Here is a 72,089-nt window from a genome sequence, read left to right as displayed (position 1 = left end):
TTGCCAGCATGTACAATTTTTGCTGTCCTATTCATTAAAAAAGTTAAAATGTAGCTTATCTGAAAAGTTGTCTTGTGATTTTAAAAGAAACCAATAGGTTAAGCCAGGTTTTAATATCTGCATTAGAATTTAATATTTTCCCAAAATTGCTGAAAATGTTATTTAAGAGATTTAAATGTGTAGGTGCTGTTACATTATACTGAATGCTATTTTAAAGAAAATACAAACATGTATTAGAAAGATTACTGAAGAAAACTTTGATGTTAATGGAATTTCTTTTAGCATTCTAGCAAAATATAGGGATTTCCAGTTAGAACTATAGTTTGGATCAATCCAATTTAAGTCATTCTTAAGTAACGATGATTTGCTGTAGGTGTCAATATCAGGACATTTTATGCCACCACAATCCCATGACCTAATAATATATATATATATATATATATATATATATATATATATATATATATATATATATATATGTTCATAGGTTGGTACTAGGCTATCGGCCCTAGGGCCTATGCAAGCCTAGCTATAACAATTCCCTGGCTATTTCTTCCCACAGTATTTACTTCCCTGGACCCCTGTCTAGCAAGGTGACTGATGTGATCCCCGGGGTGAATTTCCTATCTCTCATTCAACAGTCAAGGTTCCTTTTGAAGAGGGCCAAAGAGGTGCTCTGCTTGACATGTATGGGCAGTCTGTTCCAGAGTCTGGGGAGTCTCTAGGTCAGGAACCTATCCCTCCAGCATGTTTTGCTCATTGTGATGACAAGGTTTAGATCTCTGGAGCGTGTGGCTCTGAGGGATTGGGATTTCATTAAGTGTAGCATGTCCAACAGCTCTGGGTTTGACATGGCCTTGTATGTTAAGCAGACATCACCTCTGAGTAGACGATATGCGACAGAGTATAGCTGGATTTTTTTTTAGATGATCAGCATAGGGCATCTGCTTTAGGCCTGTGATTCTTTTAGTGAGGTATTTCTGCAGCCTTTCCAGTTGCTACAGATGTTTTTTCTGAGAGGTACATACCAAATGGGGTGTTGTATTCTATAATAGGTCTAATGAGGGATGAGTACAGTGGGAGAATGACCTCCTTTTTTCAGATGAAAAGCCCTCAGTGATGAGGTGTGCCACATAGAAGGATTTCCTGACTGTTGTAGCAATGTGTTTATCGAAGGTGAGACCACTGCCCACCTGTGTCCCTAAGTCTCTTATCACACTTTCAATGTTTAGTGTACTGCCCCCTATGTGATAATTCATGGGTACATGTTTTTTCTCAAAGGGGGTAACTATACATTTCTTGGCATTGAGCTTGAGACCATGACTCTGGCACCAAGCATCTGTTTCTGTAAGGCCTTTTTGTAGAATATCCATATAATTTGGGGATTCAATAATGGCTCCCAGTTTGCAGTCATCTGCAAGCTTTGTTAGCCAGAGTCCCTTAGTGTTGGCCTGTACTTCAGAGAAGTAGATGCCAAACAAAAGCAGTCCCAGGACTGAACCCTGAGGTACTCCACTTGTCACTTGTCTGGAGCTGGATTTGGAGTCAGCTACTTTTACAGTGTGGGTTGTGTCAGCAAGCCAGTTGGCAACTCATCGAGTGACATAGGGATTAATGCCCAGCTTAGTAAGTTTATCTACGATTCCAGAGTGGGGGATGGTGTCAAAAGCCTTGGTGAGGTCCAGATAGGCTGTGTGGACCACCTTACCCTCATCCACAGCTCTGGAGACTGATTTGAAGAAGTCAATCAGGTTCAAGGGACAAGATCGGCCCTTCACGAACCCAAACTGGGTGGGGTCCAGTGTTTGAAGGTTGCCAATGTCTTTATTTATAATTTCCATAATAATACATTCCATGGCCTTGCAGATCAGGCTCATCAGACTGATGGGGCGGTAGTTCCCAGGATCCAAGGTGGATCCCCCCTTGTGGAGTGGGATAACTGTAGCTGTACACCACTCAGTGGGCACGAAGCCTGAGGTGAGGCTATGATTAAACATGACACTTAGGTAAGGTGCCACTTCATTTTGTAGTTCATGTAGTACACAGCCCTGGATGTCGACTGGTCCAATGGATGCTGTATACTTAGCTTTGTAGAGTGCGTTTTTGCCTGTGTGGCCATTATTACTTGAATTTGACAATCTTTCGGTATTGAGATGGGCCCTTTAGGGAATGAAAGGGGGGTGAAGTTGGCACTGAATCGATCTGTCAAGATATTGGCAATATCCTTGGGATCAGTATATTTAATTCCATTCTGTTGTAGCTCAGGGCAAATCTGAGCATTGCCATTTAGATTCTTGACATAGCTATAGAATGCCTTGTGGCTGTCTTTGGAATCTTTGGCAATTTTATTTTTGTAACTAGCTTTGGAGGATTTTATGAGGGGTCTCAGCTTCTTACTGAGGCTGGTAAGGGAGTTTTTTGCATCCTGGAATTTTCCTCTTTTCTGCAACAGTTTCTTCCTTTTGTTGTAACGTTTGTTTGTGGCAGGGTATCACCTGATTGGCTTTCCTTTTTTTGGAGGAGAGCGTCTTGGTTCTATTTGGGATGGCATGATTCATGCACAAGTGGATGTGCTCCTACAGTGCCTTAGTGTAGGATTTAGCAGTCAAAGTCATGAAGTTTGTCTGTATATGTATATATATATATATATATATATATATATATATATATATAAGTAACCCTGTTTTTATTAGGATGCCATAAAAGTTTATTAAAATTTTATTTATGAGTCTAATAAAATTGTTTCCAGCATATGTGTCAAGCACCAAAACGATGTACAGAATCTTAGGTAGAAGGGTCATTTGTAACAATTGTAACCTGTCTACAAAGGAAAATAACATATTATTCCATTTGTTTATAAGAGTGTTTACTAAAGATATTATATTTTTGTAGTTTATTTCTTTCATCTTTTCCATAGTATTACTCAAGACTATTCCTAAATAATTAAAACAGCTGACATGTTCCCTAATAATGCTTTAATTAACCTATTGAGTTCTTCCTTTATTAATGAGGATGATATGTTTAGATTTTTCTTTATTAAAATGAAGACCTGATTTTTTTTAATTATTTATCATTGCATCTAATTCAAGTAACTTTGTGTCTGACCTAGATAAAGTTAGGAAAATGTCATTGGCAAATATGGCTATTTTAGTGTTATAAAATAAGCAGGTAGCAATGGGTAGAGCCAGGCATATTCGAGGTCCAAAAATCCACACAGGAAACGTCACTGGTAAAACAATTCAAGGTGCAGACATCAAGAAATAACAATGAAGCAAAAAATATGTATAAAATCCTTTATTGTAGTCGACAAGAGGTAAGCACTTTCACTGTTTCAGCTTCATCAGACCAAGTAACAACTAACATGCAACCCATTTTAAATCAATCATATCTAGAAAAGAACCAATGAATAAAGAGCATGGAGCTAACAATTAAATTAAATGAAATTATATGCTGAGAGGCACTGTTCTGACTGATGCTGATTCCCTTAACGTTTTAAGAAATGGTAATGTGGATGACCTCCCTTTTCCTCTACCTGTTCGGTCAGAAAGAGGAGGGGGGAGCACAAGATCAGCAAGCAGAGGACGCCAAAAACGCAAGCTTTCTGGCGAGCAGGTTCAGTATCAAACCCTGAAGAAGATGTGGGGGAGAACCCCACTTCATTGATATTGAATATTTCTACATATGAGCTTTCTCTTTATGAGCAATGTGTCTTATGTAAAGACTTAAGTTTTATCCCTACTTGCAGGAGTAAACTCTCAGATACTATATTAGATTTGAGGGCGTTCTGTAGAAATGTGATGTTACGCCTGTTTTATGGGGATATGAATCAACGTTCACCTTCAAGTACAGAAGTTAATAGTCCATCTGGCCTGAGGAAATTGAGTAGTTTTGTTCCCGTTAATCATCTCTTGGTTGAGGCATATTTGAAATTAATTGAAGATGAGATGTTTAGTTTCTATGTTACATTATGCACAATGTAAGAATAATTTAACTTATCTTGAAAAGGGAGCACTGAGAGATCTACAGTGCAATGAACAAATTGTTATTCATCCGGCTGACAAAGGCGGCCTTATAGTGGTCATGGATAGGGCACATTATGAGTATTCCATGATCTCAATGTTGAGTGATAGTAGTTTCTTTAAGAAAATTACTGTTGATAATGTCCATAAAGTGGTGAGCATGGTGAGTCATAGTATATCGGATGTTTTCCTTACTCATCTTGTCACTGAGAGTGTGTTTTCATTCTTGGAGGTGACCAATCCATTAATTCCTCTTATACAAGGTCTTCACAAAATACATAAACACCCCACCGATCCACCAATGAGACCTATAGTGGCCGGTGGTGGTTGGGTGACAGAACCCCTTTCTTTGTATGTTGAGAAGTTTTTAAGACCTATTATTAATTTGAATCCAGTAGTTGTTAGGGATTACAAACAATTCCTTTTAGATCTTTATCAGTGCATTTCTTCCCTTAGTGACATTGAGAGTGTTATATTGGTCACTTTTGATGTGCAATCTTTGTTTACTATGATTCCCAATGGGTTGGGTATTCAGTTTGTACATGAGTACCTCTCGTTGCATAGTGAGTATACCTTAGCACAGGTAGATCTTATCTGCTATTTTTTAGAGATGGCGCTCAAGAACAATGTTTTTACCTTTAATGGTGAAATGTACCTACAGAAACACGGCGTAGCTATGGGCACCTCGTGTGCAAACAGCTGCGCCAATATGTTCCTAGCACATTGGGAAAATAATAGTTTGTTTCCTACCCCTGGTTTTAGGGAGCATGTTTTGTTTTATCGACGTATCGTCAATGACTTGTTTTTGCTATGGAGTGGCCCTGTGGATGGGTTACTTGTTTTTCATGATATGATGAATAATTTGACTGATTGTTTAAAGTTTACTTTTACTTGGTCGACTACACGTATTGAGTTTTTGGATTTGTACATTGGGAAGTTGCCTGGCAACATTATTAACAGTGGTGTCTATCGCAAGACCTGTCATAGGAATGCTTTTCTATTTAGATCTAGTGTGCATCCTGGCTACATTTTTAGGAATCTAATTAGAGGTCAAGGGATAAGGTCCTCAAGATTGAATTCCACTACTTCTGTTTTTTTACAGGAGATTGATGGTTTGAAATGTAAATTGTTGGAATGTGGATATAGTCTCTCAGAACTAGATAGGCAATGGTCAGATTTAGATCAGCTGAGAATGACAATGGCAGGTCCATATTTTGGACCTACCGTAGATACCTGTGTTACTAGGGAGAAAGACTCTGATATTTCTGGAGTTAAGGTTCCCTTGTTTTATACCAGTGACCATAGTGATATCACCAGATTGTTTGGTCAGCATTGGGCTATCCTGCAAGTGGACAATGATATATGTAAAATTGTAGGTGAAAAACCCATCTTTAGGTTTAGGAATTGCAAGAATTTGAAGAGATTGTTGTGCTATGACAAGAATCATAGCAATATGTCCTCAACCCCTGGTTCTACTCTACCTTGTGGTAACTGTAGCTTCTGTACTTTCATTAATACCTCTGAAACTTTTTTTCATCCTGATTTATCTAGAGAGTTTACATTCTATGCATTTGCGGATTGTATGACCCCCCCCATGTGATATACCTGGCAGAGTGCACCATCTGCCGTTCCTTTTATGTCAGTAAAACTAATAGGGTCCTTCGTGACAGAATGAGGGAGCATTTGTACCATATCAGGAAGAGGTCTCTACATAATGCACTTTCCAAGCACGTTTTGGAATTTGGCACATCCCATACTTTTAGTTTCAGAGTTATTGAGACTATTAGTCCGAGTCTTAGTGGAGGCGATGTTTGTACACACACTGAGCACAGAGAGGCTTGTTGGATTATTATGTTCCGTGCTGATCGGGGCAAGGGGTTGAATGAAAGGGCCTCCATTAAGCCTGTTCTGAAGAAAAGAAGACTCTATAAATAAACAGGCCATGATCTGTACTGCATGTGTTTTGAATTTGCTATATGGATTTTTGTAGTTGTAGCCATCATATATAATTTAGTTTGTACATGTCTATATCTATATATTTTTTATGTATTATGCAGTTTTATTTATATATATATATATATATATATATATATATATATATATATATATATATATATGTATGTATATTTTTATATATATATATACACACACACATTATTTTTCATTTATATATATATATATATATATATATATATATATATATATATATATATATATAGTATAGAGGTGAGTTTGTATGTATGTTTATGGTTTTGTTGCTATATGTTTTATATATACATTTTTTCTTTATGGGGCGTCAACATTTAATTTCATTTAATTTAATTGTTAGCTCCATGCTCTTTATTCATTGGTTGTTTTCTAGATATGATTGATTTAAAATGGGTTGAGTGTTAATAGTTGTTACTTGGTCTGATGAAGCTGAAACAGTGAAAGCGTTTACCTCTTGTCGACTACAATAAAGGATTTTATACATATTTTTTACATCATTGATATATCTTGATGTCTGCACCTTGAATTGTTTTACCAGTGAAGTTTCCTGTGTGGATTTTTGGACCTCGTATATGCCTGGCTCTACCCGTTGCTACCTGCTTATTTTATTGCCTTGGTTTATCTTTACTTAGCAACGGAGGACTTACCACTTGGGTTCCACCTTTTTGTTTTTATTTTAATTGTTGTATTTTTGTGTTATATTGATTATAAATATTGATACCTTTAATTTTTGGATTATTTCTTATTAATGATGCTAAAACTTCTATGGCAAGAGCAAATAATATAGCGGATAGAGGACATCCTTGTTTAGTGCCTTAGATACGGGTATATATTTTGACATGAAAGGATCCAGTTTCACCCAGGCTAAATTATTTTTGTAAATGTCTCTTATCATAGAGATGAAAGACAATGGGAATGATAATACTTTTAGTACTTCAAAAAGATAATCCCAGTTGTTGGAATCAAAGGCCTTTTCTAAATCTAAACTGACCAGCAGGGCTTCTTCATTTTCTCGGTTTAGAAATTCAGAGTTAGAATTCTTTTAATATTATCATGAGTATGTCTTTTGTACATGAAACCAGTTTGAACATTACATATCATTTCTGAAAGTGGGGCCTTCATTCTGTCAACAAATACGGACATAAACATTTTGATGTCATTATTTAAATAAGAAATTGGTCTGTATGATTTGTATAGTTGTGAATCTTTCTCAGTTTTCAGAATGGGAGTTATCAAAGAGTATTTCCAGGAAGGCGGAATCATATTTTTTAGACTGTACTTAATCAAAGTTTTATGAAGTAAAGGTATAGTAGAATCAGGAAATAGTTTATAGATCTCTATGATAATGCCATCCGAAACCAGGGGCTTTGTTAGGTTTAAAATTTTTAATTTTATCTTTAATTTCATTTAGAGATACTTTTTTTTCAAGGCTTATTCTAAGATCCTCTGGAATAACCTTTAAATTAAGACAAGCTAATTCTTCATCAAGAATATGTCTGCTTAAGTTGCTAGAATTACAATGTTTAGTATAATGATACCTAAAAGCATACAGAATATCCCCTATGTTAGATATTGGCTTATTAATGCATTCATGAGATAGTTTTAAATATTGCTTGATTTGTAATATAGTTTGGCTCTTACAGATAAATTATTCATATGTTTGGGAGTGACAGCAGAAGAGTTTAATTTCATCCTTTCTAATGATAAATTTGTTTTATTTGTTAATATATCTAAGTATTTTTTATTTAGTTTGTCTATTTTTTTGTCATTTAATATTAAATGCATAGATTTGGGTCTAAAAGTATATAGCTATGATTGTATGTTTTGCAGTTCTGATTCCCACTCTTTTAGTTTATTTTCATACCAAACTACAGTTCTGCCATAAATATAAGCCTTTAAAGCATCCCAGGCCATTATTATGTTAGTTTTAGAATTATTATGTACTTCTAGAAAAAAAAAACAACTTTGATAATAGCCAAGATTTAAAGTTTTGAGCCTAGTAATGTAAGCAGGTATTCTAGTTATAGAATTTAATTTGGTAAATTCCATTTGTATATCTAACATAAGACAATCATGATCAGATAAAGGGCAAGGAATAATAGAAAAAGATGAGAGTTTTAGTTTCAAGTCATTGGAGACAAGTATTTTGTCTATTCTAGTTTGAGTTTTGAACCTGTGAGCAATATATGAAAAAGAAAGTGATTTATTATGCTTAGAGTTAAATGCATCATATAGATTAAGGCAGCCTATCCATTTCTTGAAGTGTTTTGCAGTAGATGTAAGTCTGAGTGGATGACTATTCGTGGTATCAAGGCTGTCTAGTATGCAGATGAAATCATCTACTAAAATGATATTTCCCTTCAAGACATTAGTAATAAGATCAAAATGAGGTTTTGCAGTTGACACCCCAGTCCTGGAAACCAATAAAGGTTAGATAGTGTCCAAACTCTGTTATTAAATTTTAGGAGGATAATGGCTAATAATCCCTCAGGGTCTTCATACTGGCATAAAATTTGTGGATGCATAGTATTATTTTTCTATATAAATCATGATACTCTTCCTTTTAGATTTATATAAAGCATGACCTAATATTATATAATTGTTAGGAGTCCAAACATTTTTTTTCTCTGTGGATTTAAAGTGAGTTTCTTGTAAGAATAATACTTGTGATTTGTTTACATTTAAATATCTTAACAGGTTTGAAGCTGATGATAATGACACAGGGAATTATAAGAACAATTTAGATAATAATTAGTGGTAACTATTTTTTTTTAATCACAAAAATTCTTCCTACTAACTTGAATTCTCCTTACTTTTACAAGTGGGAACAAAATATTCACAACAACGTTGACTGTAGCTGTAATATAAGACATTCTATAATCAAGCCTGAATGTAAAAAAAAAAAAAAAAACAGAATAAAAACATAAAGTATAGTTTAACCAAATTTGCTATTTTCCAGAACAAACATGGACTTAATAAAATTTCCACTCTGAAACATAAGCTAAAATCGACCAGTCTGCTTTCCCTAACTATTATAACTGTATCTATTAACTCTGGTAGGTTCTAAAGATGAGACTTATACTAAAAAGGTATAATTAATCCAAATAGTATTTACTAGAGTAGATGATGTTTAATAAGAATAAAGAGTAAAATCTCAAACTGATTAAAAGAAATTAGACAATGAAATCATTCATTTGACACCTCAATGTTTTTTTTTTACTTTATAATAATTAAATAGCATTTATAAGGCTATGAAGGAATATAAACATATATTAATTCAGGTGAGCTCTATTAAATATAATAGATAAATAAGCTTAGGAGGTATACACAAAGAATACATGCATTACTAGAGCTAGAATCATAAGAAACAAAAACATATCACTAAACAGAGGCAACCTTTGTGAGGCAAGCTTATTCTAATAAGGAACAGACACAAAGCCTTACAAGCAACTTATTTATTTAATCTAGTGTTTTCAAAGTAGCCACATATGTTCGCTATTAATTATCTTAAACTGAATGAAGATTTATATTTTAAAGGACAAGACTAAATGATATAAAGCACACAAAGGAAGGGACTATGTGCTTTTTTTTTGAAAAGTCATTCTTAATGATGTCATATAAACATACAAGCATCTATATACATAGATACTGTAGCTACCAATATGCATCTGCACACTGACAAAAGCATCTTTGCATAAGCAACATGCATACCAATATATATAATCATATTTACATTCCATATGTGAATACAGATAGCAGGAACTGATACATATAGATATACAAGCATATGAATACAAAACCATATATAAGCATGCACATAGATAACTGTGAAAACATATCTATATCAGTTAATTTGCTTTTCTATTTACCTATCTACAAACAAGTGAAAATGTTATATTACCAGGAGTAATTACATGTATGTCTCTCTTTCTGTGTAAAAAACATTTGTGACATGTTCAAAATGAGAGTTTAGCATTACTATGAAATGTGAAAAGCATTTCAAAGTGATAGCTAAGTCCCTTATTTAATCTACATTAATTAAAAGAATAAGACATCATAAGCATTTATAAAATTAATATTTAAACTATTAAAGTACTTGTAAAACCATTTTAAACAGAAAGAGAAACCACCCTTATTAAACAACACAATTCCAGACATTTCAGCTATAAACAGGATGTTTAGAGCAGGGGACATCTCTCATACAGTTCCCTTCATTTCCTGTGATTTACAACAAAAAGGAATGGCCTGGAAGCTTCCCAGGATACTGAAAAGAATCTGAGCAGTTTAAAACGGCTTGAGACATCTTGAGGTAAGAAAAGCTTCACCTTGAACTAAAAAAGCATTTTTATAACAGAAACTACTATTTAATGAAGTGACATGAAAAAATAATGTTATAAATTGTGCAGTGAATATTCTTGACTGTTTTCTGAATATTTTCAGTTAAACTTTCAATTCTATCATTGATTTAACATCAACCAGGCCATTTTGATTTAAAATTAGTTAAAAATTTTGTTGTTTAAGTACTTTAAGCATTTATGTTGTGCTTTGCATATGAATTAATGAAGAAACATAAAAAATGACAGTTTTAAATAAAGTAGTTTGTCATGCAGACAGAGATAACCGCCCCCCATCATTCTTTTAAGACTTTTAAGTATATTAGGTTAATTTATTAAGAAATAAAAGCAAATTGTTTACCTGAAGTAAGCAAAAAAATTGTAATGATATTGATTCATATGTTCTTGATAAAGTATCATAAGTTAGCATCCTGTGGTTTGTATCGGTTAATGCTTCAGAATTATATTCAAGTGCAAATGTAAATAACAGTGTATCCAGACTGAGAGTCCATTTACTGCTGGAAAGAAAAAGGAAATGTTAAAGGAATTAGTTATTTGCCAGTAGATGCTTTGATAGATTTGCTTTCTGTAGCAGTTGAAGTATCAATCTTTTGTTTTTCCTTTTTAGCATCTGTCCACATGTTTTTCTCTGAGGTTCTCTTTAAGGAAGATAAAGAGGAGTCCATGTCTCTAGGAATAGTGATTAAATTGTTGTGTGTTATGAAGGTGGATGCTTCATCTAAATTGTTAAAGTTTCTAATTCCACTAGAGCGATGCGTTTTGAGTTTTGCAGGATACATTATTTATGCTTTGATGTTGTTTTGTTTTAAAAGTTTAACCAGTGCCCATCTTTCTCCCTCATATCTAAAACTTTAGCTAAATAGTCATTATCAAACCTGTTATAACTTTGGTTGAATTTTACAGGGGCTTTCCTTTAAAAAGTTTTTAACACCAATTCCTTGTCTAAGTAAGAAAGGAATTTTATAACTATAGATATTGGTGCAGCTGAAGAGGAAATAGGTGCTGGCAAACCAATTGCTCTAAGAGCTTATGCTATATCATAGGACAGTCCATTATTTTGTTCTGATGCTGCTGGGAAAGTTCCTTGAAGGCTTCAGTTTGTTTTGTACTGTTCTCCTTTAAAGTTCTCCAATTTTTGTTGGAAATCATCTATTTTTAAGGATAGTGTCTGTAAAGTGGAGGACACCAGTTGTAGTTCTTTCCTCAATGCTGAATCATTTTGAGAACGCTTGGAGCTCTTCATATTTCTTCAGAGCAAGTCTCAAATAATTTGACAGGAAATTTTTAAAATAAGTTCACCAAAATTGTGTAGTGTTAGTATAAACTATTATTAATAAGATTTTATCAAAAAAATATCAAACATTTGTAGACTAATTTCTGTCTAAATAGTTAGCTTTACAGAGCTTAAAATAAGTGCTGCAGTCAGATGACCATCTTGGACCCCCCCCCCCAAAGGATTGGATTCTGAAAGCATTCTGGAAGCAGCAACTTGGTCCTCTGAACATCCTTTTACAACGCACTATAAGCTTGATTCCTTCTCTAGGTCTAGATTAGGCTTTGCTAGGAATATTCTCCAGATGTGAGCTAGGATAATCTACCCACGTATATATTGCTACTGCAGCTGCTACAGCAGTATTTAATATGATGAGCGTACTACAGTTGTGTAAGTAAAATTACTATAACAATTGCTGTTGGACTAATCACTGCTGCAGTAGCTGCTCACTCCCTCCATCCCTTAGATTTTTTTGTGTGTGGTTTATGCCAGGGTATAGACATTTTATTTTTGTTGATCCTGGCATTGTTCTTTCAGGGCTCAGCCTCCCTCTCTCTGTTGACATGAAAGTTCTGAAGGGCTTGGCTCCCAAACCTGTTGCACGTACAAGGTGCCCTGAAGCTTTAAAAGCTGGTTGGTTGTTATATCCTATACAAAATATAACTCAGGTGACTGCAACAGTGAACGCTGCGTTTACTAGCTGTATAAAAGAGACTGCATGTCAGTTCCAAGAATACAGCTCACAATTAAAAATTCCGGGACTTCTAATAAAATGCTTGCGTACAAAATGTGCACATATTGATCACTGGAATGTGCCCCTTCTGTGAGGGTACACTATCATATCTGGTCATGTCACTGTATAACAGATGCTGCTCTCCCCAACATACCATATCAATAATCATTCAAAAGTGATCTTGTAACTGCAATTTGTTTTCATATGTTACTGCTCTCAGCAAAAAAATACACAAATTCTGTATCTTTCTAATGTATCAGGGAAAAGAAAGACAAACAAATGATTACAAGCTCATCTTGCTGCTGTTACCAAATCACTCTGACCTTTAACAAGTCTTACAATTTTTATTCAGCAATGATCATATAATGACATACCTCTCAACTGCCCAGATTTTTGCAGAATGTCAAAATTTATGCCTCATACTTTTTGGTCTGTTCCTCAAAATTTGCGGTTTTCTGGCAAATCATTAAGGGTTGAAGTCACTAAATAATAACAGAGCTTTGAGTTGAAGATTTCATATCCTTCAGAAAATACATATAAATGCAACACTAGTTTTTCTAGTAACCTTCAAATTTTATAAGAGCAGTACTAAAAACCTGTTCCTATTTTTGGTCCTTTGTTCCCCCATTACTTTAGGCTTTCTCCAGATTTCTTGCACTGAGGTCAAGAAGTCTGTTAATGGCCATTTATATTTCTGTGCAGCACACCCTCTCACTTCTACCCTGAAAAGATAGCCACCTGCTATGTAAACCTCTGATATTTGCTTGTGAGGAAAGTATAATTTATTTCAACCTCTTGCTCCTGGATATATATACATTCCCACTCCCCCAAAACTAGCCACATTAATACTGTTGTTCATAAATCATGTACTTGCCCTTTGCTTTCATACATATCCTCTGCTGGTGCATATACACAAAAGGCAGTCACTTCTTGCAATCACCTGTTGTGTATGTGTCAAAATTGGTGAAATAATGACACTTGTGCATTTCAGTTGTTGCTATAAGGCACCTCATGTTGACTGCTATAAATATTAAATAAAAACACATAAAGAAATGCAAGCGTATCATGCTTTGGGTAATGTGTACATTCTACACTGTCACCACCGCCAATAGATCTATATTGGCATCTTATCAGAAAAAGATCACACAAAATTTGTTTCAACATGGAATTTTCATATATTCCCTCTCCCCCAACCAAGGCACAAATAATGATCACTTTATTATAATCATCCTGTCATTTCCTGTTTTTTGGTTCCCTCTCCTACCTTGCTTCATACCTTCTGATTTTCTACCCCAATGGCCCCCATCCATCTTCAGGTCTACCAGCCCCTCCTTTTTTATTCCTGGACTGATACTGATTTTCATGTCGGGGACAGCATGGAACATAATGGTGTCTGGAGTGCAGTCTCAACAGCAACTATTTCCATAAGGAGGAGAGATTTTTGCATGATGATCTGCTCTCTTGTCCGTCCTGTTTTCCCTACACTCTTCCCAGAATTGTCCAATGACTTCTCCACTTGTAATGGACCATACCATGCATCGAGGACCACTGAGATACATGTTCCTACCCCCTGGGATAGGAATGCCCATCCCTCCCCAATAGCGTCTGAAATACCGGAGCTTCTAATAGAACCTGGATCAGCTGGGTCGTAGGGCTTTATCCCTCTTTCTGTGGCTCTGGCTAACTGTCATTTCATTTGCTACATCAGCTCCCTTTCTTGAAGAGTCAGGGCTGAAATGGGCTGTTTAGGCAATCCCTCCCAGTTAACAAACGTTAAATAAAATAGAATAAAACAGCTGGGGTGACAAACATCTTATGTTGTGGCAAAGGGTAAAAAATGAAGTGCCCTGCATTTCAATTATACACGTGAGGCTTTGCCCTGACATACAACATGACAGTAGTCTGAAGCTGATTTGTGTGCTGTTGGTATAGCTGCTCTTTGTCATTTCTTCTTTTTTAAACAACTTTTTATTAATTCTAAAACAAAGATTGTACAAAATTATTTAAAAATAAATATACAAAAATAACTATTTATAGATGTCCACAACAAAATCAAACATAGAAAACTAAATCATTAAAATTTATCTAGTAATTCATTTAATTTTGACCAAAATCTAAACTGGTGAGTAATATTAGAAGTTCTCATTTTGGCAGTTGACAATTCTTTTTTACTAACTTTTTTTGCTAAATTAATGAATTCAGTGAAAGAAAGAGTAGTTTTACATTTCCAATTCTTTGTGACTATTTCTCTTGCTATAGCTAAAATGGACCAAAGGAGAGGCAGTTGCACCCTAGGAACAGAATCCGGAACTGGAACATTAAATAAAATCAAGGAGTTAGAAATAATACAATTATCTGTCCACAAAGCTTTGTCATTTCTTATTTGTAATCCTGGGTCCTAGAATTCCATAAGAGATTCATATGGAACTTGCCAACTGACAAAACTGTATAATATCCATCAAAAGAATGATCGCCTGTCATTACTGAATGTATGTCAAATATAAATGCACAATGCCTGCATAGATAAAACAGAAATCTGAAGAATGCCTCTAGTTCTTTACCTGGATCTCGTACCTGCAAGTACATTTCCAACACAACTAAATCTAAGACAAAGAAAGGAACAGGACAGGACATTGCTGTCAGCAGTGTTTCTAAGGCCTTCACCACAAAGTGTGACTTTGTGCTTTCAGAGGAATAGAAATGACAGTAAAGATAAAAACAGACAGTCCTGGACTTATAGTGCCGACTGAGGGGAAACTCCACAAAGCAGATCAAGGCCATCACTCACCTGGCTGGTTGAGTCAGATATTATCTGCAGCAATGTTCATTTCATTGAAAGATGTTAATGGCTTATGTGCCTGATCCTGTCTGGTACGTGTACCTCATTATGAGGACCTCTCCTCCTTTTAAAAATGGTACTAAGAGGAGGTTGCATCACAGAGTAATCTCTACAAACCTATACTGTTTCCTATCATCAAACCTATAGTGTTTCCTAACAACGCAGAAGACGGTTCAGTTTATTTGATTACACAACCTGCAGTGCTTCCACACTTGTAGTACCTCTAGAACGTTTCAGTGCATTGAAATGGAATTTCAATATGATGGTTTATTTAATCGTGCATTTAAAATATCTCACTAAATTTGTTAATAAAACAGTGACGATGTTTTTGTACCTACATCTTTAATAAGGATATTATTTATATTTTTAAAGAAAGTAAACACAGTTGTTGAAATTCTGCAGTAGAGAGTGTTTCTTACAAAGTGCGAATATAGAAATTGTTGTTCTCTTGTTATCTTTGTAATGCAGCTGCTCAGATGACTTGGTTTTGTGTTTTGCTTGTTGAGTTGTCATTTTTATTAAAACTTTGTTAGAGCTACAAAATCTCTACCATGGCATCAAGAAAGATTCAGCACTTAAATGCCTATCTAGGTTAATGCATATGATATTTTATTTGTATAATAAATGCATCAAGCATGAGTTTCATATTTCTAGAATGAAAAATTCTCAACTAAATCAAACAAATGAAATACAGTAGTGAAGCCATTATGTAAGCTAGACTCTCCTCTTCTAAAAAAGTAAATGCTTTATGTTTTCATATAAATCATCAATTGCCGGTACCCACCAAGTAGGTTACCACCTGCCTCTTTTTACAAAGAACTGTACCTATTTAGAGACTTGTGCCCTCAAAAAAAAAATGACAAAGGTCCCGAGAGTTTAAGGGAAACTATTTTCCAAGTTTCTTGTAAGAGTTACATAAAAGACAAATTTTGTATTCAAATACCTTAGTACTTGTATTATATGAAATAACAAAACAGTCCAGTTTTACAAAAGTGAGCTTTCATTTTGGCAAGTAAAGGGCAATGTAGTCCTTTGCTCTGGAGGTGAACATGGTTTGTCTTGAAAATTGTGTTTGTTTAAATATATCCCTCTTTAGGCATTTGAAAATGTGTGAGATCCACCAAGACATCATTTATGAATGTTATTGCAAAGAAAAAGTGATTAAACAGTGAAACTAACAAATCAAGCAAACGTCTCAACAAACAGAGCAAGAAGTTGGACAAAGCTATAAATAATGAGTGTGTGGGGGGGGGGCAAAGCCTGAAAATAGGGACACATTTTAAAAACTGCTCTTACAAACTTAAAAAGAATATAGAATAACAGATTTTGTATTAACATGAATCTTCTGAAGGGTATAAAATCTGAATCTCAAATGTTTGTCATTATTTTCTGAACTCAATCCTCAGTGATTTGCCAGTGACTTGCCAAAAAAAAAAAACTCACAACTTTATGAGAAACAGGCCAAAAATATGAGGTAAAAATCTGGACATTCTGCGAAAATCTATACAGTTTTGAGGTATGAAATCAAGTAACATAAAATAATGTTCACATTTTTTGAAAACACTTTAACATGGCAAATTTAACAGGAAATGCTATAACAATAACCGATGACATGTGTATGGTATATAGAAGATTAACTCAAGGTTGGTGTAGTATAATCACAAGGTGAAGCCCAAGTGATTAAACAAAGCCAACCGTGGGTAAATCTTTATTATACAATTCTTCCTCTAAAACGTGCACGCTGATTGGTCAGCCCAACCAGCGTGCCCATTGTAAATCCCTCAATATACTAACGGAAAAAGGTCCGGTCGCCCAGACTTTTTCCATTAGTATAAAACACTGTCTCGCTATGTTAAAAGAGTTTAACATAGCGATACAGGTTTACTCAAATCTCCGTTGCTTTTTTAAAGCTGTCTCGCTATGTTAAACTCCTTTAACATAGCGACACAGTGTGTAAAAAGCAACGGAGATCTTGCGATCTCCGTTGCTTTCTTTTTTAAACCTTTCTCGCTTAAATGGGTTTAACATAGCGAGACAGCTTTAAAATAAGTAACAGAGATCTCCGTTGCTTATTTTAAAGCTGTCTCGCTATGTTAAACCCATTTAACATAGCGAAACAGTAAAAAGCAACGGAGATCTTGCGTTCTCCGTTGCTTTTGCCCACAGCTCTGATGTACTGCGTAGGCATGCGCAGTACATCAGAACTGCCGCGGAATACCAGACAGCTGCGGAAGGACAGCAAAGAGGCATTATACAATGCCATTATTTAAGAAAAGTAATTATTTCTTTTCTTAAATAATGTCATTGTATAATAGCAATAACCCACTTCTGGGTGTGGGTAATGCGGGATTTAACCACGGTTGTCTTTGTTTGGTCCCTCGGGCTTCGCATTACCCACACCCAGGCGTGGGTTATTGCTATAGTATACCACATCCAGGAGTTAGTTATTGCTATTACACAATGACATTATTTAGGGAAAAAAATTGCTTACTTTTTGTAAATAATGTCTTTGCATAACGGCGCCGTTGTGTTCTTCCACTTTCTTTAGATATCTTGCTGCTTTTTTTGATGTACTGGGTTTGCATATGGGACTTACATTCCCACACCTGCACAGCGCATCAATGCTTTGGAAAAGAAGCAACAGAGAAAGGAAGGTCTCCACTGACCTTTTTTTTTTTTTTTTTTTTTTTTTTTTTTTTTTTTTTTTTAAAGGTGAAAATTTAGATACTTTAGACTTTAGTGATGCAAGAGAGACAGGACAAAGAAAATACAAGGAAAATTAAGCAGGTTTCCTTAGTTTTGAATGACATACCTGCTTTTCCCAGTATTTTCTCTGTCCTGTCTCTCTCGTACCTCCGGACTGTCCAGATTTCTAATTCTATTATATATATATATATATATATATATATATATATATATATATATATTTTTTTTTTTTTTTATGGTGAAGAAAACTTAAAACATTATAGCCTATAGTAATGGAAGAAAGTCTGGGTGACCAGACCTTTTTCAATTGGTATATGCTCGATTTACAACAGACATGCTGGTTGGACTGACTACTCAGTATGCTTGTTTTTGAATTTTAATGAACGATCATTGTATAATATTAATTATAAAATAAATATGCTTTAGAAACCAACCAGTCTGGGGGGAAGAAGGGTTTTGTAAATGTAGTATCATGTTGCAGTCCCATCTGATTTTCACAAAAAGCATTGCTTAGAGATTTAACCACTTCCAGGAGTATAACAATTCTGAAAAGAAAACTGATGAGTGTATACATGGTTCAGTGGACAGTCAGATGTCTACATCCATTTCCAAACTACAAGGAGAAATGGATCCCATCTCTACAGATCTCATTAAACAGAATATGGCTAAAGCAAAGTTAGAGATGCTGAAACTAGTGAACTGTTTTAAGTCATGTGTTGCTTTTGCATGAACTGTTTCATAAGCCCTCCCAGTGCTGAAAAGAATTGTCTTATAAAAGCAGAGATTATTCACACTGCTTAATGTTTTTTTCTTATTTGTGTTTGGCTATTTTTCTTGACAAGTTCAGGGTTCAAGCCTGCCTACATCATTTATGCAGTAGCCTGTTGACATACCACTTTGAATCATGAACAAAACCAAACAATAATGGGGGACAAAAGCCCAAAATCAGCAATACTGTTTAATATTGCTCTTATATACTTAGAAAGGTACTAGAATAACTGATTTTGTAATAGCATACAACATTTTTCTGAAGGTTATTAAACCTGAAACACAAATACTTAGTGGCAGAAGTCCACAATTATTTGTCATAAAACCACAAGCAATATGAAGAACAGACAATAAAAATAAGGAAAGATCAGAGAGGGCTGAGAGATATGCCTGTCAAATGTGTTTGCTGTTTGCTGGTTAGTCCAGTACAACATTCATTATAGTACCACCAGTCCACAACTGCCATTATGTTCTCCATTCCATATCAGTAGCATCCATATGTAGACTACTTCCATCCTGTGGTCTACTGCTACACATTTCTCTCAAACAAAATGTGTTTATATTCACTCTGTTTCTCTTATCAGCTTTCTGTGAGCACACTTGAACCCTTCTTGCTGCCCCCCCCCCCCATGCACACCACCTGGGTTCCCATGGCCATCCCCACACCACCAGATTACTTTTTTTTTTCCATCACATTTTAGCTTATCCTTTCAGTTCTTAATAGATTCATTCATTTATCCATTCATTCATTCATTCATTCATTCATTCATTCAACATATCCTAACTAGACAAGACTGCGCTCTGATAACTGTGGAGGAAATAAATGCATTAACATGGAGGTCTGTAAGCTGCTAAGCCCCCTGAAGCCATGGGGTACCAGATGCTCTGAGATGCATTTCAGGGTTTTTTAAATAACCTGTTTGATCTTATGATGGCTAGAAATATCCCAATCCAGGAAGGAAATTCACTATTACTCTTCAACTTTCCTTTTTCCAGCATCATTTCAACACATCCTAATTGATCAAGACTGTATTGTAACAAATGTGGATGTCATAAATGAATTAAGCCAGGGATGTGGGCCAGGGATTTAGATGCTCTGAGATGTAACTCAAAGTATTTTTTAAACAGTCTTTTCATCCAGTGATGACCTGAGTGATAATAATGATTAAGGAGAGAAATTCACTATTAACTCTTCAACGTTCCTTTTGCCACCATCATTTCAACACATCCTAATTGATCAGGAATGTAGAATAACAAATGCAGATAAAAATAAGTGAATTAAACCATGGATCTGGGGCCAGGGTTCTAAATGTTCTTAGATGCATTTCAAAGTTTTTTTAACAACATTTTCATTCAGTTATGTCCTGAACAATAATACTGATTAAGGAAAGACATTCAGTGTTACTCTTCAGCTTTTCTTGCATTTTCAACATACCTTAATTGATCAAGACTACATTTGGAGGAAAGAAGTGCATCAAGTTAGGGGCCTGGGGGCCACTAGGCCACCAGAACCCATGAGGATTCTAGATGCTCCGAGGTGCATTTTGGACCCCCCCCCCCACACACACAAGACGATTGATCCAGTGATGGCCTAAAAATGATTCATGATTAAAGAAACAACTTTAGTGTTATTCTTCAATTGTACTTTGCCTTGCATTTCTTTCAAAAGACTGAACTACGACTACATTTGAAGTATGTAAGTATTCCATTGAGGGTCTGGAACCACTAGGCTTCCAAAAGTCACAAGGGTTCTAGAGTTGCATTTTACATCTTTTTTTTATAACCTTTCAATCCAGTAATGGTCCGAACAAAAATTGTAAGGAAAGAAATTCAGTCTTTTTTTCCACAGAAGAAATAAATTGTATTCAGGGTTTAAAGCTCAAAACGTGACAAAATATCAATTCACAATAAACTGCAAAGACACATATTTTTGAAGATACATAAATCATGCTTGGGAAAACTACCTACCTCTCTTTCCCCAAATAAATAAATAGTCACTTTCTGTGTGTACCCCCTCTAGTGTTAGACTGCTTCTGTGTACAGTTCATACATTCAATTGTGACAGAAGAAGATGGCCAGGTAATGTAGTTCACCTTTGTTTCACACAGACATTTACTTCACATTATAGTATTCCAAGTTGTTTCACACATTTCACAATAGTCCTACAAAGCCAGAATAACAATGAAACAACTGCAGACAGTTTTTATTCTTCTGCAGACAACTCCAATAATTATAGCTACTTTGTTTGTGCATATCAGATGTTCAGTTAAGTAGCCCATCTTATTTCACATAAATGCACACTAGTTCCAAAACAAAGATAGAGACTGTTTAAAAAGAGCAAAGAATAAGAGGCCACTTACTTTCAACAGACACCTCCAACCCCTACTTGGCAGTTGTGCCCTTCAGATGAATGTGATAAAAATGGCAGCCATGAATTATAGTTCAGCTCTGTGAACTTCCACACAAAGTAGCTACAGAATAAGGTATTCCAAATTAATTCACACAAATCATATTCATCTTGCAAATGCACATTAGCCCTGCAAAGCTAGTTAATGACTTTTTAAACTGAGAAAAATAACAAAAGGGTCAGTTACTTTCTATATACAGTTCCTTTCCCCACCCCAGCAGTTATAAGTAAAATGATATCTATGCATTGTACTTTAGTATCATTCTGTGTAAACAGAAGCCACATGTTAAAGTATTCCAAGTTGCTTCACACAAATCACAGTAATCCTGAAAAAGCAAAATCGTCCTAAAAAGGCAAATAATGACTATTTAAATTGAGAAATGAAGAGGGTCATTTACTTTCTACTGGTAGCCTTCCCAGCTGACATAGCTAAAAATGACTGCCAGGTATTCTGTTTGGCACAGGGTGAGCAGTAGCATTCATAGGTTCATAGGTTCATAGGTTCATAGGTTCATACTAGGCTATCTGCCCGAGGGCATTTACAAGCCTAGCCCATAGTTTTGTGGCTTACGCCACCCCTTTAGTATGGGGAACTATACCCATTATTTTGCTGTGCCTCTGTCGAGCAGTGACACTGAGGTAATCCCTGGGGTATATCTGCGATCTCCCATCCATTGGTCAAGATTTCTCTTGAACAAGGCCAGCGAGGTGCTCTGCCTCACATATACCGGGATTTTGTTCCACAGCATAGGGAGTCTTTGGGTGATGAATCTATCCCTCCAGCACGTCCTATTAATAGCCGTGTCAAGGTTTAAGTCTCCCGCCCTTGTGGCTCTGACGGATCTAGATTTTTTGAGGTGAAGCATATTCATCAAATCTGGGTTTGACATGGCCTTGTATGTCCGGCAAAGGTCACCTCTGAGCAGGTGGTAAGCGACTGAATAGATCTGGAGTTCTTTCAGTCAGGCAGCATAGGACAGATGTTTGAGACCCTTTATCCTTTTGGTGAGGAACTTTTGTGGCCTCTCAAGCTGCTGCAAGTGTCTGGTCAGATACATTCCGAATGGGGCATTGTACTCAATCATTGGTCTGATGAGTGATGAGTATAGGGAGACTATGACCTCTTTTGATTGAGATGAGAATCCCTTCATGATAAGGTGGGCAATGTAGAAGGTTTTCCTAACTACTTTGGCTACATGGGTGTCGAATGATAGACTACTATCAACTTGGGTCCCCAGGTCCCTGATAACTTCTTCTGTGCTCAGTGGATTGCCACCTATTTGGTAGCTAGGGGTAACCTTGTTTTTCCCGAAGGGTATGACTATGCATTTTTTGGCATTTAACTTTAGGCCATGGCTCTGGCACCAGTTATCCGTTTCTGTGAGACCCTTCTGAAGGATATCTGTGTCAGATGTGTTTTCTACTATGGCGCCCAGTTTGCAGTCATCTGCGAACTTTGTCAGCCATAACCCTCCTGTGTTTGCTTGTACTTCAGAAAAGTAGATGCCAAACAAGAGTGGGCCCAGGACTGAGCCCTGTGGTACACCACTTGTGACAGGCTTTGAGTCTGACATGGCGCCAGCAACTCTGACCCTGTGTGTTCTGTCACTCAGCCAGTTTGCAACCCATCTTGTAATGTATGGGTTAACATTTAAGCTGATGAGTTTTTCAATGATACCCGAGTGGGGTATTGTATCGAAAGCCTTCGCCAGATCGAGGTAGGCTGTATGGACTGCCTTTCCCTCATCAATGGCTTTGGTGACTGTTTCGAAAAAGTCAACCAAGTTTAGAAGGCATGATCTGCCTTTGACAAAGCCAAACTGGGATGGATCCAAAGTCTGCAAATTCCCTATGTCTTTATTTATGAGGTCCATTATGATCCTCTCCATGGCTTTGCAGATAAGGCTTGTCAAGCTAATGGGCCGGTAATTTCCAGGGTCGGTGGAGGCACCGCCTTTGTGAAGTGGGACCACAGTTGCAGTGCGCCACTCCTGGAGTGCGTATCCAGAGGTAAGACTATGATTAAACAGCTGTCCTAGCTTCGGGTTTAATTCCTCGTTGAGTTCGTGGAGCACACAGCCGGGGACACCATCAGGTCCCATGGATGCTGTGTTTTTTGCTTTGGAGAGAGCAGTTCTCACTTGGGCGTTGGAGATGTTTGGGGGGTGCAATCGCTTGGTATAGATATCTCTCCCTTTGGGGGGGGGGAGAAGTTTGCACTGAACCTGTCAGCCAGTATGTTGGCAATGTCTGTAGGATCAGTAATCTTCACATCATTTTGAACTAGTTCTGAACATATCTGGGAGTTTCCTCCCAGGTTTCTAACATAGCTAAAGAAGGCCTTATGATTGTCTTTTGAGTCTTTAGCAATTTTCTCTCAAAATTTGCTTTGGATGATTTTATGAGAGCTCTTAATTTTTACTTATAGTGATCAAGGGTGTCTTACCTTTTAAGGATTTTGCTCTATCTTGTAGTAGCTTCCTCCTTTTGTTGTAGAGTTTGTTTATGGCTGGGGTCCACCAGACTGGACGCTTGCCTTTGGTACAAAGAGTCTTTGTTTTGCTTGGGATTGCCTTATCCATGCAGTCCTGCAGGTGCTGGTAGAAGGCATTTGTAAGTGATTCAGCGGCTTGAGTACTGTTTTCCGCTCGGGGCCTTAAAGGCGACCACACTAGTCTTTAGAAGTGTGAAGTCGGCTTCGAGAAGTTCTTTACTGTGGTCTTTTTTATTTCAGGTGGGGGTCGGATGACGACCTCCAGCGAGATTAGTTTGTGATCTGATCTCACCAGTGAGGGGTATACTTCCGGTGTTGAACATTGTGCTCCCATGTTCGTGATGATGAGATCAAGTATATTTTCTCCTCTTGTGGGGATGGTGACTAGTTGTTCCATGGCATTTGCGTTTATGAATTCCAGGAACTTTTGGGCTAGGGTGTTTGGGCTTGAGTAGTGTACCCAGTCTATATTAGGGTAATTGAAGTCACCTAGTATGATGGTGTTTGGTGATACATTTATCCCCTCTAGTGTTTTCAGGAAGGCCATGTGAGGTTCCTGAGTTTGTGAGGGTGGCCTGTAACATGCTACAATTTGCAGAGCAGTCTTGCCTATGGTTAATTGCACCTGGATGGTTTCCGATGCATCGTGCGTTGCCACCAGTCTGGAGGTGTAGGTGTCCTTGATGAATATGGATACCCCCCCCTCCTTTCTTGGTATTTTCCGGATTTTGGGGCCGGAACGCATGATATGAGGTAAAACCTGATAGTGCTGGGGTGCTCTCAGGAGCCTTGAACCAGGTTTCTGTTACAGCACAGACATCGATGTTCTCCATACTGAGAAGGGCCTCGAGTGCGTGCATTTTGAGATTTAGACTTCTGGCATTGAGCAGCATTACCCTTAGTTTTTCCTTTTTGTGTTCTAGGGTGGTAGGTTTAGAATCTGAGCCTTGCCTAAAAAGGCACTATGGGGTGGCAAGAGCCTTTGCCAATATCCGGAATCCCAGGGGTGACAGGTGCAAGCCGTCCCTTCGAAGCAGCATGGCTTGTCCAGCATGTCATCCCAGGCAGACAGACATTGGATCCCCTTTGAATGACACCAGAGTTTAAGCCAATTGTTAAAGCTGATCATCTTATCTCTGTATTGTGGCATCATTCTTGGTGAAGGTAGGATACTGCTCAGGGTCAGGGTCATACCTGCCTGGGCTACATAATCAGAGAGCTCCTCAATGTCTCTTTTCATGTAGTCCAAGGAGGTACGTCTCAGGTCGTTTACACCAGCGTGGACAATGACTGAGTCGTATTTGTACCTGCTGTTGAGAGACCTGAGTGCATGCGTTATGTGGCGGATTCTAGCGCCCGACAGGCAGCTTACTGTGACCTTCTCCTTACTCAGTCTGGTGGCGGGGCGTCAGTGTGTCTGACTATGGAGTCACCAATGACTAGTGTGTCTGGCATTGTGTTTGGCCTTAAGGGCTGTGACTGTTTGACACTCTGACTGTGAGGTCTATGTGTTGCAGGTGTTGTGTTCTGAGGTGGTGGTTGTTTGGGTGTCTGCTTTGGTGGCCTCTGCTGTTTTGGTAGATTTTTGATCAGAGCCTCCGAGTATGTCTTTGTGTGTTTATGTGTATGATTAGAGGTTGAGATGGTACTATGTGAGACTGGGTCTATAGTGTGTATGGTAACCTTTTCCTCCTGACTGGTCTTGCCAGTCCTATGTTGAGAGAGCTCAGCCTCCAGTTTGGCCGTATAGTTGCATCTCTCGCATGTATTTGTGTTTTGTGGGAGGAGGAGAGGGTTGTCTGTGTACATGAGGCAATTGTAACATTGCCTCAATATTCCCAGGTTCACCAGCTGAGCAGGAGAGGACACTAGCAACTGATCCCTCGACATGCTAGAAGGACTAGACAAAAAACTTTAAAAGAGATTCCGGGGGACGTGGGTGACCGAGAAATGGGGGTTTGCCTTTTTGGGGTGCTATCTATAAGAGTGCCGTATCAAGGTAATAAGTACTGTAGGAGCAAGTGCTAGGTTTAACAGATAGAGAATAGTCTACTTGGAGTCAAGTAGAGATGATCTTTTTAATTATAAGATACGCTGATTAGATCAGTAGTATAGTTCGAGGAAGGTAGTTTTAAGGGAAAATTTGAAGAGTGGACTTTAGGTAGCCCGAATAGTTTAAACCTGCTTAACCCCTAGTCAATTATACCCTCTATTACTTTTGTGTAAAGACAGGAGGTATAACATCCATCAGGGCTCCCAACTATGACTAACAGTGGACCTTCTTTTTGCACTTTTAGTTATTGAAAACCAATCCTAAACCTGAGCAAACATGGTGTGTGTGTTTTAAATAAATTATGACTTGTATTTTAACTTTGTTCCATGGAAACAGTAGTCACACATTAAAGTATTTCAAGTTGCTTCACATAAATTGTAGTAATTCTGAAAATGCATAGTAATCCTACAAAGCCAGATAATGACTGTTTAAATTGAGAAAACAAAAAGATAGTAAGTTACTTTCTACAGACATCTCTGACCTCCACCCAGAAGTTATACCTAATAACAACCATGAATTGTATTTTAGCTTTGATCCATAGGAACAGAAGCCACATATTAAAATATTCCAAGTTCCTTCACACAAATCACAGTAGGCCTGCAAAGTAAAAAATGAGCAAAATGCAGCCATTAATTATACTCCAGCACACAACCAGCATTTTATCTTACTGAAATTCATTTAGATATTAAAACAACAGGTTCTGTATCAGCAGACAGCTTCTGAAAAAAAGTTAGCACTGAACTCCATATACAAAGAGCATACCTCTTAACCTCATGAAAAAAGAAATCTGAAGAAAGTCAAATATAATGGGGAGACATAGGCCCAAAATATGAAACAGATTTTAAACATTGAACTTATAAACTTAGTTGTTAAGATAACAGGTTCCTGCATTAGCAGGAATTTCTGAAGTATGTGAAGTATTAAACTCTAATGTCTGTCATTATTTATTGGCTTCAGTCTCAAACAATTTCCCAGAAAACCTACAAGATTTACATGAAACAGACCAAAAATATGAGGCAGAAATCTGGGCATTCTGCAGCCAATGAGGGTAGTCAAGAAGTATTCTAAGTTGCCTCACACAAATCCCAGCAATCTTGCAAAGTAAATCAGAATTGAGCAAAAAGCAGACTTAGTCATATTCAAGCATGTTAGACAAAATCAGGTATGTTTTGCAAAATTAGGAAAGGCTCATGACTAATGAGACCTCAGCCATCCAAAGAATCTGGTTATCTGCTAATGACAATACTAAAGAAAAAAAATTACCTCATGCCATTGCTAACCTTTCTCTTCATGCCGGACTCTAACAGTTTTGACCTTGTTAACTTCTTGTTTTGTCTCACCTACAATCTGCACAATTCATTGTCTAGCTAGAGAGAGGGTGAGATGAGCTGGAGGCCAACAAACTGAATAGCCAGATCTATAGGACTTCCTCCCTAGGGTACTGCATTCACTGGTCTGGAAAGGGCACTATTCCATCATGTATTTGTTTATATTTTATAGTAAAGAAATGTTATATGTTTTCACTATAAAAATAAATAAATAAATGTATACCTAAAAAGTGCCCCTAATGTAGAAGCAAGAGCAATGTCCTAGATGGCAGCCTGGTTGGCCTATGCCTAAGGCCAGCCATAGCAATAACACTGTAATAATTAGTTTTCTAGCATGGGATGATCTCTGTTAGGGATAAAAGACAGCTGTATGTCAATCACCACAATGACAGCCTGCATTAAAGAGTGTCTCTGTGTGTGTTATGCATCAACTGGATTAGTGCTTAAATGAAAATGTTTAGGTTCTACCTGTATTTGGAATAAAGTACTGCAGGAAGTTCCTGGTGTTAAGCCAGAATGCCTGTCCTGCACGTTTTTGCAGTTGGGGTGGGCTTTCAATCACACACATGTTTGGTTTGGTATAGTGTGAATTATTCCATGATAATTGATGATAATTGATGAATTTATGAAATGAAATTATGGGTCTCAGTCTTTTATTTTCAAAAATAAATTCAATTTCCTGGTGAACTAGTGGCCCTACAAGTTTATTCCTTGCCATAGACAAGGAGAATGTAATTATTCAGACATGTCACCCTACAGGTGGAACTTCTGCACTGGGCAGGCTTCATGGGTATGTAGCTTCACTTGTATGACAGACCTGGCTACCTACCTGCCAGCAGTATCAGGTCTGACATACAGGTGGAGCTGCTACACTGGGGACAATTGACTTGATTCAGGTGCCTTACTGAGTCCTTCGGTAAGTCTGGGTTCTGCTCAGACTAGCGAATGCAGTTCAGTGGCACGGGATGTTACAGAATTTTGCAACCTATTGTTGGCATAGAGAGAAATCAATACTGTGAGGTATTGAACTATGCACTGTTTGTCTCTCTTATGACATCATCAGAAAGTGCACAAGATAAAACAGAATCAGGAAGTAAGTGGACAGAAGTTCAGCAAAGAGTACATAAAAATATATTTACTCTTCATAAATATATGTCCACTGATGTAACTCAAATGAGAATTGCATATCTTGAAATCCCTTTATGTAATGAGATCTTAACTGCAACAAAACGAATTAGTAAGTACACTTTTGCATATGATCTTTCATCTGTGCCATATGTCCTACCCCTAATAGAAGAGTACAGATATTTACTGTGCCAGATACTTTATTGCCAAAGTTATTATGTGCAGTACCTATACCTCTCAAATGTCCCAGATTTTGCAGAATGTCCCTGGTTTTCCATGATATGTCTGTCCTGTCCCTTCTAAAATGTGTGGTTTTCTGACAAATTTGAGTTCCACAATCCATATCCTTCAGGAAAAGCATGTTATTCTGGCAACTTTCTAAGTATGTAAGAACAACATTTAAAAATATGTCCTGATCTTGGGCCTTTGTTCCCCAATTATACTTTGACTTTGTTCCTGAAAAAGAAATTGATAGAAAACAGTAGTCACTAACAACCAGCAACACACTATGACAGCATGACACCCATTCATTTCTGTCTCTACACTGATCACAAGGCACAGAACTGTGGCCAAACACCATGATGGCAGGACTTTGTTTCACACTTGTATCTCTTAAGTTCTCTTCCACATGTACATCTGCTGCTTTATTGCTTCATACTGAGGCAGGGATCTTCAAGTGCAGTCAGGATGTGCAATGAGTACACAATGTAGTTCATTTGCATAAAATGTTCTGGAACTACATTTCATTAGCATTAAATGTTGTGGTGCTGCATTCTGTTTTTGTGCAGGAAAGCAAGAGAGGGGGTAGGGAGGTATGCAACTTTTGTGATGGGCTGTCTCTATCCTCTTTTAATATAGGCACCCAGGAGGCAGGGTTAGCTGCATGGATCAGGACAGCACAGCACTTTATTGAAGGCATGCAGCTCAGAATAGCATGATATGTTGGTGGAAACCTTAAGAGTCATTGTTCCTAATCTTTTGGAATCTAGCTCTCTATGGTGGTTCCAGTAGTAGAACATTTTATATAGTCAGAATTAAATTTAAGGAGCCCTACTTGTGTTACTTGTTGTCAAAACATTTGGATTCATGTCATACACTAATATCCACACAGATAAAGAGAATCTAACAAATCTAACAAAGTTCGCAGATCACTGCAAACTGGGAGCCATTAATGAATCCCCAAATGATGTGGATATTCTACAAAAGGGCCTTACAGAAACAGATGCTTGGTGCTAGAGCCATGGGCTCAAGCTTAATGCCAAGAAATGTATAGCTATCCCCTTTGGAAAAAAAACATGTACCCATGAATTACCACATAGGTGGCAGTACACTAAACACCGAAAGCGTGATGAGAGACTTAGGGACACAAGTGGACAGTGGTCTCACCTTTGATAACCATATCACCACAACAGTCAGAAAATCCTTCCATGTGGCAGACCTCATCACTGAGGACTTTTCATCCAGAAAAAAGGAGGTCATTGTCCCACTGTACTCATCCCTCATTAGACCCATTATAGAGTACAATGCCCCGTTTGGTATGTACCTCACAAGACATCTGCAACAGCTGGAAAGGCCACAGAAATACCTCACTAAAAGAATCACAGTCTTAAAGCAGCTATACTGTGTGTCATATCGTCTACTCAGAGGCGATCTCTGCTTAACATACAAGGCCATGTCAAACCCTGAGCTGTTGGACATGCTCCACTTATCCCTCAGAGCTACATGCTCCAGGGATCTAAACCTTGTCATCACAATGAACAAAACATGCTGGAGGGATAGATTCCTGACCCAGAGACTCCCCAGACTCTGGAACAGACTGCCCATACATGTCAAGCAGAGTGCCTCCTTGGCCCTCTTCAAAAGGAACCTTGATGATTGGATGGGAGATAAGAAATACACCCCGAGGATCATTTCAGTTGCCCTACTAGACAGGGGTCCAGGGAAGTAAATATTGTGGGAAGAAATATCCAGGGAATTGTTATGGCTAGGCTTGTATAGACCGTAGGGTCGATAGCCTAGTACCAACCTTTGAACCTATGAACCTATGATGCACTAGAGCCATCCATTTTCAACATAAATGAAAAACATATTTCTATGGGGGAGCAAGTTCAACATTTCCTCCCCAACCTTTACTGAAATATACTAAATCCATGGTTCTAAAACAATTGCATGTGCACGCTGTTTAATGTGAAATATGTTTACAAACTAACTCTTCTGCAATTACCACAAAAGCACTTGCACTTTGAATAAAAATCTAAAGCATCCAACAATGAAGCAAAACACAAAACTCAAAATCACACACACAAATAACACAACTAATGCAAACACTCACTGCAGAGACAGAAAAAGCAAAGTTGCACTAGACTCAAACATACCAAAGCAAATTCATTTAATTATGTTTCCACCATGTAATGCCTGCAGCACCGGTAATATGATTACATAATGTCTGCAATACTGCATTTGACATAAATAAATGGCATCAAACAAGCTCCTATATTTTATAGAGAGTATAGGGATCTCCTATAACTGCAGTCATCACAGAAATATAGGAGGTTTGAATACTAATCTAGATGGATATGGAGGTGTCTGTCTTCACACATTGTGAAGTTGTATTAGTAGGTTGGAGATCTAAGAGGTGCTTTCCTTACTAGCAAAGTAAAACAGAGTCGGTGGTTTCTGCACAAAATCAGTATATGTAGCAATTAATTCTTAGATCTATGAAATGTCTATTTTGAGCTGCTGTGAACTGCAGTCATATACTTTTTTACTGAGGTATGTAGTAATAAATATGGGCTTCACAAATGTGAAGATTGTCATTATTTTTACACACTGCTTAAAGTGTAATTCCTGGAAAACTTTGTTATATTAACTGTTATAAAATAATTGAAGAAAACTGACCACTCATTATCGCCAAGTTGTGCATCATGTTTACTTTGGGTGGCATGCTACTTCAGGCAGTAATGCAGCAACCACTTCCAAAAATAGTCCTCAGGACTTCCTCTTGCTACATAGGCTAATGAGGAATTATGGAGTCGTCTTGTGTATTCTGACAAGATACTCAAGCTTGTTATACCACAACACTGAAAAAGTACATTGCTCATATTCTGTAGTATCTTTCTTTAACAGCTGATTTCATTTCCATTTGTACTCCAAGTATTAAAATATTAAGCGGGTTTCCAAAATACAGACAGATTTTATTATTAAGAGGAAAAAAAGTTTAGATGAATAGCTTCTAACTTACATTGTGGTTTCACTATTACATCAGCATATAACTGTCAATATAAGGTGTTCCACCTGCAAGACCTAGTTAGCAACTTATCTTTCTAGGAAGTAAAAAACTTCCATTTGTATATTTAACAAGGAAACACAGTAGCTTATTACTATAACTTAGAGAGTAAGGCATTGGGGTTACAATATTTCATAAGGTTGTGGCAGGAGTTTTCAGGTGCAAGAACATTTTCAGGGTCCATCCTTATTAACAAAAATAAAATACAAAAACAACAGACATTTGTACCAAAAACTGTATAATTTGCTATTGTATATGGAAAGGCAGTTATATACAACTCCAAAGGTTTGTTACTCATACACACCCCAGAACATGACAAATATTCTTTTAAGATTCCTAGTAAAATGTATGGTGCCTTCCATATAGTGCAACAATACAGATATAACACTGTAATAAATAGTTGTCCACCATGGAATGATCACTTTTAGGAAGAAAAAAAAGTGTGTCAATCATTGCAATTGCAGGCAAAAGTAAAGTTTATTTGTGTGTAGTAAACATTAACTGGATTAGTTCTCTTCATTGAACATAATATCGTCTCAGCAAGGTGGAAGCTTCTCCTGTATGTGGAACTAGGTACTGCAGACAGTAGCTGGTGAAAAGCCAAACTGCCTGCAGTACCAAGTTCCGCAGACAGGTGAAATTATACTGCAGGTTTTGGCAGTTGAAGGGTAAAGCCCTGGACCACAAAAATTCATAGCTTAGTACGAGCTGCTCTCCAAACTCATGTGGTAATGGTTTGCAGTGTCTCATTTTCAAAAACTAGACTCTTTTCCCAAGTGGGCTGGAGTCCCACAACCCTATTCCCTGCCATGAATAAGGAGAAGGCAAGTGTGACAGACAAATCACCCTACAGGTGGATCTCCTGTGTTGAACAGCCTTAAGGCTATCCAGCTCACCTGTTAGACCTGGCTTACTTCTGACAGTACTAGGTCTGTCTAATAGGTAGAACTACTGGTCTGCAAAAATCAATCAGTCTTAGTGGCCATGCCAAATTTTCTGGTAAGATTGTTATGCTCAGAATATGTAAGGAAATTCATTAACAGGAACATTTTGGAATATCACTGCCTGATCCTATCAGAGTAGGATTCCCTTCAATTCATTATCTTGAGGTATTGAATTGCAAACCGTTTTTTTCTTCCTATGGCAATTCAGAAGATGATGTCAGATGACACACAATGAAGATATAACTGAAGGATTGTTCATAGGGTTTCCACGTTTCAAATGTCCAAAGTGGGACATTTTTGGTACAAACGTCAGATTTTGCAGGCTGAAACATACCCACAGCCAGTACAAAGGACAGAACTTCAATTTTTTGTCTAAATAAAAGCTTAGTCTTGTAGCATTTTAGTTGCTTATTCCGTTTCTTATAACATTTAGGTGTTTCAGATACAGAATAACTGTTTTATGCAACTATTACATAAAATATAGGAAATAATTTTGTCCTACAATCTCAGGACATTTGCCGATTTTACAACTTTTTTGCAGGGCACAACTGCCCAAAGAGGGACTGTCCCTCTCAAAGTGGGACAGGTGGTAACCCTAATTGCTTAGCATACAGTAAATACAAATATACATTTCTTAAACATAATTAATTTAGGCCCACTGATGTAAGTAAAGTAAAAACTACATATTTTAGCATCAGAACCCACGTTACATAATGAGTAGTAAAACACCTTTGTACATGATCTTTAACTTCAAATGATCACAGATATCCATCAATTTACCATTGTAGTCAAAGAGCTGTTGTGACATAGAAACAACTCCACCTGTAGGTTAGTTCTGGCACTGCAAGGGCATTGCTTTTACATCCGGATCTGTGTTAAATAATTGAAATGTACTTACCTCGAACACCTATTCATCGACACTGGAACAGCAAAACACACTTCAGCGAACATCAAAAATTTTACAAGGGTAAGTAATCACTTGTTCACCATAACACCACAACACACATTGCACTAAATCAAAACCACCGAAGTGGGGGGGCTTCACCCCCACACCCCCCCTAACTATATATACCAACTTCAAGATCGCACTATGGTAGGGAAAAGAGCAAAGTTATTGTGTTGGCCAATGACTTCTTTACCCTAGGACAGTTTCTGTCGTTCACGGAAGTGAATTTCGCTGTTTTTGTGTCGATGAATAGGTGTTCGACATTACCACATTTCAATTATTTAATATAGACCCCTTTACATCATATAATGTTTGCAGAATCACTGTCAGCATATGGGTGAAGCTTGACTTCAGGCTACAAGGTTTTCTGTTAGGGAACTGGGGAACTATGCATATGCTTTCATGAGTCATCCAGTTTGTAAACTGGGAATAACTCAAAACTCATTTTTTTAAGAAAGTGTAAATACACTTTTGTAGCATAGTTCCAGATAATGTTACCTTTGTAACGTCATGTCTAATAACACATACATTATATAGTTTTTTTCCTGTTAAGCACGTAATATTAATATATAAGCTGGCACTGTAGAGGACTCTTGCTTTGTGGGATCTTGACAATTATGTGACAGCATTAGTGATAGGTAATGAAGTTTATTTTACACTGAATGTTTCGGAATCTCATTCTCTCATCCAGAACTAGTGGGGTATTCCTTAGAAATGCAGGTCATCATCATTTAGACTTAGGTGCACTTTATTCCACCATTTTGGCATTATCCATGGGATAGAGATTGATTTTGCATTTAAAGTAGCATTGCAGAACACAGCAGGCTCTCTGCAATACTATCAGTATTTTTTTTTTTGGGGGGGGGGGTCAGTCCTATCCCACAAAAAAAAAAAAAAAAAAAAAAATCAATGCATAGATTCAGAATATCTCTTTCACCACAAGTTTGAGTATGAGCCCTAAATTAAAACCAAATAGAATAATAAACCACATTATTAAACATCTTCTGTGGTTACCGCACTCCTTTCACATACTGGCACAGGAAAACATTAGACAATGTTCATAGTTTTGATTAGAACTCATTGTTGCCATCAAGGAAGCCTCCTCACAGCCTTGCTTTCTGTTTAAAGTACAATAATTACTTTCTGAAACAGGCGTAAGTATTAAACCCCCAAATTTGGACCTAACTTTCTTGCCATGTGCAATGTTAAATTATACAATTTTATGCAAACAAGTGTCATTTTTGCATTTCATTTTACTCATAAAGATGTCTCCCTGAAATTTTTATAGGAGCTGAAAATGCCTGTCATAACAACATGAAAGAGAGAACATACAATTTCTCACTATGTAAGCTAATGCATCGGGTACTGTATTTGCATACTAAATACATCAACAAGAGTTTCTTACTTCTCAGAAAGATAAGTTGCCAAGTAGATCTTGCAGGGGGGACATCTTTCTTTGACATTTAACAAGGAGGATGTTGTAGTAAAACCATACTATAAGTAAAAACTGTTCTAAATAAATAGTTTTTTTTTCATTCCTTATTTTGTATGCTACACAGTTGTATGTACATCATTGTTTAATATCTGCAACGATGTTAGTATATGGGTGTTAGTATACAGAAAAGTTACAAAATCAAATAATGCAATATGTTGTGATTTTAATATGGTGAGCAGAACTGTACATAAAATTAACTGTAAATCAAAAATGAGAATGTGAGTATCTGTATGTGAATAGCAGTCCTTTACTTCTTTATTTATCTATTCATTCATACTTTGTTCATTGGGAGATAATAATGAATAAAAAATGTTCATGGGCTTCAGTATGTGACTAACAAACTTTTATTAATTTATTTGTGTGTTCATTCATTTATTCATTCATACTTTGCTAACTGGGAGATAATAACTAGCAAAAAAATGCAGATGTGTGACCTGGGCCAGAGTGACAAAGATAGCAACAAGTAAGAAATGTACTTAGGAATACAAGGAAAAAAATTGCCCTTGAGGCATTTGACAAAAATTGCATATGCAAAACATAGCCAAGGATAACACAAATGAGTAAAACATTTTAAAGTTTGCAAGAATTAATACATTATTATTGTGTAAATATACAATGCAGAGGATTCAAACTTCATTATAGCTCATAGTGCTGCAAGATGTCACTGTAGCATAATGGGCTTAATCGTATAGCTCATAGTACTGTAAGATGTTACTACAGCATAATGGGCTTAATACTGCATAGCTCATAGTACTTTAAAATATTACTACAGCATAATGGGCTTAATTGCATAGCTGACAGTACTGTAAGATGTTACTACAGCATAATGGTCTTAATACAACACAGCTCATAGTACTGTAAGATGTTTCTACAGCATAATGGGCTTAATACTGCATAGCTCATAGTACTTTAAAATATTACTACAGCATAATGGGCTATGAAGCAACTTGTGAATTTTGTATGGCTTAAAAAAGGGAAATAATTATATCTGTAGCACTTTTGTTCTTCTTTTTTTTTGTAAATATTTTTATTCATTTCCAAAAACAAGAAAACATGAATGCAGGTTATTTATGACAATGAAGTAATTACAAATTATTTATAAAGGTAGGCTAAAACCTCTAAACAGATATCAAACATTAAAACCAAAATAAAGTATTTACAAGGGTGTCTATTGTTGACATATAATTGACTTTCTATACAATTGTTTCCTGATTATAATCTGCTGCAGTCATTATTCTCCAGTATTTCAGTTACTTTTTGCCATGATACGTATAATGATGTAGTTCTTTCAGTTCTTCCTTTCATAGTGTTCATTTCCAATTGCGATACTGCTGACACCATATTCATGAATTGCTTAAAAGTTGGAGAAGCTTTGGATTTCCAGTTTGATGTAATGTTCTTCCTTGCAATAGCTAGGAGAGTCCATAAGATTACATATTTTGTTCTTGGCACACAGTCGGGTACAGGTGCATTAAACAAAATAATAGATTTGGAAATCTGGAATTTATCATTGAATAGCATTTGCAGAAAATAATTTATTTTATCCCAATATGGTTTAATCAAATGGCATTCGCAGAACACATGTTGCCAGTCTGCTTTTATTGATAAATCACATCTCCAGCAGCCAATATTTTTCTTAAACATAAGTTCCATTTTATGAGGGGTTACATAAGATTTGTGTATGAATTGCTATGTAAAAAGTCTCCAATGTAATGAAAGTGATGTCTGCTTTGGAGAGAGAATAATTAGTTTTTTTATCTCTGTCATTTGGCACATGTCCATTAACTGATCTATAATAATTCCATATTTTGTCATTATTATGCATTTTTATTTTTTGTTTGTTTTATAAATAGATGATAAGTATCCCTTTCCAGTAATGGGTTGATTTGTTAGTAATATTATATGTTTTATAAGGTTAGGAACATTTTGTCTTATTGATGGTTGCATTGTTTCTTGTTTGCTTAACATATACTGTCTTAATTCTTGTACATGTAACCACAAACTATCTTCCGTATTTAATTTCTGTTTAATCTGGTCTATTGTCAGAGGTTTTCCAGAGTTTAGCAATTGATGCCAATATATTAATCCCTTTTCTTTAAGCATGTTGACTACTTCCATATTAAATGTTATTATATTACCTTGTGTGTACGCTACTGGATATAAAAGAAATGACCATGCTTTATATCAGGATTGCTATTAATAAGATTTTGGAAAATTTTTAATGTACAAGTAATGTATTTGGAACTTATATTTTTATTCTTATGTATCATCATATATTCCTTCATCAGCTATAGAAAATTGTTTGGTACGAAATCTGTATACTTATTTGCTACTACAAATCCTGATTTTAACCAGATTCTCTCATGAACTAGCTTCCATTTTGATGTATATTTTGTATTTAGCCATAATGATATTGTTTTAATAATGGATGAATGCAAATATATTTCTATGTCTGGTAAACCTATGTCACCTATATCCCAATCATCTAGATGATACTTCATAGTTATCCTTGTTTTTTTTGGATACCATAGGAATCTTACCATTAAATCATTTAATTGTTTTATGTGTGATTTAGCTGGTGGTAAAGAACAAGCTTGTATGACATAAAGAATTTTTGGAAATATGATCATTTTAATTATATAAAGCCTTTCTTCCATTGAAAAGAAGAATTTATTCCATCTTTGTATTAGATTTTTTATATTATTTAAATTATCTTTATAATTTGTTTCAATTGTAGCATCTAGGTTGTTAGTTATTATAATTCCCAAATATTTAATTATATTATCGGTAGAGATATATTTATGGTATTTTTTATTTAGATCTTTTTTATTAGTATTTATAAGCAATACATTTGTTTTGTTCTCATTAAATTTAAGACTTGAAAAGTTTTGAAAGTTTTGAATTGAGTCCCATAATGCTTTTAAACAGCTATTATTATTTTTTAAGGTAATTAAAATATCATCAGCAAAAAGTTGAATTTTAAGCTCTAGGCTGTTGTCTAGTTGTATTCCTTCAATATTTTTATCCATCATATATTATTTGCTAAGGGTTCAATGACTAGTGCAAACAATAACGGAGAAAGAGGGCAGCCTTGTTTTGTGCCCTTAGTTATTTTAATAGATTTAGACAGACAAGATCCCAGTTTTATATAAGCCAATGATTTTTCATATAATGCTTTTATTAACAAAGTGAAGTTGTTTGAGAATCCATATTCTTCTAAAACTAACCACAGATAATCCCAGTTCACTGAATCAAATGTGCTATTTATGTCTAAGCTAATAACATTCATTTTGTTTTTTGTGACATTTATATAATCAATTAAGGAAATAATTTTTTTAATGTTGTCATAAGTGTTCCTATCTTTTATAAAACCTGTTTGATCCTCCTCTATCAAAAGTGGTAGTAACTGTTTTATTTGAGCAGCATGTATTGCCATAAAATTTTATAATCTATATTAAGAAGTGAAATGGGTCTGTATGATGAACATTCACTGGGATCTTTATTTTGTTTCAGAATTGGTGATATTAATGTGTACTTCCAAGAAGGAGGAATGTCTTTACCATTTTTAACTGATGTAAAGACATTCAATAACAACAGCAAAGCCTCATTTGATAGTAATTTAAACATTTCTGGGGTGATATTATCTATACTTGGAGCTTTATTTAATTTTAGCTTATTTACTTCAGCTTTAAGTTCTGTCTATTTGTTTATCTATTAGTTGTACCTGCTCCTCTAATAACCTAACTTTAACATTGTTTTTGAGAAAAGCTTTCAATACTGAATGTGTTTCTGTTTTCTCATTTTGATTATTAAGTTTATGAAAAAATAGCATAAAAGCTTCTAGTATTCCTTCTAAATCAGATACTTTCTTTTTGGTTTCTATATTATGTATTTCCTTGATTTGATTTGTTTTAATAATCTTTTTAGTCCTATTTGCTAGTCTTCGTTGGTTTTTAGGGTTCATTGAATAGTAACATAGTTCAATTTTTTCTAAGTTGATCATTGTTTTGTGGTGTAGCGTCTCTGGGTATTTTTTATTAGTATCTTCTAGTTCTTTTATTAAGTTGGTGTTTCCATTTTGAATATCAAGCTTTAAATTATCTACTTTTGACTGTAATTCCATTAATTCATTATTCCACTGTTTTTGTTTATTTTTATACCATCCCACCGCTCTTCCATATAGGTATGCTTTCAATACATCCCATATATATATTTCAGATACATCTTTTGTTAGATTGATATCTAGGAATGTTTGTGTCTCTTTAATATAAAATTCCTTAAAATCTTTGAGATTTGTTATGTAAGATGGTATTCTTGTTACTGATATCCTTCTCTTGAAACATAAGTCTATCTCAAACATTATGGTGTTATGGTCCGAAAATGGACATGAAATTATCTTGACTTTATTTAATTTAGAGGTTAAATCCTTTGCTATGTACACTCTATTTATTCTAGAGTATGTATTATGTCTATGGGAAAAATGTGTAAAGAATAGTGAATCTGGGATAGCATACTCATTTATGTCAACTATATTAAAAGTTTCAACAAACTCAGATAACAACTTTGTTAAAGGTCATCTCTTACGTGTAGTTTTAGTATTTGTGTCAGTTTCTTTTATAATGCAATTGAAATCTCCAGCTATGATTAAATTGCCTTTGGTATATTGTACAATGTCTTCTAAGTGTTGTTTGGCCACTCTAACACCTAGTCCTGGTATCCAATATATATTCACTAATGTATATATCAGTTCATTGATAGATATTGTCACTAGACAAAACATTCCTGAGTTGTCATGGAACGTGTTTATGATTTTAGGCATTAAAGTAGTGTTTTTTCCACAAAAGTGCTACTCCCCTTCGCTTCTGATTATAGGTGGAACTTACTAGTATTGTATAATTTTTATTGTTTATTTTATTTATGTCTTCCTGTGTAAGGTGTGTTTCCTGTAAAAATACTAGTTGTGCTTCACATAGCTTTAAATATCTATAAAGACTTCCCCTTTTGCAGCTATTATTTAAACCATTTACATTAAGAGATATACATTTTGCAATTGGATTTATATTAGCTTTGCTTTTATCCATATTCATATACTCGTAACAATGTGAAGATGTGTGTACATGAAGAGAATGACTTGTTCTTTCTTCTTCCAACAGTATTACAATAGATTATAGACACCCAATAAAAGTAAATTAAAAGATCATAACTGAGAACAATATAAGATAAACAACCACCAAACCCCTCCATGAGAAAAAACATCTCATCCTTGAATGATCTAATCATTCAAGCAATCTCTCTAAGTCTGCATTTCAGCATCCCCCCCCAGCCCCGCCATATGGTAGTTTTATAATGAAAAGTATCTTATATATCTTTTAAGTATACATGTATTTGTCTTTACAGATTACTTAAATACAGTCTTCATCTATTTTTAATATTTTATAAAACACTAAGGCAACACATCTATACATAGATTTAATACTTAACTATTTAGTTTTGTTTAAATTGTAAAGGAAAATCTTTTATTTTAATATATCTTTTGTATAGCAATAACGGTTATGCATCTTAAAAATAATATGCTTGCTGTCTATCTCCCTTATAGTGTGTGGCATTCATAGGTATCAAATTTATTGCAATGGTCTACCTATATATATATATATATATATATATATATATATATATATATATATATATATATATATATATATATATATATATATATATATATATATATATATATATATACATATACATATACATACATACATACACATACACACATATATATATATACACACACATACATACATACACACATATATGCATACATACATAAAAAAAATGTTAAGCATTATATGCATCAGTTAACCATGCCACAAGTTGATTAAATCAGAAAGTATCTGTAACAATGAATATAACGTTACATTTGTATTGTCATTTATCAGTAATCTTATAGTTTTCTTTTAATTCAAAAAGTCATATTTTAGTGGTATGAATGCTACTAATTTGTTTTTGGCATTGGTATTATATAGTTTAAGACTATATTTCTTAGAAATTCCTATATATTTATTAGTGCCACTGGCATATTTCATCGCTAGTGTACCACATATGTCATATGTCAAATAGCAACTCATACTCCTTATGATATTACAGGATTTATCTGCAGTGTTATAACTGTAAGGTTGGAAAATATGAGAAGCAAAGTAGGCTTTAAATATGCTATAACACAATTGTTTGGTACTTATTACCATCAACTCTTCTACATACACAGGAAAAGATAACCTATTATGACCATCAACCATTTTCCTTCATTTTTCTCTTCATCCTTCCATTCTCCATTTTTAATAAATATTTGTTTCTATTGTGGCTTCTTTGAATTTAGTGAAGGTACTCAATATCATATTATAGATAATATATAACGTTCAGACAGAGAACATGCCCAATATAGAGACATATTCTCAACTGAAGTAGTCCACACCATATATTTATAACACTGCAGTCAAAAATATACTAATGAATATGCAATAACTAGCAGCTTTGCAGCATGTGTGTGTTTCTAACAAGTACATACCTATAGGATATTAAAAAGAATAGATAGCACACTCTTGTTTCATAATTAACAAATGCACACAGCCTGGTATTTACTTTCATAAACAGAAATTAGACCTGTTACTTATATGCATATCAGGTACCAACAGCAATATGTTAGTAAATGCCTATGCTATTCAATTCATATTTTAATGCTGATTGATATGAGATGTAGCTGACAATGGCTTTAGCATTTGTGATGTTATATAATATATATTCAGTATTATAAGTAAAAGTACGTTGCATGTCTATTTGCAATCTAAGGTTCAAGGCTGATCAATTTAGACATACAAGACAATCTCTTTAGCCTTAGTTATATAATGGGAGTTACTGTGTCTCTACACGTGAGGATGTTCAATATTAATATAACTTGCCTTTAATAAAAGCATACTTATAATTCAGCAGTTCTTTCCTATACATATATATATATATATATATATATATATATATATATATATATATATATAACAATATCAGAAGCAAGTCTGAGATTTTTTCTTGCTCATTGCTGCTTAATGATTGTGCCACTTGAACAATTTAATATTTACAGAGTATCTTGATAATTAAACAGCAAATCCTTTTTACCCTTAAAATGCCTAATAACACATAGCTACATTCATGAACCTTAATTGACTTACTATCCTTAAGGTTGAGTACACTAGCTGCAGTGTGTTTACAAATATGTTATATAGTTCCAGTCAAGGACTTAAATATATTAATTTTTTATAAAATTAAGTTAAATTATAGTAATTTACGTGGGTGATCTTATCAGAAAAGATTGTAGTAAAGTCTGTATGTGTTAACTATTCATACAGTTTCTTCCAAGTGATATACTTCTTTTTAAGCTTTGTGTGCTGTTTATGTGTACAATTCAAAATGAATAACAAATATTACAATATAATAAAACATCATGTATGTGTTGATACCTTCTAAATTCATTAGGTACTTCAGTGTACTTTTAATATTTGTTAAACTGTAAAAGCACTTTGACATCTCATAAATAGTGTGCTGGTTACTTTAAGTAGCTTAGGAGCTGACACCACACCCATACTGTCTTGTTTTAGTGCTGACATCACTCATGACTGTTTACTTTCATTTTGTGCTGTTAGAAGGTTTAACACACTGTAATGGATTCTAACTGAAGAACCTTCATTCAGGGGTGGCAAAACAACAGTTCCCAGCTCGTGACCATGGCGGGAAGACAAAAACAAAGTAAGTGAAGTTTTTAGGGCTTTTTTAAACTGAACACCAGCTCATTAAACTTCTATTAGTTTTCTTAACATTAAGGGCAGATATACAAGCCAAACAGTTGTTTGTTAGTCAAAAAGGCACTTTTAGCATCAAAGAATAGATAATTACTTTTCAATGCACTTTTTGACAGTTACTATCAGTTTTTATATATTATTATGTGAATTCAATACATCAGTTTAGATATTTCATGCAGCTTAGTGCAAATAATATAAAAAGGAATCATGCTCATTTAAACACACCACATTAATATGTCAGTGTAAATACATCATATTCTATACTAGCAGTAAAAGGCAGGTAATTTATAAATGAACTATCTAAATATCATTTAGAGTTAGAAAAATCATGACTGTAAGTATTTACACTGTAATAGAGAAAGATATGTTACCTTGCTTTCTTTGGGGTTGTTTCCTTTAGTTATAAAATGTCCTGCTTATCTTGTATTTATATTGCTTCAAAGACTGACACGTGTAAAGCATGAATGCTTTCAAATAACTTTTTTGCCTTACAGAGCAAATAGAAGACAATAATGTTTGTGTTTTTCATGTCTTTTATCGTTTCTTCTTCTTCTTGTCAGCAGTGCTCCATTAATTTTTTTCTAAGTGACGCTTAACCCCAAATTGGGAGAAATCCATTTCCTCCACATTATCCAAGGTTTTATTAGCTGAAAGATAAGAAACTGTTGCTTGCAGAGTGTCAAAAGTTTTAGGACCTTCAGTAAAAAATATTTTTATTCTTGCAGGGAACAGCAAGTGGACTTTAAGTTGCCTTTTTTTCAATTCCTTTATCAGAGGGAGACATTCTTTTCTTGCAGTTATAACTCCAGCAGAATAATCATTATCAAATCTGATTATGTTGTCTTTGTATTTAACTGGAGAAGTTGACCATGCTGTGTTTAAAATAAGTTCCTTGTCCTGTGATGAAAAAAATTTTACTATTATTGATCTCGGGTGATTTTTTGATTTGATGGTTGATGAAGCAGCTCTTAAGGATCTGTGGGCTCTTTCAATTCCATAAGAAAGAGCTTCAGGCAATTTTAAAACTTCTGGTAACCAGGTCGTAAGGAAAGTCACCATGTTATCTCCCTCTGTTTTCTCTGGTAGCCCATAGATGCGAAGGTTATTTCGTCTGGACCTGTTCTCTAGATCCTCTATTTTATTTTGTAATGAAGCATTTTGTTGTGATAAAAAATGTAGCTGAAGATCTTGTTCTGAGAGTCTGCCCTCAGTATCATTTAAGGATCTCTCTATGTCAGCTATTTGAGACTTCTGTTGCGTCATTATTTCTTGTAGTTGCTGTATTTGTTTTGTAGATCTCTCCTCAAAAGTGTCCAGTTTGGTATTCATTTTGTCAAATTTCACTGACAAGTCTTGTATAGCATTTAATAAAAACTGTATCTCCTTTTTCATCGTCTGGTCCTGTGTGGTATGTTTAGCTCATTTTCAGTAGATTCAGATATCTTCCTTCTTGTTTTTGACAGGAAAAATAATGTTTAAAGCCAAATTTTTTGCACTATAGACTTCTAGTGATATTAGTAGAAGTAATTCAACAAAATAGGTTTGTCTACAATATCTAGTTTTTAAAAATTCCTGTCAGAAATATCTTTTGAGTGCAGAGCATAGAAAAGATGCTGCCAACCAGTCTACATCCTAGCCACACACCCCCACTCACTCTTGTTCTTCTAAGGTAGAACGTAAGATACTAAACCTGCACAGTTTGGAATGAAATCTCCTGTACAGACGAGCCTAAGAACTAGTGTGCCATTGCTTTAGCTCATATCTCTACAGCACTTGCATTTTCTTGCTTTGAACAGATGGTCTCTGAATGCTTTCTCAAAAGTAATAGTTTGTCTGTATTCATAATGTTCTCTGGAAGATTGTTCGAAACAGCTGCAGCTATTATTGAGAAAGCTCATTCACAAATATCAAGTGTGAATGCGAGCCTTTACAACTAAATACCACCATTATTTCTAAAGTATAAGACTGGTTTCTAAACTGTGGCCTACTGAGGACAGCAGTCATTATTTAATATCTTGTAGATGAGTGTACAGAGCAATAAAGTAGCTCTAAAGCAACAGGTAGTCAATTAGTTGAGATGGGAGTAGCACACTTTTGGTCTTAGTTGTTAATTAGGGGTATAAATCTTAGTATTTTATTCTCAACTGATTGAATGAGCTCAGTTTTATGCTGAGAGAAAGAACTGCAGTTAAAGGGAGGCAGTATTCTAGTCTGAGGAGGGATACATTTATGACAGTGGCTTAGCTAGCTTCAGTGGTCAACTAGTTAGATATTTTCTGAGTCTTTAAGCTCAGATAATACCTTGCTGACCTGTGTTTCTGTGTGTTAGTGGAATTGTAGGCTTTGGTCTAAAGGTGAAAAATGATAGTAATAGGGGGTACCCAGAGGGTGTGCAATGCTGATGTTAGGGGTGTTACTTAGTTTTATAGAAGTGCAAAAAGGCATTTTTTATATGGATGGACAGCTTATTTTTATCAAGACAGTTCCATAAATTTTTGACAATCCTTCTAAAGTTCATTGTTTGGAATGAATGCCCTTTTCATGACAATTGTGTCTGTCTACATTATACAGTTAACCTGATGCAGCTCCCAGGGTAGATCATTCATCCACAGTGAAAATAACAGAGAAACCAGGAGAGAAACTTGTTAGATCCCCTGGTGTTATGCTCTCAGTTTGAGTAATGTTGTAAAATCCAGTCACTTGAAAACTTATCTTTTCAATATAGTTCTCAAACATAGGTTCATAGGTAGGTACTAGGCTATCTGTGCGAGGGCATTTATAAGCCTAGCCAGAGTGCGTCGGCTTTTGCCACCCCATTGATTAATAAACTGATCCACTGTCAAGCAGAGCCATTGAAATTATCCCAGGGATGTATTTTCTGTTACCCATCCACTCGTCAAGGTTTCTCTTGAAGAGTGTTAGTGAGGGGCTCTGCCTAATGTAGTTTGGAATTTTGTTCCAAAGCATGGGGAGTCTCTGTGACAGGAATCTATCCCCCCAGCATGTTCTATTTATTGTTGTGGCAAGGTTTAGCTCACTAGAGCCTATGACTCGCAGTGACTTGAATTTCTTTAGGTGGAGCATGTCCATCAATTCTGAGTTGGACATGGCTTTGTAAGTCAGGCAGAGATCACCTCTGAGTAAGCGATATGCCACTGAGTACAGCCGGAGTTTTTTCAGTCAGGCTGTATAGGAAATATGTTTGAGGCTAGTAATCCTCTTGGTGAGATACTTTTGTGGTCTTTCCAGTTGTTGGAAGTGTCTTGTGAGGTACATCACAAATGGGGCATTGTATTCTATGATGAGTCTGATGAGTGACGAGTAGAGGGGCATTATAACCTCTTAATTTCTAGATGCGAACCCTTTAGTAATTATATGGGTCACATAGAAGGATTTCCTAACTACTTTGGCAATATGATTGTCAAAGGAGAGCTTACTATCTACCTGGGTCCCCAGATCTCTTATTATCTCTTCTGTATTAAGGGGGCTGCCATCTATGTGGTAATTCGTGGGTGTTTTGTTTTTCCCAAATGGGATGACTATGCATTTTTTGGCATTTAGCTTGAGGTCATGACTTTGACACCAGGTGTCCATCTCAGTAAGGCCCTTTTGGAGGATGTCCGTGTCAGCCGGAGAGTCAATTATGGCTCCCCGTTTGCAGTCATCGGCGAACTTGGTTAGCCATAGTCCTCCTGTGTTTTTATGTACTTCTGAGAAGTATATGCTGAACAGTAGGGGTCCCAGAACTGAGCCTTCCGGGATACCACTTGTGACTGGCTTAGAGTTGGATCTGGAGCCCACTATTCTTACTGCATGAGTTCTGTCTGTAAGCCAGTTGGCAACTCATCTCGTGACGTAGGGGTTTATGTTCAGGGTGGTGAGTTTTTCTGCAATACCCGAGTGGGGAATGGTGTCAAAAGCCTTGGCAAGGTCAAGGTAGGCTGTGTGAACCGCCTTTCCCTCGTCTATGGCCTTGGTGACTGTCTCGAAGAAGTCAACCAGGTTTAGTAGGTATGATCTGCCCTTAACAAAGCTGAACTGGGTTGGGTCAAGTGTTTGGAGGTTCCCAATGTCTTTGTTAATGAGTTCCATGATGATGCACTTCTTAGCCTTGCAGACCAGGCTAGCCAGACTTATGGGGCGATAGTTACCAGGGTCAGTTGTGGCCCCTCTTTTGTGGAGTGGAATAACCATTGCTGTGTGCCATTCTATTGGCATGTAGCCTGTGGAGAGGCTGAAATTGAACAGCATGTTTAGGTGGGGGGCTAGTTCGTTCTATAGTTCGTGTGAGATGCAGCCTGGGACACCATCTGGGCCCCACTGACGCTGTGTTTTTGGCTTTTGAAAGGGCTGTTTTCACCTGTGCATCTGTTTTTTTTTCCGGGACACTACACTTTTCTGGTATTGTTGTTGGCCCTTTTGGTGGTGAGAGGGGGGTAAAGTTTGCACTGAATCTATCTGAATCTATCTGCCAGGATGTTGGTGATATCAGTAGGTTCAGTATATTTTGTGCTATTTTGCACTAGTTCAGCGCATATCTGCGAGTTGCCATTTAGAGTCTTAACATAGCTAAGTAAGGCTTTGTGGTTAGCTTTTGAATTCTTGGCTATTTTTCTTTCGAAGTTAGACTTGGATGATTTTATGAGGGACCTTAGTTTCTTACTGATACTGATCAGGGATGTCTTTTATATATATATATATATATATATATATATATATATATATATATATAGATAGATATTCAGATTAGTTTATAAAACTGCAAGAGTCAGAGGTATAAATGAAGAAAAGTCTGGCTGAATATGAGACTGCTCAAGAAGAGTTGTTTCTAAAAATAATAGAATTAGAGAACAGAGCATGATGGGAAAGCCTGAGATTTTCAGCCGTACCAAAGAATCTGGAAGGAACAGACTGTATTAATTTTATGAAAGCACAAATAAGCAACTGGACTGGTATTCCACAGCAGGAGTTGTTAGTTGAAAGGACACATCATGTGTATGCTCCAAATCTAGCTATGAGAAAGCAGCCTAGACCTTTAATTGTAAAGATGCAATCCTACCAGCAGAAGGAGTTGATCTGCCAAAATTGTGGCAGAAGGAAAAAGTACTAAAAATGGGAGACAGCAGAGTGTCTGTGGAGAATGATTACTCATTGTACACCAGGCAGAAGAGGAGTAAATTTATTCCACTAGTCAGGGAATGTTGAGAAGTAGGGATGAGATTCAAACTACAATACCCAGCTGTCTTCAAAATATTCTTACCTGGAGGAACAAAATTATTTTTAATGAAGTATATGTTAAGAAGTAAATACAAATGTTGTCCAACAAAATGTGATCTGTGAAACGAGAGATTCTGTTTCTTGTTCCGGTAATAAAGACCACAGAGAGACTGTGCCAGTGAAACCTTTTCCAATGTTTCAATGGAAAATGCAGGGGAGAAGGAAGGGAGCACAAGAACTGACTAGAAGAATCAAGAGTATGCTGGAAATGAAGCAGAGACATGATTTGGGAGATGGAGATGAACAGGAATAAAACCAGTTAACTTGGAAATTCACAAATGTGGGATTACAAAGCAATAATTATATTTGTGAAATAAGACAGAAAAAGAAAATCTGGAAATATTGGACTTTTTTGGACTTTGTTGGACTTGTGGAGCACTCTAAAGCATATGTCCTACTTCATGTCATTAATGTTCAGAAAAATACTTAGGGGAGGGAAAGAGGAGGAAGAAAGTTAACTGTAAGTAAAACACATAAACAAATGTTTTGTTAATAGCACTATTTTTATAGTGTATAATTTTCTTTGCATGCTATAAAGTAACGTTTTCTCAGTTATTTTTAAGTATAATGGGAATACTATTTTAAACAGGTGCTTCTGTTTTTTTTTCTTTCTCCCTTCTTCTCTCTTTCTCCTTGTTCAGATTTAAGAAATGTGGGCATGCAATGTAAAAAAAAGAAGAAGAAGAAGAAAAGTCTGGTTAAAAGACCATGACAGAAGAAAAAATGTGCTTTTCTCATTCTTGCATGGAGATATGACTGGAGTAAATCCCTTAGCTTGATCTAGTAACAGGTTTTAAAAGAAAACAAGTCAATGAAAAAGAATATTGAATATTATAAAGCCTTTTTCTAGCAAACAAATGTATGCTTAGTAGCAATTCTGTACCTGGTCCTTATTTCTCTATGGAGACAATTTGATAAAGAAAAGTTGGCTAGGAAATAATGCTCTCTGAAAACATTCAGGTGTTTTCCCAGCTGGAAGAAATGTAAAGATAAGACAAAACCAGACAGCACTGAGTAGCAGTACAGGCTGCTCCATGCATTTTAGCATGAATAACCTTTCTTTTTGGTTAACTCATTTCTGTGAGTGTAGCTGTCCATTTGGGACATTTTTTCTTATTAGGAGGGTAAAACTTCAATGTCTGAATATGTGCATAGTTTTGTGTGTTAGTGTTAAGTTAATAGGATTTAGGGGGTATTGGGTGTTTTTTTTTTTTTTTGTTGTTTGAAGGCTTTCAATAAAACAAAAAGTTTTGTAAGATGTGACTGGTGAATCTGGGAATCTTGAGGCAATGTTACAACTGCCTCATGTACACAGACGACCCTCTCCTCCTCCCAACAAATTCCAACACATGTGAGAGATGCAACCATATAGCCAAACTGGAGGCTAAGCTCTCTCAACTCAGTACTGGCAAAACCTGTCAGGAGGAGAAGGAAACCACACTCACTACAATTCCAGTCTCACATAGACCTACCACGACAGCAAACCAAACACATAAACACACAAAAACATACTCGGAGGCTCTAAATAAAAATCTGCCTAAGCAGCAAAGACCTCCAAAGCAGACACCCAAGCAACCGCTACCCCAAAACAAAACATGTGCAACACATAGCTCACAAAGCCAGTGTGCCGAATAGTCACAGCCCTTAAGGCTAAACAACACACCTGATACACTTGTAATAGGTGACTCTATCGTCAGGCACACTGACGTCCCGCTCACCAGGCTGAACAAGGAGAAGGTCACGGTGAGCTGCCTGTCGGGCGCTAGGATCCGCCACATAACACAAGCACAGGTCACTCCAAGGCAAGTACAAATATGACTCAGTCATTGTCCATGCTAGTGTGAATGACCTGAGAAGTACCTCCCTGGACTACATGAAAAGAGACATAGAGGAGCTCTCTGAGCATGTGGCCCAGGCCGGTATGACCCTGACCTTGAGTAGCATCTTACCCTCACCAAGAATGATGCCACAATATGAAGACAAGATGATCAATTTCAACAATTGGCCTAAGTATTGGTGTCATTCAAAGGGAATCCAATCCCTGTCAGCCTGGGATGACATGCACGACAGGCCACGATGCTTTGCTAGGGGCGGCTTGCACCTGTCACCCCTGGGCTTTCGGATATTGGCAAAGGCTCTTGCTACCCCCATAGTGCCTTTTTTAGGCAAGGCTCAAAAGACAAACCCACCTCCATAGGTATCACAAGGGATAAGAAACTAAGAGTAATGCTACTCAACACCAGAAGTCTAAACCTCAAGATGCATGCACTCGAAACTCTCCTTAGCATGGAGAACATCGATATCTGTGCAGTAACAGAAACCTGGTTCACGGCTCCCGAGAGCACCCCAGCACTACCAGGTTATACCTCATACCATGCTTTTCGGCCCCAAAACTTGGACCAAACCAGAAAAGGAGGGGGAGTATCAATATTCAAAGATACCCACACCTCCAGGTTGGTGGCACAACACAAAGCATCAGAGACTATCCATGTGCAACTAACAGTGGGTAAAACTGCCTTCCAGTTTATAGCCTGCTACAGACCACCCTCTCAAACCCAGGAAACCCACTCGGCCTTCCTGAGAACATTGGAAAATATGAAGGCCTCTCCAAACACCATTATATTGGGTGACTTCAACTACCCAAACATAGACTGGGAGCATTACTCTAGCTCCAACACCCTAGCTCAAAGGTTCCTAGAATTTATAAACTCAAATGCTATGGAACAACTTGTTAACACTCCCATAAGAGGGGAAAACATACTGGACTTGATCATCACCAACATGGGGACTCTATGCTCCAGACCAGAAGTGTATCCCTCCCTGGTAAGATCAGACCATAAACTAATCTCACTGGATATTCACATCCCGACCCCACCCCCTGCCCAGAAAACCACAGTGAAAAACTTCTCTAAAGCAAATTTCACACTCCTCAAAACCGAGGTGGAATCCTTGAAAGCCCCCGGGCCTGTGGAAAATACGGCCCAGACCACAGAATCCTTTATAAACGCATTATATGAGCACCTTCAGGAATGCATGGATCATGCAATCCCAAATAAAACCAAGACCCAATCCTCCAAAGGCAGACGTCCTGTCTGGTGGACCCCAGCCATAAACAAACTATACAATAGAAGGAGGAAGCTACTACATGCTAGAGCAAAATCCCAAAAAGGGAAGGCATCTCTGATCAGTGTTAGCAAAAAACTACGGGCACTCATAAAATCGTCTAAGGCTAGCTTCGAGAGAAAAATTGCACAGGACACTAAGGATAATCACAAGGCTTTCTTTAGTTATGTTAGGAACCTGGATGGGAATTCCCAGATATGCTCAGAATTAGTCCAAAATTACAAAAAATACACCAAATTCACAGACATTGCCAACATCCTAGCTGACAGGTTCAGCGCAAACTCCCCCCCCCCACCAAAAGGGCAAATATCTATCCCAGCAGAGTGCTGCCCCCCTGACATCTCAGATGCTCAGGTAAGAGCCGCCCTCTCCAAAGCAAAAAACACAGCATCAATGGGACCAGACGGTGTCCCGGGCTGCATCCTACATGAACTCCAAGAAGAGCTAAACCCAAACATAAAACTACTGTTCAATCTCAGCCTTACCACAGGATATGTACCCAAAGAGTGGCGTACAGCAACAGTGGGCCCTCTCCACAAAGGTGGTGCCTCAACGGATCCTGGAAACTATTGCCCCATAACCTTGACTAGCTTGGTCTGCAAAGCTATGGAAAGGATCGTCATGGACCTCATAAAAAAAGATATTGGGGACCTACAGACACTGGATCTTACCCAGTTCGGCTTTGTTAAGGGCAGATCCTGCCTCTTAAACCTGGTTGATTTCTTTGAAACAGTCACCAAGGCCATTGACGAGGGGAAGGTGGTCCACACAGCCTACCTGGACCTCGCAAAAGCCTTCGATACAATACCCCATTCGGGCATTATAGATAAGCTCACCAGCTTAAATATAAACCTCTATGTCACTAGATGGGTTGCAAACTGGCTCAAGGACAGAACCCACATGGTTAGAATTGCTGGAGCCATGTCAAATTCCAAACCAGTTACAAGTGGGATTCCACAAGGCTCAGTCCCGGGACCTCTCCTGTTTGATATATATTTCTCGGAGGTACAGGCCAACACAGAAGGACTGTGGCTGACCAAGTTCGCAGATGACTGCAAACTGGGCACTATAATCGACTCTCCAGTCGACACAAGCATCCTCCAAAAGGGCCTCATAGAAACAGACAACTGGTGCCAGAGCCATGGCCTCAAGCTAAATGCCAAAAAGTGTATAGTCATTCCCTTTGGCAAAAACAAAGTGCCCAGAAATTACCACATAGGTGGTAATCCATTAAGTACAGAAGAAGTAATTAGGGACCTGGGGACCCAAGTTGATAACAATCTCTCATTTGACAACCACGTGGCCAAAGTGGTTAGAAAAACATTTTATATAGCCCACCTAATCATGAAGGGATTCACATCTCGATCAGGGGAGGTCATCGTGCCTCTCTACTCATCCCTCATCAGGCCCATAATTGAGTACAATGCCCCTTTTGGGATGTACCTTACCAGACACCTGCAGCAACTGGAAAGACCCCAAAAGTACCTCACCAAGAGGATCAAAGGGCTCAAACAGATGCCATATGCTGCCCGGTTAAAGAAACTCCAGCTCTACTCAGTGGCATACCGCCTGCTCAGAGGCGATCTGTGCCTGACGTATAAAGCCATGTCCAACCCGGAATTAATGGACATGCTGCACCTCAGAAAATCCAAATCCCATCGAGCTATGTGCTTGAGAGACTTGAACCTCAGCACTGAAATAAATAGGACATGCTGGAGGGACAGATTCATAACCCAGAGGCTCCCTTCTCTCTGGAATAAAATCCCAGTCCAGGTTAGGCAGAGTCCCTCACTGACTCTCTTCAAGAGGAATCTTGATGAGTGGATGGGGGATCGTAGGTTTACCCCGGGTATCATTTTTGTGTCACTGTTAGACAGAGGCATAGTATACTAACCTCGAAAAAGGACATAGCAAAATTAATTTAAAATGGGTGGCGAAAGCCAAACACACTCTGGCTAGGCTTATAAATGCCCTAGGGCAGATAGCCTAGTATGAACCTATGAACCTATTGGTTCAAATGGATATGACAAGAAACAACCGTATAAAAGTTCAATCTTCCAAACACTGTATGCATGTAATACAAATGCTGGAACTAGACAGTTAATGAAAAGCTGTTATACATAAAAGGTGGCAATAATAACTTTTTCAAACAAGGATGCTTTCTGTAATGTCTTTAAATGTCAATGGTCTCACAGATAAATTCAAAAAAGAAAGCGTGATGAACTATATTAAAAAATGTAGAGTGGAAATAGCTATGATGCAGGAGGCACACTTGGAAAGAACTGAACATGTGAATTTGATAAAGAAAAGTTTTCAGGATGGGTATTCAGTGGAATACCTGGGACAAAAGAAAACAGGAGTACTTACATTAATTGCAAGAGGAGCTCCAACAGTGATAGAAGAGGATACAAAGATAATACTGGTAGGTTGGTAGTACTAAGGAGCTACTGGCAAGGGAGGAGGATTATACTGGCATGTATTTATATTCTACCTAAAACTGCTATAATGGAGGTTAAGAAAATTCTGGGCGAAATAATCAACTTTCAGAAAGGAATATTACTTATAGATGGGTATTGGAAATTGAGTTGCAGCAGTGAAAATATGTCTGGGGGACCCAGAAGGGAAATATAACACAGGAGGGTAGACTTTTGAAGAAATTTATGAAAATAGTTGGTGGGGAAGACGTGAATTCAGTGATAAGTTTTCAGAGTGAATTTACATATTTTACCCCAAGATACTAAAACTGAGATAGGTTAGACAGAATTTACATTTCACAGGGGCCTGTTCATTTAATTGAAGGTCTTAATACACACCCAATACCTATTTCAGATCATGCATCAATAATGACTTAAATAAAAACAGAAGGTAGTGAAATAAAAATGAGACACTGGTGCTTTCCCACCTATCTGTTGAAAAGAGAGGAATTTAAAGAATGGGTAGTACAAATTCTTCAGGAGCTATTAGAGAAGATACAAATTTCTTCTGAAAATAAAGCTTGGGAGTGGGCTAAAATTAAAGTGGAGTTTAAAAATAGGGTGGAAATAAAAAAAGGAGATATGGTTAAGAAGTAACAAGAATTATTTAGAGGGACTGACAAATGATAAACCGTTGCAGAATAGAGGGAGTATCACAGAACAAGAAGAGAAATAACTACAGAATGCTAAACAGAAAAAAAGATTACCTTGATAGTATACATGACTTTAGAAATATTGCTGTTAAACAGCTATTTTTTGAAAATAACTAGAGCACAAAAACTTTTAGCACAATGACTCAGGCAACAAAAAGTAGAAAGAGCTATCATCAAGCTTAGGCAGCCTATAGCATGGAAGGTAACAAGAAATTCTGTAGAGATATCAGAAATATTTCAGAAATTCTATGAAAGTCTGTATAAAGCAGAGAAATATAGAAATCATGAAAAGGTAGAAATGGAAATGTTTATAGAAGAATTAAATATGCCAAGGTTAGAGGTAGATGAGGTTCAATTATTAACAAGATAGGAGGAGATGAGATAAAAATGGTGATGTATAACTAATCCACGGGAAAGTCCCCAGGAATAGATGGTATTCCTGTGAAGTTTGGAAGCTAGGGGAAAAAGTGATAAAGCTCTGGAAGCTTTTGTTTAACAGTATTGTAAGAGGAGGAGAAGTACCAACATCCTGGAAGAAAGCGGTGGTAGCTGTAATACATAAAGAGGGTAAAAATCTACCAGATCCAGCTTCATACAGGCCCATTCCAATACTAAACCATGATTATAAAGTGCTTATGTCTATACTGGCTAAACAAATAGCAAAAGTGATGCCAAAATTGATAGATATGGATAAATGTGGTTTTGTGAAGGGGAGGCAAACATTTGACAGCATTAACAGGTCATTGATGATCCAGAGGGAAGAAGAATGTAAGAAAATACCACCGTTGGTGGTGGGTCTTGATGCAGAGAAAGAATTTGACAGAGTAAGCTTTGACTTTATGAGCAGGGCAACAGAAGCATTTGCATTCCCTGATACTATTATAAGGTTAATTAAGAGGATATATAAGGGATCTGAGGTGAAAATTTAAGTGGGTGGAGTCCTCTATGATAATTTCTATTTCAGTAGAGGAACCAGGCAGGGGTGTCCTCTTTCCCCTTTGTTACTTGAACCATATTTAGAACTATTGGCAAAGAAAATAAGGGACTCAGAAATTCAAGGATATAATTGCTATGGTAGCCAAGAAAAGCTGGTTCTATTTGCAGATGGTATTATTTTATACCTGACATAACCAGAAAGAGACATTACAATGTTGTGGAACAATCTGAGACAGTTTCAAATCTTTTTGGGATACAAACTTAATGGCGCTAAAACAAAGACAATAGCAGTAAATTATGTACACATATAAATTGGTTCAACAATATCCATATTTATGAAGACATGATAAAATTAAGTATTTAGGAGTATGGATTAAAATAATTCTGGTGTGGCAGCTAAAGATATGTGGGAAGAGATTAAACAAAGAATAATATAAAATCTGAGAAAATGGAAGCTCTTTTATATGGATACAGACAGTAAGATACAAGCAGTTAAAATGTTTTAGTCTCTTTTGTCTTATACATAGGTCAGGCATACTTTTATCAACCAGAGGAGAAGTTGTGGATAGCAATTAATAAAGAACTGAAGGATTTTTTCTGGGTGGGGAAGATGGCAAGAGTCAAGTGGTATAAGCTGATTCTCCAATAGAACAAGGCGGATTGTGATTACCCAATTTGAAGGGGTATTTCAGAGCAACACAGTTAAGGCTCCTATACATAGCACAAGCAGAAAACTATGATTTAAAATGGAAAGGGATGATGATAAAACAAGGGGGGGGCTTAATAAACAAGGAAAGACTGGGATTTTGGATGCAGACCTTTAAGAAGAATAACAATAATATAGAATATTATATTCATAAAGTATCAGAAAGTATTTTAAGAACTAAGCCAACACCAGAATGGAGACAGGTGATTCTGTCAATATGGATAACTTCAATAAGGGATGCAGACAATAAACAAGAGGGGCTGGAATTTATTGGAGAAACCTGGCAAATGAACCAATGTATTGGGAGCAAATAATCAGAGAGTGAAAAGTAATAGCATGGGAAGACACCAAGAATTTATTTGGACTGCAGGTTAGAGATTGCCTTTCCTATAAGTGATTGATATCAGAGTATAGGCAAAGAGGACGAAATGGGGGATCCTAAGTGAAAGACCAGCAGTAGAGTTTTAGTAGAATCTAGAAAAGAATCTGCCATTAAAAAATAAATAATCAATAGATCATGTAAAATATTGCATGATAAGTATAAGAATCAATCAGAAGAGATTAGAAAGGATTGGGAAGAGAGACTGGATTAGCAATTCACAAAGAAACAATGAGGGAATATATGTATGTCTCCCAAATATGTAACAAAAGCTAGAAGATTTAGGATTTTTGTTTGGAAATGTTTACACAGATATTTTTATACTCCAGGAAGACTCCAGAGAATTTTTCTTCAGGTAGACAGCAAATGCTGGAAGTGTGATAGGGTAGAAAGAATTGGTAACATATTTTCTGGAGTGTAATGAATTTGCAGACTTTAAAGATCCCCTGCAAACTAGTCTATCAGAGATGCTGGGTGAGCAAATTGGTATAACTAGAGAAATTATTTTTCTGAGCTATGATAAAAAAATCAGAATTGCCTAGACATAGTAAGGCCTTGCTGAGTCTAATTATGGTGTCTGCCAAAAAAGCAATTACTAGAAAATTGAAATCAAAGTCTAAGCCAATTGTACTAGAAGTAGTGAATACAGTAACAGAGATAAAACAATGGGAATTGGGATCTTTAGAAACGAGTTGGAGCAAATTACATAGGAAAAAATAAGTATAGCAACAATATGTACAAGGAGAGGAATGAGCTTTAAAAAAAGACAGGACTTGACTGAGCTATGCAATGTTGGACTGACAATGATCATGTAGATTATTAGTGATGTATAGTGTTTGCAACTAAGATTATATCAATATGGCTTGCTTTCATTTATATAAATATATGATTGTCTATGTCGTAAGTGATAAAAAATAAAGATGTTTCTTGTTTAAAAAAAAAATTGTAGAACTGTCATTGCAACATAACATTTTCCTGTAAAAAAGATGGTTTTCCATAATAACTTCAACATTTCCATATAGCAATTACAAAAAAAAATGACTAATTGTGATGGAAATGTTATGCAGAACATATCTGAAAAATAATGTTCACCATTATCAAACTTGTATAGGTGTAGTTTATTTCACAAATGTATTATTCATAATTTTAGTAATTTCAGGTGTCTTTATGTAAAACCTACAAAATATGCATTCATTTACACATTGTGAATACATCAATAGATAAAATTAAGATCCAGCAAAAAAAATTCTAGTGCTATTTAAAACATTGTGCACCATGGAAATTGGTTAGCTTGCCATAGAATGACATGCCATACCAAAGCAGTGCTTATTTCATAGACTATGCCGTGTGAGTGGGTAAAACTCATAAATACTCTTAACCCATTCCCTTGCTAAAGTTCTCCAAACAGCAGTATAAATCCAAATAAGCACCACTAAGAGCATTACATCATCCCTCTGCAATGACAGAGAGAGAGAGATGAAGCCAAATCTGCAATGACCCAGACGAGTTTTGCCTGAGTAGCACCACAGAAGCTGGAGGGAGCAGGCAAGGAAGGGTGACAGTGAGCAGTCACTGTTGTCTCACTTACTGTTAGAGAAGGGAGGTGGTTCTGGTTCACCACATGGGTTAAACAAGGAGGGAGCATTGGGTTTAGTACCCTTGCAGCATGATCCTATAGACCATGCACTCTCCTGGGGCCAGGGCTTAGCATGTGAGAAGGAGCATGCATGCTCCCCATGGTTATTGACAGCAACAGAGTTCTAGTGATCCACTGTGGGATTAGGAACATAGGGACATACTAGGCAAGTGATCACATACACCATAAGATGCCTAGTCATATAAACCTTTAAGCAGACAAACTTCAGTTCTTGCCACCCTTTTCAAGCACTTAATACTGCTCACCTCCCAAATCAAGCAATCCTGTACATGATAGCACTGGTGTAAATTTATGTCTACCCATCCAATAATGAAAACTGCCCTTAAAGATAGCCAAGGTAGTACTTTGTTTGACCTGTAGGGTAAAGTATTCCATGATTATAAAGATGTTGAGTTAAGAAACTATCCCTCCAGTGAGTCTTGTTTGCTGGTGTATATTTAGGTCCTTAGTGCAGGTGTTTGTAGAGTCACTGATCTTTCAAAGGAATAGGAGGTAAAATAGGATTGTATTTTTCATGGCTTGAAAAGTGAGACATGGGTCATCTCTCAGTAAACTTTAGACTGCTGAGCATAAGGAGAGTCACACTAATCTGTTAGGTAGTTGAAGGATTTAAGCCCTTTAATTTTCTTGGTTAGAAGTCTTTGTACCTCTCCAGTTGAATGGTATGCTTAGATTTGCATATACCAAAGGGGCAATTGTATTCGTGATGGATCTGATAAGAAATAGTGTCAAAAGTGGTAAGATGATTCCTTTGGATCTTGAAAAAATAAAGTGGACCAGACAAAAGGATTTCCTGACAATGATGAAAACATGATGATTAAATGAGAGATAGTTATCCACATAAGTGCATAGATCTCTTATAACTGTATCTGTTGGAAGATGAGTACCATTTATAACATATGAGGTAGAACATTTCTGTCAAACACTACTGTACTGTACTTTAATCATTTAGTTTGAGTCCATTTTTCATACACCATGTATGTGCATATTCCAGCCCTTGTTGGAGATGTTTTGTATGTATTAGTGAATGAGTAGATGATGCTGTCCAGTTTACAGTCATCAGCGGCCTTGGTCAACCACACTTGTAGGATACTGGCATGGATGGATCTCTGTAGGATAAATGCTAAATAAGAGGATCTAGAACTGAACTCTGTGGCACCCCACTAGTTCCAATTTTACATTTAGAGAGGGAATCAGCAATGTTCATAACTTGGTATCTGTTGAATAGCCAATCTGCAATTTAGTGGATAATATATCAGTTTATATTAAGCTTGTCTAATTTTTAAATAATACTAACAAGTGGGATAGTATTAAAAGATTTGATCAGGTCGAGATAAGCACTGTACTCCAAATGACCACCATCCACAGACCCTATAACTTTTTCAAGGATGCTTACTAGGTTCAGAAGAAAGTACCTGCCCTTCACAAATTTAAATTATTTGGGATCTAGATCACTTAAAGTGTATTGATCATGTTCTGAAGTGAGTGAAAGTAACAGACCCTTGAAGTTGAATGTGACCTCCTTACCATAGGCAATACCAAATTATACAGTTTGCGATTCAAAAAGTGGGTCATTTGTAGATTTTATTTTTGTTATTAAGGATAGCCCACTGAAATATTTATTGGAAGAGAAACCCCCTACTGTGATATCATGACTGACTGAACCCACAATGCTTCACTACTCAATCTTATTTGTAGGCTATTGTATTTTTAATGCTAAATACTGCAATAGGAGTTTCTTATTTTCTACAAAGGTAAGTTAAAAACTAGGTATTGCAGATGAAACACCTTACATACAAATTAACAGGTGAGATTATAGTGGTGAAATGACAATTTAAAGAACAAAGCTGCTCTTTTAAAACAAGCGTGCTGTTTTATCCATGATGCTTTGCATTTGTATGTAAATATTTGCAGACTACCTACAATCACATAAAAAATAAGAACACCTGAAGACTAGGTAGTTGTAAGGACACAATTTACGAGTATGTTTTGTATTGCATTTTATCTTTACAACTGTATGGTCTTCACCTGTTCTTCTTTTCTGTAGCTTGGTTTTGAGTGGAACACTGATGATCCCCTGTTTGGTTTACAACCTGCCATGACATAATTTTGTGGGTGTGGTTATAGAGAGAAACCAAGTTAACAATGAAACTGAACAAATGAAACAATGTCCTATAATCTGTAAATGGGAATAAAATTAACTGTAAAACAAAGATGCTTCAGAACATAACCAATATACTTGGGATCTTGATCAGTTAAGTTCCCTATGCCTGCATAAATGAATTCAGCTAATAAGACCAGTGAGACTGATTTATGAGTCTATAATTACCTGGGTCTGTAGAGCAGCCACCCTTCTGTAGGGGAGTCACAGTAGCTGTTCCCACACAACAGGAGAAAGCCCCATAGATAGGCAGGGGTTGAACAGGTTAGTAGAGGCTAAGAAAGTCCATTCTTGATATGCCATCCAGTTCCAGGATTGTTTAGTATATTGTGGGCTATAAGGAGTTGGGATTGAGGCAGTAAGTTGGAAAATTTGGGCCAGTGTAAAGCCTTTAATGAGAGGCAGTGATGGGATTTGTAAGGTTGATTTGCAGCAAATCTAGCTACTTTGTTATATGTGGTTTCTATTTTGGATATTAGGTTACTCTGTAGATGGGTGAGAATAGGTGAAGCATAGAGTAGGGATGGTAGAAGCAGGGATTGGGCAAGGGATGGTCTGGATGCACAGGGAAGAAAGTTTTTGTGATGGTAAAACAGACCTAGTTTTTGGTGTTTTTTTTTTATTGAACTATGAATGTGATTGTTGAATTTAAGTTCATCATCAATTATTGCTCCAAAGAGTTTTGTTTGGGTGTCGACAGAAAGTTTAGTTCCATTAAGGGATGTTACGGAAAAAATCTGTTTTGCATGTTCCAGATTTTTAGGTAGGACAAGTAGTATCTTAATTTTGCTCCCATTTAGCAGGAGTTGGTTGGATTGTAGCCAGTTTTAAACTGAGTGGAGTGAGTTTTGTGTAAGGGATTGAAGGTTTTCTATATTGTCAGCAGAGTTGATGATGGCCAAGTCATCAACATACTGAATAAGATTGGATTGGGGGCAGGATGAGAAAAGGTCATTGGTAAATACATTGAAGAGGAGAGGGCCCAATATTGATCCTTGTGGGACCCCTGTCCTAACTGCTAGAAAGGGGGCAAAGGAAGAGTTCCATCTAACAGCCTGGTGTCTTTTAGTGAGGTAATCACAGAACTAGGAGGTGGTGGAGTTTGAGAAGCCTAAGTTGAAGAGTGTATGGTGAAGTATGGTATGAGATACGGTGTTGAATGCTTTTGACAGGCCCAGAAAGAGGGCTGATGCTATTTTGCTATTATCCTTGACTTGAGCAATGTTATTAGTAAAGGATACAAGAGTGGTAGCTGTGCTATGCGTGGGGTGGAAGCCTTATTGAGTTGGTGTGAGTAGGTTTTCTTGTAGCAGATGATTAAGTACTTGCTTATGGACACACTTTTCCAGTATTTTGGAGAAAGGAGACAGTATGGCAATTGGTCTGAAGTTGGTTGGCTCAGTGGAGTTCCCTCCTTTGTGAAGAGGTACTACAAAAAATGTCTTCCAAATTTCAGGACCTTTGCCTTCTTTTATGGATCTATTAATCAGGATAGATATGGTGTAAGCTAGAGATGTAGCTGCATGTTTAAGGAATAATCAGCTGAGGGTGAACCAGGTTTTAGTTTAGTTAAGAGCAACTTGATATAAGAGGTGGGAACAGGTGATAGAGAGAATGAGAGTGAGGGTGAGAGAGGTGACTCAGAGGTGGATGAAGATGTAGATGGATTGAAAGAGGAGCGGGTGGAGAAGTTAGTTACAGTTAAGTTTTCAATGGTTCAATGAAGAAATTATTAAGGAGGGTTGCTATTTCCAGAGGAGTCTTGTCAGAATAAGGTGTGGGTGGGGTAGGAGTACCAGGTGGGAGAAGTTTATTGATAGAGTTCCAGAATTTTTTAGGATTACAATTGGGATTGTTAAGTGAGGATTGATAATAGGTCTGTTTATCAAGATTGATTTGTTTCTTAGCTTTGTTTCTAAGTTCCCTGTAAGAGATAAGGTTGGAAGAAGTGTTATTGCCTTTCCAAGTTTTCCAAGCTTTATCTCTGGTCTTCATGAGTGTAAGGGTAGTTTTAGTTAGCCATGAGACATATCTGAATTTGATGCGATTTTTCCTAGTGAGGGCAAGGGAGTTGAGGATGGATAGACAGTAAATAATGGAAATACATTGAAAATTATTTGATAAAAAGTAGCATGACTACTTGCAGAGTTACATGCGATGCATCAGTCATCATAAAGGATATGTTATGTCTGTGCACCAGTGGAAATAGTTACTGAAGAAGAGTGAGACACTTTTAGTGCTTGTAGCTTATGTTATAGCAATTCTAATAAAGGGAATACTTAATTCATTAAAACAGATTTTCTTCTGTTGGAGTAAAGGGTATCAGCAATAAGTTTGGAAGTTGGCACAGAGGGCTAAAACAGTGAACTGCAGTTACACTGGCACAGGTTTGATTCACTAAGATCTAATATGACTACTATGTGACCTTGAGCAAGTCACTTAATCAGACATATCCATGCATGTTGTAATATAACAGAGGACAAAAGAAGGCATTCTGGAATGTTGCTACATAAAGCAGCAATTCCATGGTGTATATGCAAATGGTGCAGTAGTGGTCTATGAGTATGTGAAGGAGGACAGCCCATATATAGCAGCCATGGCAATATGACATAAATGGGCACCACTGTAGCCAATGCATGCACACACAAAGCCAGTATACTAGTGTGACAGCATGATACAACAGTGTCATACAAGGCACAGGGGCAAGGATATGTCATGCTGGTGAACAGATATGACACAGCAACCCACAAAACTTACCCTTCACACTGTGTTATGTGTAAACTATGGGGAAAATGTTGTTTGTAAGTTGCTGTTGATCCCACAGGCATATACAGTGGACCTCATGTGACAGTAGCAGCATGTTAACTACAAAATTCAGAAATGTGACATACATGGCCACGGTGTATTGGGCATAAGAAGACTGTGCTGCACTGCATGTATAGGAGTACACACATACACAGAGTCATAAGGAGTAGCATACCTGCCCACATGGAGTAGTAATGTATTCATTATGTACAGCATTTCATGGACATCAACATGAGTACTGCATGTTTAATGTGGTAATGTCTGTCATGCTCCAGGTGCAACATAATGCAAAATGTTACATGACATCTGCATTGTATGGTCAGACATTTATCACATAAGCATGGCAGCAATATGCTATGCTGTGCATGCACAATTGTACCTGTAAAGAGCAAATGGTTATACTGCAAACACCATGGTGGCAACAGTACAGAGCTGGATCACACAGACAAATACTTATGGTTCTGAGGGGCACCATGATGGGGCTGAACATCACAAATGATCTTGCAGGCTTTTTCCCTGAAGGAGTTGTGGAAAAATTTCTCCATCAGGTCCCTCACCTGAGTCCAAAACACATTAGTTATAACCTCCTTGATCTGGTCCCAAAAATCATCTGCCTGTGGTGGTGGTGGTCGACATCTTCTCATTGGTGCAGTAGGGATGATGGCATATGCAATTCCAGGTATACCCTCATCATCTTCATTGGCCCCATTATTGCCATCATCCTCGGACTCTTAGTACTCAGGCAGTGGTCTCTCATGTTTCCATCTCCAGCATCTGATTAGAGAGCAGCCACAGGTCCCACATTCTGTCAAGGTGAAAAACATACTCACTGTGACACAGTCCATAGGTGGAAAACCTTTGGTATAATACAGTACGCCAAGATATGCCAATAGGCAACTCTGCCACCATATGTGATGTAAGGTATGAATCTAAAGCATAAAGAGGAAAACAGTTTGTCTGTCTGTCTGCACATTCCTGTGCAAATCATGACTGACATTATACACAAACTGATGTGCACAAAAATAATGTTACAGACAGTATTTATCATCATGCCATCATCATGATCCCTGCACAGGAGGCACGAGGTGTATCACAATACATTACAGACGTCTACTTCTCAGATGATATGGCCATTAAGGAGTATGCGCAATGTGTATAATAAAAACAAGTGAGACTATCAGGTGCACAGTCATGTGCATACCAAATTCTGAATGCCCTATTATCAATGTGTATGGATGATTTAATAGAGGCTCATGTCTGGGGCACTATATCCATTACAGAATATCAACAGTTTACTCCAGTGCATGCAATACATGGCTTATTTGTAGACATCTTGCCATTACCGGAGCAATTATGAACCAGCCGTCATTACAGATTTCAAGCAAACAAACATGTGCATAGATAACACGTATGTGTCATGGCACTGTATGCAATACTGATATGTGTCTACATTCCAAAACAAGTACTATACTAAGATCACAGTGAAACTGGCAACATAACAGTAGCCTGTAGTTAATAAGAGACAAATATCAAGCAGACTGTCAAACACAATAGCACTACTTTCACGTTCCCTATGTTGTGTGTGTGCCTCACACATTTATCTCAAGGTGTCAATACATGGATCACAACTGTAACTGAGGTGTATCTTCAAATAATATGTCAACAGCCCTCAAATAACATGTGTATTATTTAGCTATAGTAAGAGAAACAATCAGTGGGAAACGTGAAAGAGAGATGTGCAAATGAGATGAGCAGTGCAACTTGGTCACTGGCTAACACAACAACATGAAATAGTTGGAATGCAATGTAACACCCTAGAACAACTGGACAATCATAACCACAGTGACAGCATGTGACAAATAAACCCTTATATTATGTCATGTACACATTACTGCCTGTCAGTTACTGATCACTGCACTGCATACATTTGTAGGGATCTCTATGTATGTACCTGCAAAACACAAACACTATAATGATGATCTGTACATATGTAACATGCAGAAATAAATGAAGAACATGAGTGGATTTGTGCACAATTCTTGAACACAAGATACAAGTGCATTCTAAACAAAGTATCATCTTCCAAGAAAAAAGCATCACTCACTTTTTTTTTATTTCATTTTGACATTTGTTAACCGGGAAAGTTCAATTTGAAACAAAGCCAATTTTCAGCAGAGGCCGGGGGAGAAATGCTCCAGATGCATGTTTTTGTAACAGGGGAGGAAACCAGAACACACCCACATGAACGACATGCAGACTCCACACAGAAGGCACCCCAGCTGAAAATCGAACCAGAGAACCTCTTGCTGTGAGGTGACCATGCTACCGCTGCACCATCCACTTTGAAATGAAGTACAAGCCAAACATAGTCCAATTACAGCTGTTTCCACACTGAGGTACAAAAGAGGAAACACACTACAAAACAGAACAGTTAACAAACAGAACCATCTTCTATATAAACAACAAAAACAACACAATTAACTTTTAGGTAAAATATTGAGTGTTCACACTGTGACACTTATAAAGAAATTATATCATTTAGATTGTGACACACTATCAGAAACATTACCCTCAGCAAACATACCCTGTTCCTAATTCAAATGAAAGCCTTTAATTAAATATATACTGTTAAGCAAAGAAAACATATGACTATGGCAGTTACCTTGCAGATGGATGATGGGTAGTCTTGCTTTATTAATAATAGCATGCATGGAGTTGCATGCCAAAGTACTCCTCTAACAATGTTATGACATATCTCTCGCCCTCCTCTGCTCTTCTAGCCTGTGCATCTGTTTGATGCACAGTACCTGATTTCTGGCACAATTTTCACCACCTGGAAAAGGTACAAAGCACATAAGAATGGCACAGGCTAGGTATTTATAACATAACAGTGAAACAATGAGCAGCACTTTCTCTAGCCTTGACATGGAATACCATTATGGATTCTGCCTATTCATTTACTGCTGTGTCAGACTCAAAACGTTACACACTAAAAAGACATGAGATTCAAACCTACAACTCTCAGCTATATTCATTCTATAACTACCTGCCTAGCTAATCCATCTTGACTATGATTGCAATGCACGGAGTAACTGCAGTTAAACAACTCATAGGTATAACTGTGCAGGGAAGGAGTAAAAATATGGATTAGGGGTTCCACATTACAAGACTGGTAAACTACAGTCCGACGTGCACTATGTGCTGTGCATTTTTAAACCAAAATATGCAAGTCTGACTGCATATCAGCACACTGGTCACAACAATAATACACAACAGTAACATTTCATAGCTCAGAGTCTCAGACATTGCAATAGAACATGTGGCTGCACTTAAGACATATACACAGGACTTCATGTTCATCACGGGTATGTCATACATCAAAATGTAAGCCAGGTAGGAGGGCAGGCAGTGTTGAATTAGAATGTAATGTGATGTACCAAATCACACCTCCCAAATGTCTCTGATATTCTGGGATATCCCTGATTTTGAATCCCTCCCTCCTGATAACACTAGGAGAAAAGTGGTGAATTGCACTTAACAAATAATTACAATAAGTAGATGTACAGAATACCTTAAGTTTGGCAAATATATATTATTTCACATTCATGTATTCTGTCACTGGCACACATTAATAGTACTAACATAGAAAATGCCTCATTGATTGTCACTGAGTATTTCTGGATGCGTTCCTGATTATGTTCAGATATATCCCTGATTGATTGATAGTTATGTTCCAAATGTACAGGTGAGGTATACCTCTATGGTTAAAGCCTTACACATACAACTATATTGACATAGGCGTGAAGATGTACTATGAATAAGCAGGCATCTCTATGATCAATTTCAAAACATTAACACAGATCAAAATGCAAACCAAGCTACCCCATACATGGATTCAAACCCGCATGTATCCATGATAGATGTACAATGGCTTCTTGTTCACAGGCTGAGCTTAGAGACAGCACAAGACCTTTCCCTAACAAACTGCTGTTGGATGTGCCCCTATTCCTGTGAATAATGGAGATATACTCACCCATCTGACATTTAAATGCTATAGACTTCATACTCCACATACAATCGAGATGTGTAACAGCCAGATTGCATTATGTTTCAGAAAGTCCAACATCTGGTAGATATGCTGACCTGCAGTGGTCTTACATTCATGACCATGTGCACAACAAACATATATTTAACAATAATGTGCATTTTCTAAAGCAGAGAGGAATAATGTAGGTTTGTATGACTGTGTATTTACATAAACAGAAGTATACTGTGTGATTGTTTCAGAGTATTACAGATAATGGAAAAATGCATAGTCATCTGTGGCCTAGGCGCTATAGGTGTCAGTGAAACACAGCCATGCTGGATGTGTAAAATGCCGTACTGTATAAGTTGCCAAACAAACAAACAAGCAAACAAACAAACACAGATTTTATGTTGAAAAAGTAGAATCCGGTCTGGCAGCAAAGAAAACCTTTTAATTAGAATAATCCAAAGTACAATAAGTAAAAAGCAATAATCCAGGTAAGCGCTTTCGTTTGTCACACTGACAAACTTCTTCTGACAATAAGAAACATCACTTCCTTCTGTTAAAACCATTTGAAATTCCCTCATTTCAGTACTATTGGCCCATTTCGCAAAAATACATGATGTCAGCGAAATAACAGCAAAATGACCTCTCCACCCGAAACGCACAAGACTGAAGCATATCTAAAGGGTGTAATCATATAAATGATGATTAATGTGCTGAATGTAATAAATACATTATAAAACCATTATAAAACCATAAAAATATAAGTATAATGAACAACGCAAATACTAAGAATACGTATAATGCCTACGTAAGTATAAAATGTAAAATAAACCTAAAATAATACGTTATGGCCACAATATACTGAATGCACACATGGCTTGGCATTGTATAAATGTATATGTTTATGTGTAAATATTATGAAATTCAAGTATAGTGAATGATGTAAAATATAATAATAATAATAAATATAATAATAGAGTATAGTCGCCATTGTGAATAATGATGATAAAATAATGATAGAATAAATTACCTCTCCAGAGATTTTAATTTTAATATGCTGTTAAGGGAAAGAGATTCATTCAGGCCTGGCCAAAAATGTGCGCACAGGCGAATTTGCCACCCCAATTCCATTTTTTCTAAGTGGACTGGCCATGCTCCCCCCATCATTGTTTTTTAAAATATCTAAAACAATGAATTTAAACTGATGTGTGGGGTTTAAGCAAATGTGTTTTGCTAAAGAATTATTTTCAACTTTGTCTCTAATAGCTCTTAGATGTTCACCCATCCTTTCTTTCAATTTCCTTTCTGTTTTCCCCACATAAAATGACACACAGGTTGGCTCATGTGCACCCTGGATGTGAGATCCTTATATACCAGCATACCTTATTGGGCTGGTTTACAGGCTCTGCAGTATTGGCTTGAACATTCGGCTCTATATCCACCTGGATTTAATACACTATTAGTATGCATGGCAGAACATGTACTTAACAAAAATGTTTTTTATTTCCAGGGAGAGTGCTATTGGCAACTGCAGGGTACTGCTATGTGAGCTTCCTTTGCAACCATATATGCAGACCATTTTATGGCCTTTTTTGAAGAATGTATGATTTACAATCCCCTCCATAACCTGTACATGGTGGAGACTGATATCTGGCGCAGGTACTTGGATGACTGTTGGATGGTGTGGCGGGCAGATGAGGCATATCTACAGGAATTTGTGGAATATCTGAATGGAAACATATGGGGCATAGAGTTTACTGTAACATCACATTATAACACCATTGATTTTTACAGGAATGAAGATCACACATTGAATACTAAGACCTATCGTAAATATCCACAGTATAATACTCTGCTCCATGCGTCGAGTATGCATCCACGCCACACCATCTGGAACATACCTAAATCTCAATTTATGCGCATTAAACGTATTAGTTCATCGGAACAAGATTTTGAACAAGCAAGATTAGATCTTTACCACAGGTTTATGGACAGGGGATACAGGGAATCAGATATATTCAGAGCAAGTGAATGGTCTACTACTCAGGATAGGAACACATTATTAGAATATAAGAAACGAGCAACCACACTGGAGGAATCTTCTCTCAGGTTTGTAACTACATATGGATGCAACCACAATGTCATAAGGAATATATTGGGCACCCATTGGAATATACTTTTGGCAAATGAGGAATTAAGGAGATATTTAGGTTCCAAATGTATGTTTTCATATAGATGTGGAAAAACATTGGGTGCCCTTTTTTCTCATTATAAGCATAAGAAGAGTGGGGGTGCCATATATCAACAAATGACTATGACTGGAGACAAACTTTTGGGTACTTTCCCGTGTGGACATTGCGGGTCATGCCAATATGTTAATAAACTTAAATAATTTATTAGTGCCAACACCAGTAGAGTATACAATTTACGGGTGTTTGGTAACTGTAGCAGTAGTTGGATTGTTTACTTAGCTACTTGCCAATGCTCAGCTTTTTATGTTGGCCAAACTTCTCGCTCACTTAGAATTAGAATGACTGAACACAAAAGTGACATCCATAATAAAAAGGAAACCAATGCTTTAAATAGACATTCCATCAAACACACTAATGCTAAGTTTATGTTTATGATCATAGATAAAATCACAGGGGATAGACGCAACCAACAGGGTTGGCATACCATTTTAAATCATAAAGAAAAATATTGGATCATTAATCTTGGGGCATTATTCCCTCCAGGTCTTAATGATCATTTGTAAAAGTTTTGGAGATGTTATGAATATTTGGTTGATCCACTAGCTATTGGTAGCTGTGGGTACATATTTTTCTGAGGTCTGAATATGTTCATATTCAGTATAAGCTTATGTATACATTTATAATTAGTTTAACATGTTTTCTGATTAATTATAAAATACACCAGGTTATTTCATTTGGTATGTAGAAATTTTACATTATTTGTAAAATGTGAGAACTTTATAGGACATATGTCCTTTCTGATAACATGTTCATATATGGTATGTCATATATATATTTTTTTCTATTTCTTTTGTGATATATATATATATATATATATATATATATATATATATATATATATATATATATATATATATGTTTTCCTATGTACTTTAGTATTTACATTTTATGTTTTCTGATATTCTATGCTTTGTATGGTGTTTATGGGATTTGCTCCTTTATGTTGAGTTATACTTTGCGGTTATGATGTATTTTTGGATTTGAAAAATGCTTATATAAAATTGTATATTTGTTTTTTATATGTTTTTACTACTTCATTACTTTTTTTTGTTATGTATTAGTATTTTTATATACATTATTACCAATATTGTCATGTAAATTTTGATGTTTTAAATGTGACAATGTGCTTCAGCTATTGTGTTGGGCTATACCATGTTTTCCATTGGTTGGGGTTGTGTATAAATAGTCACTACTCCTATTGGGGGAAGAACTCTATTCACTAATGTGAACATGAATACAAAATTTTTAATATGAATACAGAATAAATATCTAATTGTTTACTTCAGATTTCAGTGTCTTACTATTGCGATTGCTGGCCGTTGGTGTTTGGTTAATAGTCAAACATACCTGACCAACATGATAAACACTGTGGGACATCATAATAGATCCTGGGTTGCCTCTAACCAATGCTTCCCTAACATGATCCTTTGTGCAGCCAAAAGGATACACCAGTAAGAAAGGTCAAGGAATGCCACCAGTGGTGGCCAACCATTGACTCCCCCAGATGAGATAACAGTGTTCCTGGCATTCCTGCATAACATTAGTCACGATCATCATATACTCAGTGGAGGTACAGAAGCAGGTGTTCCAGGGCTACATATATATCATACTTTTCACAACACTGTTGCATATACCCTACCCCATTATGTATTGTTGTTTCATGCATATTCATTTATTGTTATTTTTGTGTTCCAGCAGCAGATGATACTCACTGTAAGTGTAATGGCATTTCATCATACAAATGGGGTACATACATAACACTTCCAGCAACATGTGTAAGCTTGTCTTTATTCATTTGCACATGTTCATCCAAGTCTGCACAGCAGCAACACATATCAGGTGAGTGTCTGCATATACTGTCACTTTGACCAATAGCTACAAATACATCATCATGAGAAATGGGCTGTGCAGGTGCACCTACAGACAGACCAGGCATGGTTTTTGACCATGTTTATAGGCTGATGTATGATATTCATGTCACTGTTTTCCAACATCATAGCATGTGCACTATATGTCACATGAGTGTCTCCATATCCTGTTAGTATGGTCTATTTGTCATCATGTGCCTCTGCCTGCATTCATGACTCTGTTACCTACCCACATGTTGTACTTTATTTGTTTTCCTACTACCGGATATGCATTATGACAAATAAGAAATTCACCACACAGGGAGCCTGTAACTGGTGTGACATTTTCTCTAGCTCATACATATCAGTCTTGATACTCCTGTTGGTTCCTCCATCTGCACATCAGGCTTGACCATCCAGTATGTGTATATTTTACCTACTGTGCATTATACATCTGTTGGAATGGTACATGATGGTGCATATGTGCTCACTAATACTGTATGTGTCTATATTACCTACTGTGTGTTGTACCTCTGTTGGAATGGTATATGCTGATAAGTATATGCTCATTGATACTGTATGCATATATATATTACCTACTGTGTGTTGTACCTCTGTTGGAATGGTATGTGATGGTGAGTATGTGCTTTTGTTTCCCTACAACAGTTGTATTTCAGCCCTCACCTCCATTACTGAATTTCCATGAGAACATGTCAGGTGTGTCATATTTTGCTCTTACTCACATATGCAAAATATGTTGCAAATGTAACATAAATGTCATCTCCCTCTACTATATAAGTTCCGTGAGCTAAGCCTGGACATGACCTCCTGGTAAATCCTTATCCTCACTAACATTGTAGGCATATAGTTTTCCATATTTTGGTACTGAGCTGCACCATGTAATTTATGCTGATGTAGATCACTTGTGTCATCTTTTTCTTCTTGTAGCATGTCCACTACCTGCTTCCTCCAGTAGCCTATCATCTTATCCTGAGGTGGGATATGATGTACCTCACTGTGCTAGCATGGCTTATGGCACACAGGACACAGATTTTGTGATACAGTCTAGCCCAGATGATGACAGCCATGTGGATCAGGTTGAAGCCTCAGATGTGGAAGAAAACATGTCTAGTCATTCTCATGATGTGGGGACATCAGATGTTGTACAGGATGGTGCCT

Source organism: Protopterus annectens, chromosome 10.part0, assembly GCF_019279795.1.
Source record: "Protopterus annectens isolate FY-2018-M chromosome 10.part0, PAN1.0, whole genome shotgun sequence".
NCBI classification, from domain to species: Eukaryota; Metazoa; Chordata; order Ceratodontiformes; family Protopteridae; genus Protopterus; species Protopterus annectens.
The sequence above is the reverse complement of the archived record's forward strand: the minus strand, read 5'-3'. Positions refer to the sequence as shown.